We start from the raw sequence: 72,089 nt of genomic DNA on the forward strand, positions 1-72,089 counted from the left end.
TGCCCAATAAATGAGGTAGAATGAGAAGGGTGTCCCTACTTCTTGAAGTGTCAAAGAAGTTCGAAGATGATGAATGCTTCTCCTTCATCTTGGAGTTTGCAAAAAATTGATATTACAGTACAAAAATTGACAACTTTTATCAGCTAGGCAATGCAATCTTTATTGAAGGAAATACAAATGTAAACTACATGCTTGCATGATGTTCTACGGTAGATGAGAAGTGCACATCTTTGTCTCCACAGTGTTGTTAGTGAGTTGCATTATTAGGGACTTTTTCAAATAAGGCATTTGGTGCATAACATGTTGGAGAATAAGAGGTTTGTTCAAGGGAGCAAGAATGTATGATAAACACGTTGACCACTAGTGAATTTGTTGTGTAGTTGTTGGTTTTGAAAAATAAAGTGGCATCATTGAAAATATCTATTGCTAGGTTTAATGGATTGTTGACACAAATGAGCAAAATACCTCCATTTAAAGCTAAACACTAAGGATGGTGCTACAAATTTGAAGGCTACACTAGCTATGACAAAGTCCAAGTTCATCCATTTGTTTAAGGTCAAAGACCATTATACTTACTTCTTCCATTGCAAAGAAGCCATGGCTCATGTGACTTATCAACAAGATTGGCTTTAGGACCTTTGTGCCAAAGCGTGTTTCATCAACATCCATTTGAATTGAGGTGTGAAAGTGTCTCCTCAAAAAGAATTGTGAGCCTTTCTCTATCTTTTCCTCATATGCACCCTTTGGAATTTCTATGTAACCCTCTTTTTATGCTATTGCAAATGTTATCTCTTGTAGTGCATATTGCTCAATCCAATAGATTATTGACATGAAAGGTTTGGTGCATCAATTCCACTTGCATCTTTGGATAGGCTTTTTATGATACTGACTTGTAATTTTTATTTATTTCTACAAATTAGTTCATCAAAAAAATTTACAACTCAACAACAATGTTGATGATGTTTAAATCGTGGAAGCAAGGCCACCTTCATATATGCATTATTCCTTTTGTATATGTCTTATTATTTTTTCTATTAACAAATAATTCTTTGATTCAAAGCTAGGTTCAAATCACATCTCTTACTACGACGTGGTTTCTTACATTGGCGCATTATACAATGTGATTTATCATATAACTTTGCTATAATAAGTTTGACATTTTCATACATATATGTGAATATGGTGTAATTTTTTGAAACTTGACCTCTCTTGCATAGTATGTCACTATGTGGTGTATTTAAATTTTTTTCTTTTTTCCTTGCATTCTTCATATGTCTACCCTTGTATACAAATATTACCTTGCATCAAAAACTCAATTAAGTCTCCAGGAGAAATTCACATTTGTGTTGTCAAATCCCATTATGCGTCCCGCCTTGCTCGCATTGTTGACCAGTTGCTAACTCTCCCATACATGGAATCCTCCATACCTAGGAGATATGTAAAAAAGATGTGTACTCTAAATGGCATGTCACTTCCATTATATCCCTCAATATTCTATCCAGCTCCTTAAAGGAATATTAATGTATCATTTTTGCCTCATCCCAAATAATAAGACTTGACACTCACAACAAATCTGCAAGGTGGCATTGCACTGGAATGTTGCAGGAAGAAGTACTCTTCAGCTCAAGTGAAATCTTAAACCTTGAGTGTGCAATACATCCCTTTGGCAACAATAATGTAGTAATTCCAAATGATGTTGTTGCCAGTGTGACTTGGGTATGATTTTTTCCTCCCCTCTTAATTTCACCGATATGCAATTATATAAATATGTTTTTCCCAATCCACTTGGTCGATCCAAAAAAAACAAAAAATAATTTTATGATAGGAGGCAATAACATCAAACAAAACCAAGTATGCCCTTCTTTGACATTCATTCAAACTTGACTCCCTTGTACATGCCTTGTTTTGCTAGCACATGATATCGATATCTAGAACCTTATAGATCAAAGGATTTTTGGAATTTGACACCAAAGATCTATCAATTTCTGGCATTCCATCAAATTGAGCCAAACTTCAGCCATGTTGGTGCAAGATATCCTCCAAGTGCAACAAACCCAAATCTAACACCATGTCTTGAGTAGATTGTTTATGCCATGTGAAGCAATCAATCCATACAATATATCATTGGTCATGCCAAGTTTAAATTGCTTCCACAATTGACCCAGCTGCATAGGATCACAAAAAAACTAGTAACATTGCAAATAGTGCAAGCAACTATCTATATGTCTCTGAACCAACATGACCTCTTCGAAGCACATGTACCATTCTTGGTTGTTTTTTAGCAACCCCCTTGCTATGCAACCTTCTTTGAAATTAGAATGAGGATGCAAAATTGCATCAATTGTACACAGGTCCTCAAATGGCTTTTAAGCTCTTGCACTCTATGAGAAGCATTCTCAAGTAGTATAGCTCATCTATAGAAGGAGAAAAAAAATAAGTGTGACCATAAAGATCTTTCTTTTTTATTTTTGTCTAAATTTTACTTGTTGGATTCCAATACTAGTGTTGAGGGAACTCCTGAAACATTGGTATTAGGATGACTTTGATTGCAAACAAACGATTTTGACAAAGTTATCCACTGCATACTGGCATTTGAAACTACTTGTCTTATAACATCACTATCGTTTTGACTTGGAAGGTATACATGTAAATGTATGACATTTGCCTTCTCATTGTGCAACTAGTATTAAAAAATCCTCCAACATGCCTTAGATGCCAAAACATATCTAGCATCAAGGTACATCTATATCTCATCAATAGTTTCAACTATTACAAAGCCATTTCTTGCATCGAATGTGTTTCTCCCAATAGAGTGGAACCTTATTGCTGCACGATCATGCCATTTGTACACATATTTGTAAATGTATTTTACAACAAAAATGATAGAACACACCTCCACATTAATGTGCACATTATATTTCTTGGATAAGTAAGGATTGCAAGGCACAACCCAACAATTGTTGAGGTATCCATCTCTGACTAGTACACAATTGCCATTGTTTCTTCTCATGTAAATAGGGGAACCATGATCATCTTCCACTATGGAGTTTGTATAACTACATGGGTAATGCCGCAAATATTTTCCATTCACCATGCAAAGGACTTTTCAGTCCAAGATAGCCACATGGGCCATGCATGTTGCAAGCAACAACAATTTCAAATAGCTCGATAAAATTTTCTTGGTCTGAAAGCTTTGCACAAACCATTTTTATCATAATGATGAATATCCTTTGGCTTAAAGGCATCATGCAATATTAAAAGCATATGTGAGTGTAGCAAGCCTCATTTTTGGAACTCCACTACAATCAAAAGGCTACAACTTGCTAAACAAACTTTTTTTCACAACTGTTTCCATCATGTTTTTATGTTTTTGAAAGAAGACTCTAATGGTCAAGTCCAGTCTATCATGCACTGTCTAACTAGGCAACAAAGCATCCTTAATCTCTACCCACCTTGGATTACACGTGAATGTAATGAAGAGATCAACTTTACCCCTACTGCAAACAATGGCCATAGCATCTTGATAGAGTTGATATATGTGTTGAGGTCCTCCTATATATGAGGATGGAAGAACAATGTGCTTACCAATAGATTTGCCAAGAATAACATCTTGTCTATCATTTGAAGAAACCATATCAACAATGCCCTTGAATAAACCTCAATGCAAAGTTGATTGATTAAGACAACACTACATCAACCTACAATATCCAATGCTACAATATGCATCCACCATAAATTGATGCAATAGTCTTCCACCTGCAACATGCATGCAATGGTGTCATCTTGCACCTAGAGACTATATGCACAGCACTCCAACTATGTAACACAATTTTTGTTAGGCACATGCTATAGAGGTATATTGTCGTCCACTATAGGGTAAGGGATTTTCAAGTGCCACCCATCTTCACCATTTGGAAGCAAAATAACATATAACAATGCCATGTGTCACTAAATTGATTGCTTATTATGCATTCTCTATTTAATAAATGTATGTCTATAAATTAATGACTCACTTTTCTTTAAGTGTTGATGATGATCTAGCATGGCCATGAGACCATTTAGAGACCAGTATTCCTGGTGCATCACTTAATGGGCTAATTAGAGCACTGTGACGGGGATATCTGGTACATACAGTACAAGTTGTAAAGGGGGAAGGAAGTGTTTGCCAAGTGTAAGAGTGTACATAAGAACCAAGGAGTTACACATAAATGAAGATGGATTGAGTTCTAAGAAGAGGAAGTGCATTAGCATTGTGTATATGTATTTATGTGTGCATCCGAGGATGCCTGGGAACGTTTACTTGTGTGTAATGAGCATTGCATTCATTTGGGGTCATCCTCTCCCTTACAAGTCAAGGTTTAAGGTCTTTTCTTTCATTAAGAAAGACAAGAGAGGTAATTCTCTCACTAAGAAAGTCAAGAGACGTGATCCTCAGGAAGTGAGGAGAGAAGTGATTTTCTCTTTCTAAGGTTTAAAATGACACAAGCTTTTGTGTGGAAGTCGATCTTAAGGTTGAGGCCCAAGGCAATCTAATGAACTCTTCTCCTTGAGGTGGTTGCATGGACCACAAGTTAAGAATACTGTTTAAAAAGCAGTTTTAAAAAAAAATAGACATGGTGAATCCGTTTGTTAAAATATCTCGTGATAGAAAGTCAATCTCTAAAAACGGCCTGCATGGGTTATCGAAAACAACGAGATCTACAATTTGGTGTTTGATACTTTTCCATCCAAACAATGCAGAAAGAGATATCTCGAAATTAGTATTGCAAAGTAGGTCCTGGAATAGCCATATCTTGCATGAAGATCAACATTTCCAATCTTGGCACTCAAGTCTCTCTCTAAGAAGAGAAGCTCTTGAAAGCCTATAAAAGAGGAGGCTCTCCTTGGGTGTGGGAGAGGTAAAGGAAGCATCACTTTGCATGCATCCGAGAGGAGGAGAGAAGGTGCAAGTGCTGCAGAAGCCCTATTGAAATCAAGTTCCAAGAGAAGGAGAGAAGGTGCAAGTGCTGTGGAAGCTTTGTTGAAATCAAGTTCCAAGAGGAGAAGAGAAGGTGCGAGTGCTGCAGAAGCTCTGCTAAAATCAAGCTCCTAGAGGAAAGCCCTACACATATTGTGCAGGAGAGAATGAGAGACTCAAGAAGGATCAAAAGGTTCCAACTTGCAAGTTGTGCAAGTGTTAGCTGGTTGTATACCGTGCAAGGAACCGTGATCTTGTTCCCAAGATCTACAAGTTAAGAACTAGTTTATGTGTAATGGAGGAGCTTGCTCCTTGTTAATATATAACTCCACAAGGGGGGGGGGGGGGGGACTAGCCTATCTTCCAGTCCCTAGTGTGTTGTCAATCTCTCTCTCTCTCTCTCTCTCTCTCTCTCTCTCTCTCTTTCTCTCCATCTTTCTTTTCTCTCATATGTTCTCTCTTTGTGCCAACATTATATTTACCATATATCTTTTTAGTATATAAGAAAGTCGAGTGTGTGTCTCGGATCTTATAATAGCATGCGGCTCCAATGCACGTTGGACATATTGACACACAAGCTGTTCCTTGTAAAAACATTTATGTTGCAGTGTTGCAAGCTACCATCATTACCTTGACTCGACCTCATTGCTAGTCGACACGGAGTACTATCATGACGTTGCACGTCCCTCTACAATTGTCATCCTTATCTCTATAGTAGGGTTTTCTAGAAACATCTCTTTAATAGTTGGAAAGGCTCTTGCGTAGACATTGGTAGCATGCATCATTGCTTGCGATGAAGACAATATGCTTGAATCAAGGTCATGCATTATTGACATTCTATTTTGAAGCTCATGCTCAGTATCATAAATGTACAATTGGGCAAACCTTGGTCTTGTGCAATTGCTAATATCAGATACCATTTATTCAATACGATGATACATAGTGCCATGCACTCAAAATGTATATCCATTCCCACCAGCAAGCAACAATTCATTTATCTTGGCACCTAATGATACAAAAGCAAAGTGCAACATTGTAGGCACGTATGTGTTCGCGGATTAGGTAGAACGACCTTAGGAGCACCACTATCAAGTATCTCAACCGTCGCATTGGGGTTTCCAACCTTCATAGTTGTGAAATAGACATACAATTGGATTTGTAAATGGAAACACACAAAAGCTTCAAATCTTTCTTAACAATAGATTTGAGTGGCAAAAGTAAGGTTGTTTACCACTAGTGATTATTTGATTTTGCACATCATTGCATGTGTGATATATGTAGGCTTTATCCTCAATATCGCACTATGAATCCTTGATAGTTTGAAAGGGAAGCTAGTTATCTCCTCAACAAATATTTGGTGATTTGCGAAATTCATTTTGATAGTTTGAAACCGCTTGTAAAATTTTTATGAGGAACGAGTATTGCTTGCCTTAGCTTGCAAGGCTGAAGGTGAGAATTACGCCTCGGGGCGGCCCGAGTCAGAATTCGAGCTTCCAGACATTCAACTGGATAATACGCACCCGTCCCACCAAGTGGCTGGAACTGAGATGAGTAGCTAGCTAGTGAGTGTTCAGGGTAGGTAGGTATGGCGCTGGTGCTCCCCTTCGCATTTCCTCATGTTGCTGGCAGGCCTCTCTTTGGCGGACCAGTTCCGGCCTCGCCTAATTCTGGTGAGTGCAGCATCTATCTATATACAAAAACTTTAGGATGAGCTGCGGACAAGACAAGTTGCGAACCTCACATTCCCGAATGCAGGAAGAACAGGACCTCTTTCCATCACAGCCCGAAGGCGCCCTCCTCGCACAGAGAGCGCCAAGGTTCGCAACCTTCGAGCTATCAGGCTGGTACGTCAGCCTCTACTCAACTTAAGTCTTTAATCTTACTCAACTCAAGTCTTGAGTCTCAGGATATTGAAAATCTTCTTACGGAACCCACAGTAGCTCGGGGTAAGAGCTGCAACGAAATAGGATGAAGATTTCGAGGATGGATTTGATCCTACATGACCAAATGGAGTAATTGGTGCCGTCAGCTTCTAATCAAGCGAAAGATTGGAAAAGGACTGGCACCTTGGTGCAGTTGGGGTCCTAGAAGAGTGAGACTAGGAACAGACATCTCAGAAGAAAAGGGGGAAGGAAATGTGGAGAGAAGGGGGAGGGAAGGGAAATCGGTAATAGTCCACATCTCCGTCACGATCATGTAGGTCTTTGCATCGATCCTCACAATTCTCGCGGTCATGAATGCCTTTGCTACAATCCTCCCTATCCCGTTGGCCTTTGTGATGATCCTCATGGTGTCATCAACCTTCATAGCAGTCCTCATGGTCTCAATTGAGCTCCCGATCCACACAATTTTGCCAATCGTAGCAGTTTAACATCTTTGATCCTTTGAAATCTACAAAAGAATGTTTACGCGTTTGATGTAGATAACTGCTGCTCACTTGTGAAGAAATGTTAGGATTTCCACAGAGAAAACACAAAATGTAAGGACACAACTAAAACACAATATCTCACACAAAAATGCAAACATATAAAAAGTGAGAAGAATAGAATTTGATGAAGAATGAATGTTGAATATGAATTAGTGAAGAAGATGATACAGATTTGATGCTCAGGGAGCAGAGATGTCCAGCAACCATTGACTCTTATGGGAGCAGGCTACAGAAGAGTGCCAGAGTGTCATTCTTCACATATAGATCTCGAGTGCAAAAATACCACTAAATTTGAATTTGATGGATAAAACTTGAGTTTGATTTTATGCAGCAATGAAATGCCGGTCAGGGGTGTTTGTGACTGAAAAACAGATACAACCAGTTGGAGATGCAAAATGCTAATTAGATTGGTGTGGAAGATTAAAAACACAACTAATCTAGTCCAAAACACAGGGTATAATTAGGTTACCCAGCTGGAAAACAGGTAGCTGGGATTGGAAACATGTCACCAAGGTTGGGAATGATGTCGCATGCTATTAGTGATGGAGACGGGGCTGTAGACAAGGTTGGGGCAGCTGCAATATGTTATAAAAACCTCTGAACAGCAATAGGCCATGTTGTGAAGGCTAGCAGCACTCACATGCAGCTAATGGAATTCATGTGGCAGCTGATATCAGCAGGGACTTGGATTGCCCCTTGGGAATGACTTTAATTGTCAAAGGGGTTAGAGAATGAAATTATTTAACATCTTGGACTGAGGTTTGTGAACGGTTAGCAAGTTTTAAGATTCTTTCAGGTTCAAAGAGATTAGGAATGTAAAGTTGGGATTGGGCAGTGGCCAAGACTTGGGCAAGGCCCAATTACTTTCAATAGGTTGAATTAGAACAGGCTGAAAATTCAAATGTGGACTGCTATTCCATTAGCAGGTTTGTGGAGATATGTTAGGGTTTGCAAAAGAGAATGCAGAGGGGTATGATCACCATTGAAACATAGTGAACTCAGACACCAACACAATGCAAAATCGAAGAATGAAGATTAACTGAATAAATGAAGAGTGCTGAATGATGAATGAATGTGCACTCAATGGTTAAGGGCAGAGCTGTCCACCAGCTGATGGCTCTTGTGGGAGCGGGCTGAGGAAGGTGTTGGAGTATGTTGTCCATTGGAGATGGATTTGGAGTGCAAAAACCACCAGTTGGAGATGAAGATGATGATGTAGGCAGCAAAACACAGCTTGTAGAAGGAGTGTTAGAGTAGGATGATCCCCTAGGACCAAGGCAACAATAATGGGGCCTGATTTGGAGCAAGACACAATTGTCCTCTTGAAACCAGTCTTCCTTCTTGGATAGGGATAGGGCGGTGATGATTACGACAAGCAATAAATTCTTAAAATTTCACTTTACCAAAAAATTGGAGACAGTTGACACCCAATTGGCCTAAATATTGGTGCCTCTTGTGGTATTTCTTTAGCTTGTATTTCTTGAACTTTGTAGACAAGAGAGATTACAACAACCATTAGTCCAATCTCTCTGCAAAATCAGGAACAATGGGCTGTCTGAGATGACTGATGGCGTAAACCCCCAAATTGCCCCTTGATCGAAAGCATAATTGGGTCTTTTGTATGCGGGTCTTTCAAATTGTAGATGGACAATCTTCTTTAAATCTGCTGTAAATTCTCAGATTTATAGCGAACTCTTCGATTGCAAGGCTTCATTCTATGGGCATATTTGGGATGTGACATGATGGAAATCAGCATCATCAGTTTGCACTGTTGCATCAATACATTGCAGCCCTTTAGAACCGAGTATTCTTGGCATGTTTCCTACAAAGTCTTCAAGGTATTTTCTTTGTATAGTTTCATAATCTGACATGAAAAATCAAATATCTTCATTGCATGTTCCATCTATGTCTTGATGCTCCTCATTATCTTTGTACATAGGTAATCTAACTAATCATTTAGTAAGTTATATGTATTAGCACACACATTTTTTGTAGCACTCGTCAATCCTTTTAATTACATTTTCATATGTTGTCTCTACCCACAACCTCATTGTCTCCATCCACAATCTTATTCTCACACACATTTTAAGCTCTTATAGGCTCATGACTTTGAATGCAAACAGTTGTAGCCTCATTACTTTGTACCTTTACATTCCTAGCCATGCATACGTTCGTAGATGAACTCACTTTGCACTGACCTTTTCTTTTGGTTTTCAATTTTTGTTGCATAAGCTCCTTATTACTCTTGTTTGCAATAGAGTACATTGCATACAAGCTGAAACGAGTTTTCCTTTCGGGGAATGGGTGGTAATGACCTGATTTACATTGATTACAACAATAATAAATTTCACATAAACTGAAAATGCAAATTTACTACTTAATCTTGGACAATGAACAACACTTTGGCTCCAAAATTGGCATCCTTTGTGGTATTTCTTTATCTTTTATTGCAAGTTGGATGAAATGCTCTCCAAATGCCTCTTGTTGTTACAAAGGACTAGCAAGTCTTCAAACCAGTTTGCCCCTTGGTTTGTTTGGGAAAATTGGCCTTCATCATGCTCCTTGGATGACAAATTTTGCTCCAAATCACTGTTGTTTGGTTGACCTCTTGAATCTCTTGAAATTCCTCAATTTAAGTCATTGATATTCAAGTCCTAAGCTTGTAAATCTAAGCACACTTCTTGAATTGGTTATCAAACTCTAATTCTTGTTGTAAGTTAGTGTTTACAACAAAGATTTTTTAAAGTCTCCACCTCCAATGGTTGGAACTTCTGGAATTTGTTGAAAAAGAATGCGAAATGACTAGAGAATGAGAGAGAATATTGTAGAGAGAAATTTTAGAGTTTTATCGTGAAAAGAGGCTGAAATCTATTGCTGCCCTATCCAAATAGCCCTTGGAGTTGTTGCCTATAGTCATGGAGCTCAAGAGATGCAATCCTCCTTTTTGAATGTTCTCGGTTGTTTCTTGGAGGCCTTGAGCTGTTGTTGCTTGATCTTCCGGTTGCTTCTAGTAGGTGTGGTTGTCCCTGTTTAGCTGGTGCTTGCTCCCAATAGCCTCTCTCTGCTAGATTCTAGAATGGTCTCTCTCTCTCTCTCTCTCCCAATCTCCAACCAATCTCTACTTACTTGCATGAGCAAGTTTTGCCGAGTGGAAGTTGTCTTAACGCATTTTTTGGCATTTTTAGTATTATTAAATTAGTTTTTCAAATAATAAGTTTGAAAATTAATTTAATAAAATTTTCTTTAAAAAAAAATCTAACTAGCCAACAATTAAATTGGCTAGGCCAATCTATCACCCAAGTATTCCTGAGTACTCATTAGCCCTTGGATTGACATTAATAAATGCTAAGTTCCTAGTGTTACCATTGACACTTATGGCTAATAAGTGGTCTAGGCCAATTTTTGATACTGGATACCACCTAGTACATGTCAAATCGCACTCTAGTCATCACAGTAGATGACAGTCGGTGTAGCACATGGTAATTGAAGCATTGCCAGTAAGCTGTTGAGGTAGATGGCCTCGGTGGTACCATTAAAGAGAGCACTATACTCAGCTTCCGCCATGGAAGCCACCACCATGTCCTGCTTATGACTGGCTCAAGAAATGGAAGCCATATCCAAGATAAAGATGTAGCCGGCAAGGGAATGCCAGGTTTCAAGATCTCTTGCCCAATCAAAATAAATGTACCTTTGCAAACATAAACTGGGATCATATGTAAGCCCATAAAAACAAGTAAACCTGAAATATCTCAAAACACGAAGATATGTAATCCAATGTGACATTCTAGGTGCTTTGAAATACTGATTGAGAAAAGTAATTGAGTATGTTAAATTTGGCCTATTATGAATCAACTAAATAATTTTTTCTACCATAGATCTATAGGTGTGCTCATTGAAGGGTCGATCTAGGGTATCCTTAGATAAGTGGACAGTTGGATTGAAAGGCATGGTCACAGGCTATGTTTGATCTTGGCAATACTAATCCACTAATTGAAGACTGTACTTTTGCTGTGACATAAAAATGCATTCCCCAGATCGAACTACCTCCATCCCCAAAAAATAAGACAACAAAAGGAGGTCTTTCATTTTTGAAGAAACTCATCCGTTCTCTAGAACTAAGACTGCAGCGCTTGCTTAAGTCCATCAAGAGCTTTCCGCAAATGAAAGACCTTATGTTTCTGATTAGTAGAAGAAAATCTAGGTGGTTGCTCCACATAGACTTCCTCCTGATAACCATTCAGAAAGGCACTTTTGACATCCATTTGATAAATTGGCCAACGGTGGTGAGTAGTTAGCGCAACAAACAGGCGGAAAGATGTCAACCGCATGGTGGGAGGAAAGGTTTCTTAATAGTCAATGCCTTGCTTATATTGAAACCTTGCACGACAAGGTGAGCCTTGTACTTGTCTACAATTATACTATTATATCATAGTGCTTCGATCTAGTATGAAACACAGGGTTCTCCAAATCAATCCAACTATCATTGTTGCAATGAAGGGTCATAGGACCGGCTTGAGGGCAGCCAAGCTCTCCAAGTAACCTTTGAAGCCACACTGACTCACATGTGGTAGAAGACCCCACTCTATACTTCGCCTTTGTGGAAGAAAGGGCAATTGTAGGTTGCCTCTCGCCACATCATGAGATAACATTTGCACCCAAAGTAAAGCAATATCTTGTCATTGACCGTCATTAGTCAACATCTTTAGCCTAATTTGAATCTATCCAACTTGTAAGAACCAAAGGCGAACCTTGAATACTTGTTAGATAATGAATCCCAAGATCGGGGTCCTCCTTAGGAACTGCAAAATCCTAATAGTAGCTTTCTAATGTACCATCTTGGGTTCACTCATGAACCTAGCCAACAAATCTATAGGAAAGTACAAATCAACCCAAGTGTTAAGAAGCCAAATCAAGGAGCCAATTAGCTGCATGTAGCAGAAAGCATCCACCGCTGGTGAATTTGCATGGGCCGTAGCCTTCCAATTCGGATCCATAGGAGTAGAAATGGCTTTATGTCCCTCTATCTCAAATGTGGCCAAAAGCTCTTGCACATACTCCTACTGGGAGATCAAAATCCCCCTCGGAGTTTGATAAATCTCATGGCCTAAAAAGAAATGGAGAAGGTCCATATTTGTCATCTCAAAGACCTCATGTAGTGCCTCCTTCATCTGCTTGACCCTTTGAGCATGGTTACTTGTTAGGATAAGATCATCCACATAAAGCACGAACTACACATGCCCTCCAGTTGAGGTGTAGACATACAATTGGGGATTGGAAGAGGAATGTTGATACCCCAACTTTCCTTGGAGGAACGAGTCTATCTTCTTGTTCCAAGCATGTGGAGTTGCTTGAGGCCATAAAGGGCCTTCTTCAACCTATACACCTGTCCATCTGATGAGGAAAAGCAAGCAGGTTGGGCAATATAGATCTCCTCCTTCAAATCACCATTTAGGAAGGCGGACTTCACATCAAGTTAATAAACCGGCTATCTCCTATGGTTGGCTAAGGCATGAATCGCTCTAATGGTAACCACCCGAGTTGTAGATGCAAAGGTGTCATGGAAATCCACCCTTGGCCGTTGTGCGAAATCTTTTGCAACAAGTTGCACATTGTGCTTATTCAGAGTGCCATCACTGTGATATTTGGTCTTAAAGACCCATTTAACACCAATCACCTTTCTATGAATAGGCCTAGGTACAAGATCCCAAGTGCCATTCCGCTCAATAGAATCCACCTTCGGCTCCATAGCCTTCTTTCAATGCTCTGATTGCAAAGTCTCCTTCACGGAGGTGGGCTCCCTATCTTGCATGGCATGGGTCATCAAAATATAGTTAGTTCAAATAAGCTCGATGGAATGTATCTCATTCCTTCGAGAACGCTATCAGCCATCTTGCAGCTGCCACTCCTCATAGAAACTCCCTTAATTCTTGAATCATGGAGTGTATCTTGAGCCCAACAAGGAGGAGATTGATACTCCATTCACCGCTCTCCATTTACCAAAGTCTTTGGAATATCCATCGAGGGTGATTCAAAGGGTGATATCGATGGTGAAGCAATCTCCTTCTCCACGGACGGTGGAGCCTAAAGAGGTAGAGGCTCCGAAGGCACTAGAGCAGGTGCCTAGCTATCACCTGGCTCCAAGAATGGGATGCTCAACACTCCCCTTTGCAATTGAAAACTCCACAAACTGAACATCTCAACTTGTGTACACCCACAGTCACAAGGATGTGAAATTTTTAGATGCTTTAATCTTGCTGATAACATTTGATCAAGTTATTAATCAAATGTGCAAGGTTGTTTAGTACATGTGATGCACATGGTAGTTATTTCATGGTAATAGACCAGGGACTTTGAGCATGCAGTGGGTGTCAAAGGCAAAAGTTGTGATGAGTTATGCTAGCTGGCTTTGGGGATTAGTTGGTGTTAGTTTTGACCCTGGGATAGTTATTTGGCCAATAAGTGTCGGTGGTGATACTAGGGACTAGCATTAATTAATGGTAGTCTAAGTGTCAACAAAGGTTGGGGACCACTCTAGGTTGCAAATGGCCTAGCCAATTTAATTATGGATGGGCACATTTAATTTTGGGTAGGGTTAAAAGGGTTAAGATTAATTTTTACGATTATTTAATTCTAAAAATTAATTAAATGGTTGGGTAATGTTGAGAAATGGGTTTAGAAGGTTGCCACTTGGCAAAAATGCCCATGCAAATGGAGAAAACGTTTTTGGGGGTTGGGTCTCAGGCATTCAATTAGTTTACAACTTGAGAGAGGGAGAGAGAGAGAACCGCTAGCTATTTTCTGATTAGAGAATACCAATTTGCTACAAAAGATAGCCATCTGGGGGCCTCAATAGGTGGACAGCAGGGAGTCACCTTCTAGGGGCTGGTTGTCGTCAAAGTGAAGTAGTGCAGAAGCGAATGACCAAGGGGGGGAGAGAGAGAGAGAGAGAGAGAGAGAGAGAGAGAGAGAGAGAGATAAAATCTGCAATGAAGAATGCTGTATAAGGACACAGAAATATAAATGGGTGCAGAGAGAATGTTTGCGTATGTCTCCACCTCAAAGATCTCAATCTCTATGAACCCCGAGGGCAGTCTTCACGAACAAGAATGAAATGGTACTGGATCTCAATATGCTTCGTTTGAGCATGAAACATAGGGTTCCTGGCCAAGGCAATGCAACTCTCATTGTCGCACTGAAGAACAGTAGGACCGCTTTGCGAGCAGCCAAGCTCCACCAAGAGCTTGCGAAGCCACACTGTCTCACATGTAGTAAAAGACGCCGCTCGATACTCCGCCTTTGTCGAAGATAGGGCAACTGTGGGTTGCTTCTTGCTACTCCATGAAACAACACCAGCACCCAAGGTAAAGCAATAACCTGTCGTGGACCTCCGATGATCCATATGGCTAGTCCAATCTGAATCACTCTAGCTTGTAAATACCAAGTTTGCATCACCTGTACCTGCTAGATAGATCCCAAGATTAGGAGTCCCTCGTAGTTAGGAACTGCAAAATCCTCTGAGTAGCGCTTGCCAATGCACCATCGTGGGTTCACTCATGAACCTGGCTAGTACACCTACAACATAACAGAAGTCAACTCGAGTATTAAGAAGCCAGATCAAGGAGCCAACCAACTACCTATAACGGGTAGTATCCGCCAAAGGAGAATCAAAATGAGCTGTAGCCTTCCAATTCGGGTCCATAGGAGTTGTAAGAGACTTGTATCCCTCCATCTCCCATGTAGTCAAGAGCTCCTGTACATACCACTGCTAGGAAAGAAAGATCCTGTGCAGAGTCTGATAGATCTCATGACCTAGAAAGAAGTGAAGAAGTCCCATATCCGTCAGCTCAAACTTCTCATGAAGTACTGCCTTCATCTGCGTGACCATCTGAGTATGGTCACTTGTCGTAATCAAGTCGTCCACATAAAGGACAAACAACACACGACCACCATCGGAGGTGTGAACATAAAGCTAGGGGTTGGCTTTGGAACGCTGATATCCCAATTTTTTCTGGAGGAACGAGTCAATCTTCTCATTCCAAGCGCAAGGAGCCTGCTTAAGGCCATAAAGAGCCTTTCTCGACCTGTACACCTTACCGTCAGAAGAGCTGAAGCTTGGAGACTGCTCAACATAGATCTCCTCCTTCAACTCTCCATTTAAGAAGGCAGATTTTACATCCAGCTGATAGACCGGCCATCTCCTATGGCTAGCCAAGTTATTTGAGCTATAGGGGCAAAAGTATCATGGAAATCAATGCTTGGGCGTTGTGCAAAACCTTTAGCAACAAGGTGGGCCTTGTGCTTGTCCAATGTGCCATCATTGCGGTACTTGGTCTTGAAGACCCATTTGACTCCAATGATCTTCTTATGGGGAAGTTTCGGCACAAGATATCAAGTGCCATTCCGTTCAATCGACTCTAGCTCCTACTCCATCGCTTTCTACCAATGATCATGTTGTAAAGCTTCCTTCAGGGAGGTGGACTCCTGGTCCTACATGACACGAGTCATCAAACTGTAATTAGTGTAAACAAGCTTGGTGTGGTGTGTTTGGTTTCTCCGAGAATGCCATGGGCCATCCTGCGGTTGCCACTCCTTAGGGATCTCCTCAATCCTTGTATCATGAAGAGTGTCACGAGCCCAATGAGGAGGAGGCAAGATCTCGCCTCGTTGCTCTCCATCTATTAAAGTTTTTGGAAGGTCCACGACTGGGGAGCAATTGGTGAATCTGGTGGCTGAGAACTAAGCTCCTCATCCAAAGAAGAGGTCCAAGAGGCACAAGCTCCAAAGGAACAATCGTGGGTGCCCAATTATCACTAGGATCTCCAAGAACAAGGTGTTCCTCACCCCCCTCTTAGGTTGGAACTTCCACGAACCTAACATCATGGCTCGTGTAGATATCCCCTTAATGGGATCATACAATCGATAGCCTTGAGACTGCGAGGTATAGCCCATAAACACTTGTCTTTTGGAAGCCTCTTTAAATTTGTCACACTGTGTCTTCGGGATGTGAACATAGGTGTCACACCCGAAAACCCTGAAATAAGAAACATCTAGCTTAGGCTCAAAGTACACCTCATTACGGGTCATACCAACAACAATAGAAGTAGGGGATCAATTAAGGATGTGAATTGTAGTAGCCAGAGCCTCAACCCATAGACATTGAGGTGTTTGACGATGCTCCATCATGGTATGGGCCATCTCAATCATACTACCATTCTTCCGCTCCAATATGCCATTCTCCTGAGGGGTGTTTGTATTGGCAAACTCCTGGTGAATACCACAATCTGCACAAAAATGAGCAAGCTCATTAGAAACAAAATGTAAACGTCCCGAACAATGTAGTATGCTTAACAATTATGATTTTCGCTTGTTTTCAAGGTTTAATATAAAAGAGAATGAACACTTAAGCTGAAAATGAAGTTTACTCACAAAATTACAGCCATGAAAATGTAAAAGTAATGGAGACAAGATTGAGGGTTGAAGTAATTCTCACTCTCACAAGATCATGCAAAGATGTACAAATACACATGCACTTGAGAGTGAGAAGAAGTAATTCTCACTCTCACAAGATCATGCAAAGATGTACAAATACACATGCATTATCTATTATGCAATGATAAGAACTGATTTCTTTACAGTATGAGAGAAGAAAGAGGAGAAATCAGCCTTTCTCCATTGTTGATCAACAGTACATGGATAGGGCTTGCTTCTTGTTGCTAAAATGGAAGAAAGAGCTCGAGAAGGAGGTGCTGTAATGAATTTACAGGCTTGCTGTCCTGTAATACAGCAGTGATAAAAGAGGGAATATGGAGGAATTTGATAATGGAGAAGTGGGGGATGATGATGGGGATGGATGGGCCAGTTTCTGGCTATCTGTGGGTGCTGTACATGAGTTTACAGTAAAGAAAAATGATGCTGAATGAAGAAAAACGAGCTCTTATTTATAGGAGAGGGAAGACTAGTACAAAAGGGGAAAGTGGAGTAGCACAAGACAAGTGTCCAGCCACATGTCATGAGATGTGACAAGTGGTGGGACACTTGGAAACTTGTGTGACAAGTGTCTTGACACTTGTCTCTTCTCTATGGCCTTCCTTTTTGGGCTGAATACTGTCAAGAATAGAAACAACCAAATTTAGTAAGCATAGTCAGGGTACAAAATTTATTATTTTTAGAATGACATCCCTATTTTTTAGGAATAGCATTTTTAGGCTAATTCGAGGCTCCTTAAATTCAGGGACCTCCTAAAATTTAGAGACCCCCCAATATGGGTGTCATATGAAAGCTTTTTCCGTGTACATCGCAAAAACGGTATCAGAATCTTCATGTGACTTTCCTATGCAAAGAAATGTGCATTTCAAGCTTTCAGTCCACACATGCACATTGTACAAACATTTCATGATCATGCCATCTTGTTGATTGTAACTGTCTGTTCTGGTGAATCTAGCCAACATTTCAAGGCATCAATCCTTTCTGTGTGCGAGTCTAACCCTAATATGCATGAATTCTGGTCACAGGCGCCCAATCGGGCCATATAGGTGGAAGTGTGAACTATCTTTTCTCTAACCCACCGCGTGGGTCCACCATAACTTGTGACCACTCATTAGTGGCCAGCTCCAATGCACTTTTCTTTATATCTAACTAGTGCAAAGGAAACAAATTTAATAAATCATTATATAGAAAAATTAATGAAAAAGGATACAAATTCTGTTTCTATAGAGTTGTGACACAAAATCTCTACCCTTATTCGATTGTAAGGTTTTCAATTTCCAGCCCGATTGGTTCTCCTCAAAGACCAACCAATCCTTAAAGTTGGAGAAAGCCGCTGACTTTAACTTCAAGAAATAAGCCCATGTCATCTTGCTCTAATCATCCACAATTAGCATGAAATACAAGCTCCCTCTAAGGGGCTCCGTCCTCATTGGTACACAAAGATCAGTAGAAGTAAGCTCCAAGGGTGTTGAAGAGCGCCTCGAAGCCTTGCTGGGAATAACATCACGAGTTTGCTTCCCACAGATGCAGGATACACAAGGTTGCTAGCTCACCACAATATCCGACAATTCTCAAACAACCTGTCCTTTTGATGCCTTCCGAAGGCAATCAAAGTTGAGGTGGCCAAACTGAGCATGTCAAAGCTCGGATTGAATTTGTGAGGTAAGAAGAACAGAAGTCAAGGCAGAAGAAGACCGCAACTTATAGACTCCATTCTCCTCATAACCGGAAGAAAGGACCCGTCTCAATCCATGATCAAGAATTAGAAAAGAATCCACATCAAATTCGACCAAGAGGCCAAGGCCACAAATCTTGTGTATCGAAAGTAGATGGTATACTAAGGCTGGCATATAAAGCACCTCAGATGTATGGGCACCATCTCGCCCATTTGGAATAAGATGCATGTCTCCTCGTCCTTGTATAGCAATAGACGAACTATCACCAATGAGAATCTGGCCATGCGACGACCACAAATGAGCAACCCCTACTGAAGGAGTCATGTGCTGTAAGACACCATTGTCAACAACCCACTCCCGATTGTATGGGGCCATCAATGCAGCATCATAAGCTGTTAGGGTCGAATCCTCAACCACCTCCAAGTGGAGGAAAGTAGCTAATGAGAGAGTAGCTACCGCTCCGGAATCCTTTGAAGATTTCTCCTTCTTCTCTTTATTCTTCTTCTCCTTGTTGGGTAATCCTTCTTCTAGTGACTTGTCTTGCCACAAATGTGACAGGTGGACTCCTTTTCTTTGTCCTTCTTGGATTTGTCCTCCTTTTCTTTTGGTTCTTTCCCTTCTTCTGAGAGGGTTGACTAATCAAAGCCTTAGATTTAGAAGCATTGGTCCCTTTCAATTGCTCCTCTTGGTCCAAGACCATAGGAACCAACTCTTCCCACTGAAGAGTCTTAGACCACCCCCAAGCATAGGAGCTAGAAATGTCAGGAACGTGTTTCATAAGTTTCTTTCAAGAGAAGGTAAAATAAGAAACGCGAGTCTTTTAATATAAGGATTTTTAATAGTTTTTACTAGGGAAAGAGTTCCTAAACCTCTATGAAACTCTCTCTTAAACAAAGAATGGCCAATTGAGCTTGAGTGATAATAGAGTCAATTGAGAATAATACATTATACGTTACATATCCATGATCCATTATTGACTTGTCACTTATGTCAAAGTCTGGACAAGCTATACTATGGTTTAGAACTCAAACGTTATGATTCATTCATATCATAAAAAGAAAGTTGAAACTAACATGTAAATAGACTATCTACAATATGGATTGAGTCAAGTTGCAATATCATGATTCTCATTTCAAAACAAACTGAGAAAATGTCAAAAATCGAGAATGAATCATAATATATCATAAATAACTCATAAATGATGCAAAAGTCTTATAACATTCAACTCTCAAGACAAGAATAGATACTAGATCTACAAAGTCTAATAACTAAACAAAATCACAAAAAATCAGTCTCTCGTCCAAAATCTTGAGCCCTCACGAGTCATTACACATCATCATCATCATGTTTAACATTGCCCAATAGTTTTTGTAAAAAAACCATGTTTTAGGTTCCAACTCACAAAAAAAGAGAGGAAAGTTTTATACTTTAAGAAACGTTTCGTAAGTTTCAAATTCAAAGAAATGCGTTTCTTAGCTACTATGCCCTGAAGCAATCAAGGCGGAATAAAACCCATTGAAATGGGGTGGTAACTGTGAAATAAGAGTTATAGCCATGTCTTCAGAAGTGATCACCTTTCGTGCGTTTTGTACCTTCATCTGAATCTGCCTCAGCTTGTTAATATGCTCCCACATGGAAGATGACTTGTTGACACTCATTGTCCTCATCTGCACTTCCAAAGAAACTCACTTCATGACGGTCATATGATTGTACATCTGATCAAGCTCCAACCATATCTCCCGAGCCATTGTCAAGTACTCAATATGAGAGATAACAACTGTAGTATATAAGAGAAATAAAAACGAGCAGATGCGAGCATTGAGTTTATCCCAATGTGCCTAAGTCTTTACTAACTCCACCTTATTAGTGGAAGAGAGTCTGGACTCGTCTCGCAAAGAAGGACGATGAATAGCCTCCATAACAAGCTCCATCAAATCATAGGACTTCAAAATGGCAAGCATCATGACCCGCCAGATGTGGTAATTCTTGCCATAGAGCTTTTGATCTGATGGAAGAGCTGGTAACATGGAGTCCATGATAGCCAGAAAATCTGTCTTGGCCTTAGTAGACATCTTCACCTACAACGCCTACACAAAATACAAAAAGCAGCCCCCCTTTGATTGTGGGAATGCAGCCTGCTAGGGCTCGTTACCACTTGTTCCACTCCTTTATTGTTTGGAGGTGATGAAAAGATAAAATCTACACTTGAAGGCCCAAAACATAGCCTTCTTTATTCTCTAACAGCAAAAACCAACAGCAGCTTCAGCAAATCTTCTTTTTTCTCGCATGCCCACGCTCACCTCAACCTTGTTTTGATGTGTAGCTCTCTTGCTCGCCCTTGAACGCTGAAAATGCAGCCTTGTGTCACGCTGAAATCTCCTCTTTAGGTAAGTCCACCCTAGGTTAGTCCTTCAATGGTTTGCAACCTGAAAATTGGGAGCACAACTAACTAAGACTGTGAAACCAAGGCCAATAAATAGGGTAGCAAGAAAATGCCAAAAATAATAGGTCGGCTGCATTAAATGCAGCCGATTGGACAGCAAAACTATTCAACTAGTCTGTCCAATTGCAATTTGCTCGCCTGATACGTTAGCTGCCACATGGCACTCCTGTTGTACCTGTTGTTGCTTGCTGTACTTGCTGCTCCTACTTGTCGTACCTGCTGCTCTTGCGTGTCCATGGAATGTCTAGCTCTAACACTGGCAACAACATTGCTGATCAGGTGACAACATTTTTGAGGTGCTTGACAGGAGGTGATTGCATTAAATGCAGGTTGGAGCAGGCAGAGACAGAATTTAGGGTTTTTTCGCGAAGGAAATCTGATTTCTCTCTCATCTTGGCTTTCTCTTACCTTCTTCAACCCATTCTCAAGAGATCTGAGCATTTCTCAGCCAGAGTAGATCTCAGTCAAATTTGGTGGACAATAGAGATATCTTTGCTATAAACCCTAAATTTTTGTAGAAATTCGTGGACGGTAGAGATATCTTTGCTATAAATTCTAATTTTTTGTAGAAATTAGGGTCTGATAGCCACCTTGAGATTGGTGCCAATCGGTGAATTCATGGTACATTGAATTCAAGACCTGAAATTTGTGTTATTGTCAATGAATTTAGATACCAGCCCATTCATTGTAATTTGGGGCAGTGTTTGGCTAGTTGGTGGTTCCATTTGTGCAAGACATGGGTGAAAAATCAAGGGGCAATTGGCCTGAATTGATTGCTAAAGCAAAGAGGTTTTTTGGAACGGAAAAGGTTTTTTGGAACCGAAAGGGGTACTAGTTTTGGGGCCAATAGGGTGTCCAATGTCCAAGATTATTAAGATAATTTGTGCATTTCAAGTTACATTCATTTGCTGATTGTTGTAGTTAAGTGCTTAATTCGGGAATTACCACCCTTTCCAAGAAGAGAGGCTTGTTGCATGGTTCCATCGCCAAGATACCACTCAATCCCTTGATTTGGTGGGCTCAAGGTACTTGATTGAAGGTTAGAAGCTTTGCTCTAGTGCTGAAATTGTATTCAAGTGAGCATTACAACAAGAATGTCTTCAGATAGTGGATGGAATCAAGCAGGGATGATGCCTCTCAATCTGAAAATTCACAAAGTGTTGGGAAAAATGCAATGCTTGATTTTGGACAAGGCGTGCAACATGGATAACAAGCTGATAATGTTGGTTTTGAGCAAAATGTGGGTCCTTCTAGGCCTTCAGAAGTTGATGACCAACAAGAGCAAGAGGAATTTGATGACCATTTGAAAGATCAGCTAAGGATAACAGCTAAAATGTTTATGCAATTGGCAGATGATCCTTAGCTCATTCGCTTTTTGAACCCTTAAAGGAGGGCAATAAAGGCAAGAAGAGGAAATTGTCTTCAAGAGCTTGGGACAATAAGACACATCGAAGGAAGAGTCAATTGTTAGCAGATTAGTCAGCTCAGGGTGAGTCTATGCTGTAGAGGCTGTGGCCTTTTTATAGTTATTTTTTTTGGCATTTTCTGGTGTCCTTTTTAAGGCTAAGGAGCATTTAATGCTGGCCGACCAGCATTAAATGTTGGCTGACTGCATTTAATGCTCCCCCCATTTTATGCCTATATATTGCTGGGGCTCCTCCTCTTCTGTACTTCAGCCATCATTTGTGGATTCCTCTGAGGAGAGAGGAGCCGGTGCCAGGGTGCCCACACAGCCAGTGACTCACTGTTGTATGCTGCTGTTTCATGTTTGATATGGATTCTGTTTCCCGGGCATACATCTGAGTTCTCATTTGTATTTGTGTTTATTTTTTATTGTCTTGTGTTTCAGCAGTTTATTTCAGCATGTTGTTTATGCTTCCATTGCTGCACCACTTCTGACATGGTATCAGTTTTCAGGTTTTGTGTTTCTGCTGTGTTTTATTGCTGTTTTCAGGACTGATTTACCCCTTTGCTGCCCTGGCAACTACTGTCAACCTGATTGCGACCAGATTTTGGCTTCCATACTCTGTGTTTTGTTCAGCATATGCATCGTCTGCTTGTCCAACCCCTCCTGCTGCCTATGTTTTTCTCATCAGGCTGCTGGCAACAGTTCTCTACACCTGTTTAGGCAGCGTACAGCCTGTGTTTTGCTATTTACAGTACTATTTTGGGCTGGGCGATTGGCAGAACAGGGCGTTTTTACTGTTTCTAGCAGATTTCAACAGATTTTTTGACTTTGTGCGGCAGATTTTGGCTTCTTTTGATTAGTTTTTGGGTTATCCTGCATGTGAACTCTTGTTTTTTGCAGTCTGTGCTCGTGGTTTGGCTGTGTTCCCTCTCCCAATCCCTTCTTTTCTCTACTTCTTTTCTAAATGTGGTACATGGTTAACGGAGCTGTGGCATGTCCTCGACAACCTTCTCTAGTTCCATTTGATTTTGATGACGACAACCATGAGGAGGCAGTGCTTACATGGGATTCAGATGATGCCTGTGCTTATTCAACCTTACTTCGATGTATTTCCAAAGAAGTCCTACCGGCGGTTACCTCTTGTACGACAACTTCAGACGTATGGTCGAAGTTATAGTTGATGTACGAGGCTCCTTTCACCATGCGGGCCGTTGCTATCTATGTCTAGCTCCAACAATTGAAGTTTGAATCCAAAGATACGATTCAATCCTTTCTACTTTGTGTTACCCAACTCTAGGACTAGCTTCGCACACTGCAGTCTACCCTATTAGAGGCACATCTTGTTGATACGGTACTCTACAAGCTTCCTTGGGAATTTGATGGAGTGGCGAATGCTTTATGGGCGTAGACATCTACGACTCCTGTCAGTTTTCTTCACATGTCCTCCATGCTACTTGAGTATGAGGCTACTTTGCGACTACAGGGGAGGCTTTCGTCACATTATGGAGGTTCAGGTGAGGCTTTTGCAGCTTCAAAGAGGGGCTCAAAGATGAAGAAGTCGAAGGCCTAGTGTTATCATTGTGGCAAGAAATGTCATTTAAGGAAGGACTGCAAAGAGTTAGCGGCTTCCAGGAAGAACAAGGAGCAGAAGACAAAGCGGGATGCAGACTCCTCCAACGAGTCATCTGCCTTAGATTCTGATCCTGATCCTCTAGCCAAGGCAAAGTCCAAGGTGCGGAAGGGATCCTCTTCTTCGGATCGAGGGAAGGGCTTAGTGGCCCCTTTCTCAGTTGCTTTCTAGTGGTGGTGATGCGGACATCCCTCAGGACTCTCCACTGCCAGAGAGGGAGTGTGAGAGGGTGGTGATATGGGGCAGCTGTGCCTCATCTATATGTCTATATAGATGCACAGGATCTAGAGAGGGACTTCCCTGACGCATCAACCGAAGTCTGGCAGGTACAAATCCTGGAGCTAGGATTAACATCTAGGTTCATGATGGGCTGGTTACTTCATAGAGAGCGGGATTGACATCCAGGTTCATGATGGGCTGGTTTATTGACAGAGAGCGGGAGGCGTTCGTCTGGAGCTCACATGAGGGGACACTTTGGCGGTTTTAGCATTTTTAGAGACATGTTTGGCAGCTTGGTCTTGTATGTCCTGATGAGTGACATAGGTGACATAACATAGAGAGCTGCTATGATTCTTCTCTATTTTCAGGTGGTGCTGTTATGATCGACATTGACGTCAGATACTCTTCGAGGCATCTTGGTGGTGGACTGGCCACTCATTGCTTGGACATCCATGGTTCTTCTGGTGGTTCTATGTTGTATAGTTTATGATACCCCATCATTGTACTATTGTATTGTATCAGATCACCCCTGATCTAAGAGAGGGTGTTAGCAGATTAGTCAGCTCAGGGTGAGTCTGTGCTACAAAGGGTGTGGCCTTTTTATAGTATTTTTTTTGGCATTTTTTGGTGTCCTTTTTAGGGCTAGGGAGCATTTAATGTTGGCCAACTGCATTTAATGCTCCCCCCATTTTATGCCTATATATTGCTGGGGCTCCTCCTCCTCTTCTGTACTTCAGCCATCATTTGTGGATTCTTCTGAGGAAAGAGGAGCTGGTGCCAGGGTGCCCACACAGCCAGTGACTCACTGTTGTATGCTGCTGTTTCGTGTTCGATATGGATTCCGTTTCCCGGGCATACATCTGAGTTCTTATCTGTATTTGTGTTTATTTATTTTTGTCTTGTGTTTCAACAATTTATTTCAACATGTTGTTTATGCTTCCATTGCTACACCACTTCTGATATCAATATGGTAGCATAATGTTCAAAATGTGGATAGTGAGCATAAGAAAATGATGCCAATGGGGCAATTGATGCATATGCAAGGCCAACTTGGAAGTACCAATCCAATGCTTTTTGGACAACAGGGTATGCATGCAATGATAGCTTATCATGTGCAGCAAACAATGAGTGGTGTGCAAGGTTTAATGTATTCAGGTATAGTTGGTAATATGCATAACCCCATGTATAGCACTATTGGCATGATGTTGGGGCACAAAGTGGCAAGTTTGGCAACGCATATATGCAGCCCATTGTGTTTGGGACTTATGGTATTAACATTGGTAATGCAAATCCTCCATATAGTGTTGGTCATGAGTTAAAATGCAGCTAGTAATGCATGTAACATATGGGAAAATATATCTTGGTATGGCTAGTAATATGCAAATTCCCATGCACAGTCACATTGCAATGGTCCAAAGTATGCAAACAAGAATGTTTCCTAATGCATCTGGTGCTCCTAGTATGTCAGGTACACATGAGGGGCTGGTTAATTGGATACAATATTGCATATTAGTTAAGTTGGAATTACAGCAATATGAAAGTATAAAGCATCGCAATGCTTAAGGGAAAGAAAGACCTACAACCTAGTGGAGGTTTTGAGGCAAGTATAGTTAGAGGTAAAGTTTCCATATGCTTCTTGGTAAAGCTTCAACATTGTTTTACCAATAGATGCAAAGTGGATGGAAGAGAATTACTTGGTAGACCATCTTCAATTGTTGCTACTTTACCTAGATGCCTTTTAGTTACAACTGACTTCAGTTCGGGCCTAGTCAAGTTTAGCAGAGCAAGGGTTTGGAGTATTGCCTGATGCTCAAGGGGGAGGTAGCACTTCCACTCCTCTAGTTGTGGACAACTCTGGTATATAGTGGATCTCGAATGCATTTAGCATGCATCCAAAGTACTATGTTGAGAGTATGTTTGCCATGAGGTCACTACTTAGCTACTAGTCACTGTGAGATGTATGCAAATGGATATGAGTTTCACTTAGGCACTGGAACTATACTTTTGCATCAGTGTATGATCAATTTGGCAAGAGTTTTTGCCTTTGTTTTGAGACAATAAATCTAATCAGTTTCAACTCAACTGTTTATGGTCACTTTTGGGATTAGTTTTGCACCAGTTTTTGCATTAGTTGCTAATCATTTTTTGCAATCCGTTTGAGGTCACATTTGCAATCAGTTTGTGATCAGTTCTCAAATGAGAAAGTGATTAGTTAGTTAGTTTTGAACGTTTTATAATTGGTTCCATACATAACAGGATGTTAATAAATGCCATTGTTGGTTTTGGCCATGGTTTTGTTAGCCTGCTCTTATTCAGTCTTAGTCTGTCATCTCCTGGTTGTGAGCTCCTGTCAGAGTCTGACAGGAGACAGAGGAGCTCTGTCAGTGTGTTTTTAGGCTGCTTCAGTCAGCATGCAGCCTTGGGCATTTTACAGCCCAGATCTGGGCTGTTTTTGGGGTGACTGCCCATTATTTTGGGTAGTCGGACCAGATCTGGCCATAGTTGGCCAGATCTGGCCAGGTTGGCCAGTTTAGCTGGTCGGCCAGTTTTCTGGCTGGGGGCTATTTATAGCAGCCCCCCCTAGTCAGTCCAGCATTCATGCTCTGCAGGTACAGCACTGCTCCCTCCATCTCCGTCTCCGGCATTGGTGCTGCCTCTGCTTCCAGTCTGTCCTGGTTCCCTCACTGACGCTCCGGGCTGCGTGCAGGGACTGTTCTGTCCATTCCAGTGTATTCAGCATTCATCTCAGTCAGTGCAGACTTTCTTCCTTCATTCTCTGCTTCCTCTCTCCTCTCCTCTGTGTTCGTGTTCTTCTTTCGCTGCGCACTCTCACATGGTATCATCGCCTGATTGAGAGCACGGAGGACGAGAGAAATACCTTACTGCTGCTGCCCACAGTTCCACAACAGCCAGGCAATTCCATCAGGCGGCTGCCAACAGGTCCATCCCAGCCAGGCGACTGCATCAGAAGGCTGTACAGCCTGCGTTTGCTGTACACAGGGGCTGCCACGTCATCCAGTGACGCAGCAACCCTGCGTTTGCTGCCAGGCGACCTCTTCTGCTGCAGGGCGACCCTCCTACAGCTTGCGTTTTGCTGTTTTGCAGGTCGCTTCTACCCCGGCTGCTCCTATCCTGCAGGCGACCTCTGTCTGGGCTTATTCCCGGTGCTGGTGGTCTCGATTCTGGTGTTCGACATCAGATCTATTTGCGTTTTGCAGATCCAGGTGTTTGTAGGCACTCTCTGCCTGCATCTTGGTGGTTGGTGACCACATTGTTGGTCCTATTTCGTCAGCGGCACAACTTTCTTTGGTATTTTGCAGATTGGAAGATGTCTTACTAGTTTTCAGGCTTTGAAGACTCAGAGGATGAGCTTCTTTCTCATCATTCCTCTGAGCGGAGGCGGGACTATCGTGAAGTTCGACATCGGGAAGACCCTCCTCGCACTCGTCCTTCTTCAGTCCATGCATCTCAGAGGGTTCCATCTACTGCGAAGGTTTCTTCAGTGAAGACTGCATCAACTGTGCAGATGCCTTTCTTGATTCCCTCTATCCAGGTGCCGATTCTCCCTTCCTTTCCGAAGGAAGACAAATTGGATGGTTCCAACTATTCCCTATGGTCATGCAAGGTGGTTTGCATCCTTGATACCTTTGATCTGTGGGAGCTTGTTTCTTCGCCCATCGACCGACCCCCCGTGGATTCGTCCGATGGCACCTCTATGGACCGTGCAGCCTTATGGGATAGGCTCAACTCACGAGCCCGTTCCTTTCTTTTTATGAGTCTCCATGATTCTGTTCTTGTACATGTTCACAGGTTAAAGACCGCGGCGGAAGTATGGACAAAGCTTGCGTCTTTGTATCAGCACAAGACATTTGCCCACAAGATTTCCCTGGAGAAGAAGTTGCGGATGCTCAGTCTTGATGGTTCTTCTTCCATGAAGGAGCACATCACGAAGATGGAGGATATGCGAGGCGAGCTAGCCTCTCTTGGTCGTCTGATATCGTCTGAGGATATGGCGATGATTCTGTTGACTCAGCTGCCATCACCCCGTTATGATGTCTTCTACACCAGCCTCATCACTATGAGAACCCGTGAGACTCTCCTATGGGAGGAGCTTTCCCCGCTTGTCTTGGAGCATGATGAGCGACTCAAAGAGGTGGGAGCCAGTGGCTCCACCAAGGCATTTACAGCTGCCACAGGTGGTGGCAAGAAGAAGAAACAAAAGAAGGAGAAGTCCAAGGACAAGAAGGAGGAAGATAAGAAGGATGCGAAGGAGAAGAAGCCCAAGTGTCCCCATTGTGGGAAGGGCACTCATCCCGAGGAGAAGTGTTGGCAGAAGTATCCCCATTTGAAGCCTAAGGAGAAGGACTCGAAGGCGGCCCCAGCCACAACAGAATCTGCGTTTGTGCATCTCTTTGTTGAGGAAGACACTGCCCTAGCTTCTACCACACAGGAGAAGCCTTGGCTCGTCGACAGTGGAGCATCTTCACATATGACCTTCCGTCAGGATTGGCTTCAGGATCTTCGTTCCAGAGGTGGTACAGTCACCATTGGTGACAATTCTACAGTTCCTGTTCATGGAGTGGGGACTTTACCTATGTTTTCTGACAGGCGGTCTTCCTCCGCCAAAGTTCTCTATGTGCCTGATTTGGGTTTTAACCTATTATCTGTGTATGGTCTTACTCAGTTAGGTACCCGAGTCATTTTTACTCAAGATGCAGTCACAGTGGAGGATGCTTCTACAGGTGATGCTCTTTGGATAGGTACACAGGAGGGTGGGCTTTATACGCTCACAGCCTTGGCTGCGCGGACTTCCCATGAGCTTGGGCTGCTTTGGCATGCTCGGTATGGTCATTTGAACCTCGATTCCCTTCGCCAGGCTTCTAGGAGGAAGATGGTGGAGGGACTTCCTGATTTCCCTCCTCTTCACACTTTGTGCCCTAGCTGCTTGAGGGGCAAGCAGCACCGGCAGCCTCACCCGCAGGTTGCTTCTAGGAGGGCTACTTCTCCGCTTGAGTTGGTTCATACCGACCTTTGCGGGCCTATGGGCACGGCCTCCCTTGGGAAGGCCAAGTATTTGATGCTGATTGTGGACGACTTTAGTCGTTATGTGTGGCCTTATTTCTTGGAGTACAAGAGCGAGGCGTACTCCCGTTTCTGTGAGTGGCAGGTGTTTGTGGAGACCCAAACAACTTCCAAAGTCCGTGGTGTTCGAGCTGATCACGGTGGAGAGTTCACTTCTCACCTTTTCTCTCAGTTTTGCAGGGATCATGGTATTCGGGTGGAGTATTCCCATCCGAACACACCATCAGAGAATGGTGTGGTGGAGCGTGCGAATCGGACCATGATTGAGATGGCCCGATCTATGCTGGAGCATAGGAGTCTTCCTCATTTCCTTTGGGGTGAGGCGGTGGCTACAGCGGTGCATATACGCAACCGCTCTCCGACTTCGGCGTTACAGGACATGACTCCATATGAGGCTTTCTTTGGAAAGAAGCCTTCCGTGTCCCATTTTCGCATCTTTGGGTGCGATGCTTTTGTCCATGTGGACAAGAAGAAGAGGAAGACGAAGTTCGACTCTAAGTCGAGAAAGTTTATCTTCGTTGGTTATAGTACGACCACGAAGGGATATCGGCTCTACGACCCGACGACTCGGAAGGTTGAGGTGAGCAGGGATGTGATCTTTGATGAGGCTTCGGCCTCTGAGGATCCGATTGATGGTTCTATTTCAGATGTTTCTTCATCTTCAACGGACCACCCCCCCCCCCCCCCCCACCTTCTCTCCCTTCACTTCCTTCCAGGATCACCCTTAGCACCCCCCATATTCCTCCTCCTTCGGCTTCCCTTTCCCCTTTGGTGGATGTGCCTTCGTCTTCTACGAGCTCTTCTACCGCCACTTCGGGATCTTCAGGGGATATACAACCTTCTTCAGATGCGGAGGATTTACCTTCACTCGGTGAGGGGGAGTCCCTCTCCGATTTGGGTGCTTTACAGGTTCCGGCGACCCCCCGGTCTCCCTCACAGAAGGAGTCTCTCAGGATTCCTTTATGGTATTGCCGGCTCATGCAGGATTCAGGTGTTACTCACTTTCCTGCTTCTTCTACAGGTCCTCGTCGATCAGCCCGTTTACAGGCCCAGCGGGACAGTTCACTATGTGTGAACTATGCTCTTATGTCACAGATTCTTCAGGATTCCGAGCCTTCCACTGTGGAGGAGGCTCTTGCACAGGATATTTGGAGACACGCTATGCAGGCCGAGCTCGACTCCATCGAGCGAAACCATACGTGGGAGCTTGTACCGCGTCCCGCGAAACGGAAGGTGATTGGTGTGAAATGGGTCTTTAAGACCAAATATCTTGCAGATGGCTCCTTGGACAAGCACAAAGCTAGGCTTGTTGCCAAGGGTTTTGCCCAGCGTGCAGGGTTGGATTACTTTGAGACTTTTGCTCCTACAGCTAGGATGTCCACCATCCGAGTGCTTTTGGCTCTTGCTGCTCATCACCGTTGGCCTGTCTATCAGATGGACGTCAAGTCTGCTTTTCTGAATGGCGTTCTTGAGGAGGAGATTTATGTTTCACAACCTCCTGGTTTTCTTGTGCAGGGGAAGGAGGATCATGTCTACAGGCTGCGGAAGGCTCTTTATGGCCTAAAGCAGGCTCCTCGTGCTTGGTACCAGTGGATTGACCGCTTCTTTCTACAGAGTGGCTTTGCGCGCTCCGCTTATGATCCCAACCTCTACTTACGGGTTGTGGATTCTCTTTCGGTGTTCCTCATCTTGTATGTGGATGATCTTATCATTACAGGGAGCGACACTCAGCAGGTGGAGCATACACGGTCCATTCTACAGCAGGAGTTTGACATGACGGATCTAGGGATCCTTCACTTCTTTCTAGGTCTGGAGATCTATCAGATGGCACAGGGCATTTTTATCTCGCAGCACAGGTACATCTCCGAGCTTCTTTCGGAGTTTGATATGGCTGAGTGTCGGCCTATCTCATGCCCTATGGACCTTGAGTCCAAGCTTTTGACAGCTGGAGTTCCTCTTCCCGATCCCACCCGTTACAGGTGCCTTGTCAGCTCTCTTATCTGGCTGCTTCACACTCGGCCGGATATCTCCTTTGTGGTGGGTTTATTGTCTTCCTTTATGCAGACTCCTACCCAGGATCACTGGCAGGCGGCCTTGCGGGTTCTTCGCTATTTGCAGGGGACTCGATCCTTTGGGATCATGTATGGAGATGGGATTACCCTTTCTGGATGGAGTGATTCTGATTGGGCAGGTGATGTGGATTCGCGACGATCCACTACAGGTTATGCTTTCACCCTTGGATCTGGTGCTGTCTCTTGGAGCAGCAAGAAGCAGCCTATTGTGGCCCTTTCTTCTACAGAGGCTGAGTATCGGGCCCTATGTTCGACCGCTATGGAGGCAGTTTGGCTCCGTCGCTTACTCGCGGAGATTGGCTTTTCCCAGACCGGACCTACGGAGTTGCGCGTGGATAACCAGAGTGCTCTTGCTCTGGCCAAGAACCCGGTGTTTCATGCTCGTACGAAGCACATTGAGGTTCAGTATCATTATGTTCGAGAGCGGATCGTGGATTCGGAGCTGGTGGTGGTCTATTGTCCTACGGCGGCCAATGCAGCTGATCTCTTTACGAAGCCGTTGTCTCAGGCTTCTTTGCTTCATCACATGCGGTTCTTGGGTCTTCAGACTCTCCCAGGAGTTGAGAGGGGGTGTTAGCCTGCTCTTATTCAGTCTCAGTCTGTCATCTCCTGGTTGTGAGCTCCTGTCAGAGTCTGACAGGAGACAGAGGAGCTCTGTCAGTGTGTTTTTAGGCTGCTTCAGTCAGCATGCAGCCTTGGGCATTTTACAACCCAGATCTGGGCTGTTTTTGGGGTGACTGCCCATTATTTTGGGCAGTCGGACCAGTTCTGGTCAGTCGGACCAGATCTGGCCATAGTCGGCCAGATCTGGCCAGGTCGGCCAGTTTTCTGGCTGGGGGCTATTTATAGCAGCCCCCCCCAGTCAGTCCAGCATTCATGCTCTGCAGGTACAGCACTGCTCCCTCCATCTCCGTCTCCGGCATTGGTGCTGCCTCTGCTTCCAGTTTGTCCTGGTTCCCTCACTGACGCTCCGGGCTGCGTGCAGGGACTGTTCTGTCCATTCCAGTGTATTCAGCATTCATCTCAGTCAGTGCAGACTTTCTTCCTTCATTCTCTGCTTCCTCTCTCCTCTCCTCTGTGTTCGTGTTCTTCTTTCGCTGCGCACTCTCACAGGTTTATGCTAAGAATATGCTTTACTATGGCTTTGAAATTAGAACAGTTGAGAAACATGAGCTATGGATGTATCCAATAGGTTTCTAGCAACAATTCTGGACTAATTTTCAGTTTTATGTTATGTATGTAGTGGCTGGAAATTTTTAGTAAGTTTGGGGCATATGGCATGGTTGGACAATAGTAGCCAATGTTGTGACTATGAGGCCTTATGGAAATTCTAGTGCGATATGCTTTTCATTTGATGCAATGCAATGCAATCGAGGATGATTGCAAGGATTTCAAGGGGGAGGCTTGTCATGAGGATATGAAATTTTGAGATGGTTTAATCTTGCTAATAACATTTCATTAAGTTATTAATCAAATGTGCAAGGTTGTTTAGCTCATGTGATGCACATGCTAGTTATGTCATGGTAATAGGCCAAGGATCCCGAGGATGCAGTGGGTGTCAAAGGCTAAAGTTGTGATAAGTTATGCTAGTTGGGCTTTGGGGGTTAGTTGGTGTCAATTTTGACTTTGGGATAGTTATTTGGCCAATAAGTGTCGGTGGTGACACTAGGGACTAGCATTAATTAACTAATTAATACCATTGTAAAGGTCAATAGAGGCTAGGGGCCACTCTAGGTTGCAAATGACCCAACCAATTTAATTATGGATGGGCACATTTAATTTTGGGTAAGGTTAGAAGGGCTGAAATTAATTTTCAAAACTATTTAATTCTGAAAATTAATTAAATGACTGAATAATGCTGAAAAATGGGTTTAGGAGATTGCCACTTGGCAAAAATGCCCATGCAAATTGAGAAAACGTTTTTGGGGGATTGGGTCTCAACCATTCAGTCAGTTTACAGCTTGAGAGAGAGAGAGAGAGAGAGAGAGAGAGAGAGAGAGAGAGAGAGCTGTTGGTCCATTTTTTGATTAGTAGAGAACAACGATTTGTTATAGAAGATAGCCATCTAGGGGCCTCAACAAGCAGGGGACTGCAAGGAGTCACCTTCTAGGGGTTGGCAAAAGCATTGCTGATCAGGTGATAGCATATTGGAGGTGCTTGGCGGAGTAGGGTGACTGCATTAAATGCAAGTTGGAACAGGAAGTAGATAGAATTTAGGGTTTTTTCGTAAAGAAAATCAGATTTCTCTCTCATCTTGGCTTTCTCTCACCTTCTCCAACCCATTCTTGAGATCTCAGCATTTCTTAGACATTTTGAGCAGATAATTTGGTGGACAATAGAGATTTCCATGTTGTAAATCCTAATTATTTTGCAGAAATTAGGGTTTGATAGGCACCTTGGGACTTGTGCCAATTGGTGAAGGCATCGTACATTGGACTTAGCACCTGAAATTTGTGTAATTGTCAGGGAATTTAGATGCCAGCCTATTAATTGTAATTTGGGGCAGCATTTGGCCAGTTGGTGGTTCCATTTGTGCAAGTCCTGGGTGAAAAATCAAGGAGCAATTGGCCCGAATTGATTGCTGATTGTTGCTATAGCAAAGAGGCTTTTTGGAATGGCAAAGAAGATTGTGAATCTCATCTTGTACTTATTCCACTAGCAATCAAGTTAAAGAAATATCAAAAGAGGTGCTAGTTTTGGGGCCAACAGGGTGTCCAATGTCAGGGATTATTAGGTTAATTTGCGCATTCCGAATTATATTCTTTTTCTAATTGTTGTGGTTCAGTGCTTAAGTAGGGAATTATCGCCCTTTCTAAGAAGGAAGGCTGGTTGTATCTCCTAGGAAGCGAGATCATAAAGCCTGTGTCCTTGGAATTGTGAGCTATATGCCATGAACACCTATTTCTTAGAAGCCAGCTGAAACTTGTCCCTCTTTTTCTTAGGGATGTGAATATCGGCATCACACTCGAACACCTTGAAATAAGAGACATCCGGTTTCTATCTAAAGTAAGCATCAAAAGGGTCATACCAACCACAATTGAGATAGGGGATCGATTAAGGATGCGGACAACAGTAGCCACTACTTTGGCCCATAGACGTCGAGGTAGCAAGAAGAATAAGGGATATGAACATGGAGAGAAAGAGATAGCAGGAAGAAGAAAGAATTGTGCATTGATTGAAATAATTACTCAATACAAACGGAAGGATTGATTAGTCCGTGCACATAGCTCGAGGTGTCAGTGAGGGCACTAGATCGAGTTGGAAATAATGACGGCAGCAACAACACTAGAAATGGAGGAGAATGCTCAAAGTTGGAGGAGCAATTTGTAGGGGCATTAAGTTGCTAGAATTTGTACTTTTGAGGGCACACATTTCGAGGCACGTGTGGTACAACGGTGAATTGTTGTTATTTCTAGGTTGAGTGCTGATTTGGGTGACATTGTGCACACTTTGGCATTTGTGTGACAGTTTGGTACTTGTTTCTTAATCCCATGGGGATTTTGGGTACTTTGAGGAGTACATTCTATACTTTAGCAATGAAGTATTTGGTTGAAGGTTCTTGTCCATTACTGATAGCATGGCATGTCAAGGGGAATACTGATCAGAGCAGCATTATTGGTTTCTTGATTCCTCACTTCAGAGGACAAACTTGATGGCACGGACTATCTGTTGTGGAGTTTCATGGTCCGCAACCTTCTTGTTGTGAAGGACTTGTGGGACTATGTTACAGGTGATTTGCAAACGATCAAGAGGCATTGCACCTCAAACACCTCAGCATAACACTCCAGGACATGGCCTTGGTGCTGTTGTTGTTACTACAGCCCCTCCTACAGAGGGTCAGAGGAAATGGGATTCAAAAGATACATAGGCACTTTCTTTGATTGCTTATCAGTGTAAATGGTCAATTATTCTGCACATTCGGACTTGCAAGATCCCAAAATCAGCATGGGATATACTTGAGCGTATGTTTGTAGCATGCGATGCGGTCGAGATATCCTATCTCCATAGAGAGTTAGCCAATGTGAACATGGATGAGGGTGATAGCATGACAGATCACCTCACTCGTATATAGGATTTGCGTGAGTAGCTCCACAATGTTAATGAGGTTATTCAGGATACTAAATTGGTGAATGTCACATTCAACTGTCTTCCAGAATCATATCTTGGTTTCCACATCTCTTTGATGTTGTCTTTGGGGGGGGGAGGGGCAGCAACGCCTTACATTTGTGGGGTTGGAAGGCCTCTTGTTGCAAGAGGAACAGACTCGGAAGAATGTTGCATTATGTTTAGGTGATGTGGCTATACTTTCCAAGCTCAAGGGCAAATGAAAAGTCAGACAAAATGCAAACAATTAGTAAAATAGTGATGTTGGACAGCCATCAAACAAGGCTGTCCAAGACATAGAAAAGTATTAAAAAAAAGGAAAATGCCATTATTGTAGGAAGCCCGGTCATATATTCATGAATGTAGAAAGAGATTGGCCAAAGAGGACTCTGGTTTGGCTATCCAAGAGACATAAGTTAGCAAATCCACTGATTGTGATGCTTCAGCCAACTTTGTAGGGGAGGACTATGCATTTCTCACATGCAGTTATGATTCTTCAATGGCCGATTCAACATTTAATGCTGCTGAAACATAGCAAACATGGTATTGTGATAGTGGAGCATCAAAGTATATCACTTCCAAGAAGTGTTTGTTTATCTCTTTGCATTTAGCCCTTGTTGGGAAGTGTGTTACATGTGCGAACAATAGTAGTTATGATGTATGTGGCATTGGGGCAATCAATACTATTGTTGTAGATGGTTTTGATTTTGATGCTTCTAGACGTCTTTTTTGTGACATTACAAAGAACTTGCTGTCTATCTCTGCTTTCAATAAGCATGGCTTTCAAGTCATCTTTGAGGATGACAAATGCATTGTCAGAGGTAGAGAGATGGATTATGCACTTAGGCTGTTTGGCACCCTGTGTAAGGGTCTATTTTTCTTGGATATCTATGACAGATAGTCTTGTGATGCATTGGTAGTCACTACTCTTTCACCTGCTATGCAGAATGCAGAGCTATGACATGCCCACTATGGACATACAAGTTTTGAGAGTTTTATGATCCTTCAGAGGTATTATATGGTAGATGCATTGCCTCTAGTGGAGACTTCATCTCCTCATGCATGCGAGGGATGTATTTTGGGCAAGATGCATAGGTTTGCCTTCAAAAAGGATGGTGTAGTGCGTGTTGTCCGAAAAATGCAGCTAATTCACATTGATATTTGTGGTCCCATGAGGACATGTGTACTTGGGGGTCATCTTTATTTTGTTACATTAATTGATGACTACTCATGGTATACATGGGTGTATGGGTTGAAGGCCAACTCTGATGTATTCATGCATTTTAAACATCTTGTTGCAAAGCTTGAGGTTGAAACTTGCTTAAAAGTGCAAACAGTTCAAAGGAATAGCGGGGGGGGGGGGGGGGGAGTACATGTCTTGTGCTTTTGAGACATATTTGCTTGACCATAGCTTTGTGTATCAAGCCATTGTTAGAATGACGGCTCAGCACAATGGAGTTGCTAAAAAGAAGAATCACACTTTGATGGAGATGTCTGATGACTTGTTGTATGCTAAAAAGTAGGGGGTTGTCTCAAAAATTTTGGCTAGAAGACCTTCAATATGCAAATCATGTGTTGAATTGTGCACCCACTAAGGCATTGAAGACAATTACATGGTTCAAAGCTTGGCATGGCAAGAAACCCAAGGTTGACTACTTTGAGGTGTTTGGTTACATAGCCTATGTGCATGTTTCGAAAGAGCTTCTTGGGAAGCTTGATGACAAGACTGTAAAATGCAAATTTATTGGCTATAGTTCAGAGAGCACAGGCTATCGCTTGTATGACTCACACATGAAAGTTTTTGTTAGTAGGAATGTCATATTTGCTGAAAATGCTGCATTTTCACATGACCAGTTTTAAATGCCAGCCACTTATGACATTAGTGATGTCTTTGAGGGCCTTTTGCCACTTTCTTTGGAGTTAGTGCCTATTGTGAATGGCAAGACAAGCTTGATATAACAAGCTGTTTTTGCACCATATGCTCCTGAACAGCAAGGTATTGATGATAATTTTCCACATGCAGTACAACATGAAAGGGTTGTTGTAAATGTAACCAAAAAAATCTCGTGATGGCTGTTACAAACTCTCCAGGAGAGTCAAATGGATGATCCTTTATCTCAGTGCACTAGAAGAGCTGCCAAACATGGAGCACATGATGCAAGGGGGGGCACATTTGGCTGATTTTATGGAAGTAGATGATTGTGATGAGCATGTGTTTATGAGCTCATCGTTGGATGATGATGAGCCTATTTCTTGGGTGAACCTCAGCAAGATTTACATTGGATGCATGCCATGTAGGATGAGTTACACTCAATTGCCATCAACTCTACTCTGGATCTTGTGGATTTACCACTTGGTAAGAAGGCCATTGGCACAAAATGGGTTTTTAAACTCACAAGGCAAGACTGATGGTACAATTGATAGGAACAAAGTATGGTTGGTAGCAAAAGGCTGTGCATAGAAGAAGGGCATAGATTATGAGGAAACTTTTTCCGCTACATCCCATATGAGTATGGTGAGATGTGTGATTGCTATGACTGCAAATTATGGCTAGAAAGTACATCAGTTGGACATTAAGACGACATTCTTGAATGGGGATTGACATGAGGATGTTTATGTGCCACAACCTTCAGGGTTCGTGGTTAAAGGGAAAGAGCACATGGTATGCAAGCCGAGTAAGGCTCTTTATGTGTCAATCTTTAGGGTTCGTGGTTATTGGGAAAGAGCACATGGTATGCAAGCCAAGTAAGGCTCTTTATGGTCTCAAACAGGCTCCTCATGCATGGTAGTCTAAAATTGATGCTTATTTGGCTAGCAAAGGGTTCATAAAAAATAGTCCAACTGCTCTGACTCTACACATAAAGAATACAGGGGGGACTTGCTGATTATCATTCTTTATGTAGATGACATGCTACTAATTGGACCTACAGAGGGAAATGTTGTAGATTGTAAGGCTGGCTTAAAACATGCATTTACAAAGTTAGATATGAGCTACCTACACTATTATTTGGGAATTCAGTTCACCCAAAATCAGCATGTGGGTAAGCTGTTACATAGGTTTAATATGCAAGATTTCAAACCTATGTGCACTCCTATGGAGCCAAGCATAAAGTTGTCTATGCATGATGGTGAAGAGATGCATGATGTTGCAATTTATAGCCATTGTCTTATTTACCTTTGCATCACGTACATTGGCAAGCTGTTAAGCGGATCTTTAGATATTTGCAAGGTACTCAGTCAGATGCATTATTATTTTTGAGGGGGGGAGACTTGCACTTACCGGCTTACAATGATTCAAATTGGGTTGGTGATGTAGACAGTAGGCAATCTACTAGTGGATATTGTTTCTTTTTGGGCCGTTCATGCATTTCATGGCTAAGCAAGAAACAACCTATAGTGGCTACCTTGTCTTGTGAGGCTGAGTACAAGGCAACCTTTATGGCAACAATGGAATGCGTATGGTGTCAGAAGTGATGCAGGAATGGAAGCGTAAACATAAGCTAAAATAAACTGCTGAAACACAAGACAAAAGAGAAAGGGAAAGAAAGAACACAATACAGATGAGAACTCAGATGTATGCTCGGGAAATGGAATCCATATACCAAGACATGAGACAGTACAGAAGCAATGTGAGTCACCGGCTGTGGAGGCATTGGCACATGCTTCCTCTCTCCAAGAACTGTCAGGTGATGAATGAATGTGGAGCAGGGAGCCTGAGAATATATAGACAAAATAAATGCAAAAAATATGACCGGTTGACCAGCATTAAATGCTGGCCGACTGGCTGTAAATAATGCTAAAATATAATAAATGTTGGCAAATAAAATGCCTTAAATATCTCTATGCCTAGCTTGCTGTACCATATATACAGACTTAACCATGAACTGACTAATCTGCTAACACTCTCTCTTAGATCATGGGTGATTTGATACAATACAATATACAATGATAATGTTGTATCATAGTATATACAACAATGTCCATCATAGAACCATGGATACCCATGTAGTAGGTGCGCAAGCCACCACCAAGGTGCCTCGGAGAGAACGTGATGTCGATGTCGATCATACTAGCTCCTGAAGATATAGTAGATCATAGCAGCTCTCAATGTTTGTCAACAATGCCTCTAATGTAGCATATGTGACCATCCTGTCACCAATGCCGTAATGCAAAAATGACCATGAATTCCCCTTCTTTGGCTAGACCGCCAAAGTGTCTCCTCATGTGAGCTCCAGACGAAAGCCACCCGCTCTCTGTCACGAAACCAGCCCATCATGAACATGGATGTCAATCCCAGCTCCAGGATTTGAATCTGCTAGACTTCGGTCGATGCGTCAGGGACGTCCCTCGCTGGATCCTGTGCATCTTTATAGAAATATAGATGAGGCACAGTTGACCCATCGCACCACCCTCTAACACTCCCTCTTTGGCACTGGAGAGTCGTGAGGGATGACCACATCACCACCACTAGAAAGCAGTTGAGGAAGGGGCCAAGCCCTTCCCGCGATCCAAAGAAGAGAATCCCTTCCGTGCCTCGGACTTTTCCTTGGCCGGAGGATTAGAATTGGAATCTGAGCCAGATGATGACTCGTCGGATGAGTTTGCATCCCGCTGCGTCTTCTACTCCTTTTCTTCCTGGAAGCCGCTAACTTGTTGCAGTCCTTCCATAAATGACCCTTCTTGCCACAGTGGTAACACTGGGCCTTCAACTTCTTCGTCTTCGAACCCCTTTCTGAAGCTGCAAAAGCCTCATGGGAATCTCCATGTAGCGTATTATCAGTGGATGTGCATGTAGAAGCCATCTGTAGAGGATTGAGAAGAGAAGTAGAGAAAAGAAGGTATTTCGAGAGGGAATATAGCCAAAACACGAGCATAGACTATAAAAAGCAAGAGTTCACATACAATATAATCCAAAATCTAACCAAAATAAGATAAAAGCTGCTGTTAAAACTCAAGAAATCAGTCAAAAACTGCCAAAAACAGCAAAAACGACCGGATAATGCAAGCACCCAATCAGGAGGAGATGTTGAGGCACCAAAATGCAGGTTCAAACGGATGTACAGGCTGTACGGATGCTGATGTTAGCAAGAAATGCAGGTAAAACAGGTTGCCTGGTTGGAGCAGCAGCCGCCTGAATCAACAAGGGTGAAAACAATCCTGAAATTAGCAAGAAAACACAACAGGAACACTAATCCTGAAATTTGATACCATGTCAGAAGTGGTGCAGCAATGGAAGCGTAAACATAAGCTATAATAAACTGCTGAAACACAAGACAAAAGAGAAAGGGAAAGAAAGAACACGATACAAATGAGAACTCAGATGTATGCTCGGGAAATGGAATCCATATACCAAGACATGAGACTGTACAAAAGCAATGTGAGTCACTGGCTGTGGAGGCACTGACACATGCTCCCTCTCTCTAAGAATTGTTAGGTGATGAATGAATGTGGAGAAGGGAGCCTGAGAATATATAGGCCAAATAAATGCCAATAATATGATTGGTTGGCCAACATTAAATGCTGGCCGACCGGATGCAAATAATGCCAAAACACAATAAATGCTAGCAATAAAATCCCTAAAATATCTTAGTGCCGAGCCTGCTGTACCACATGTACAGACTCAACCATGAAATGACTAATTTGCTAACATATGGTTGTGTAGATTGTTGGTTGATCTACATTTACCATTGGAGGGTCCTACACCCATTCTTTTTGACGGTCAGAGTGCTATTGCAGTGGCACGAAATCTTGTGTTTCATGCTTACGAAACACATTGAGGTGTATTACCATTATGTTAGAGAGAGATGCTATGCACGAGAGATCAACTTGATGTATGTATCCACACAGGAAAATGTTTGAGACATTTTCACCAAAGCATTACCACGTGAGAAGTTTGAGGCCTTTCGAAAGTCCTTGAACTTATTACCCTTTGGTGATTTATCATCCTTGTACTTCATGATATTGGCACTACAAGGGAGTGTTAAAACTTGTAAATTCTTGGCAGTGCCCAATGTATTTCGTGTGGTGTGGACACTTCTTAAAGTGTCAATGTAGGGTGTGTACACCTAGTGTCTTAGGAACTTAAGGAGTGACACTAAGCCCTAGAGAAAATAAACCTACATCAACCTTTGACCTAAACTAGAGTTGTACTTTCACTCTATCTTTTAGTTTAGCAAGTACACTATATACTCTTGCTTCAGTTCACTGATTGTCATTGTCTAGTTTCTTTCTCCTCCATAGCTGATTTTGATTTTCTCATAGAGTTATTGCCATGCCCTTCGAGGTAATCGCCTTCCTTGCATTTTGGACTTGCATCTACAATTATTGAAGCTTATTGACATGCTTCTACATAGAAGAAGACTTGTCAGGACTCAAAAGTTCTCATCTAAATCTCTAGTGATATTTGCTTCATCACGGTCATCCAATTGTACATTTGATCAAGCTCCAGCCATATCTCCCAAGTCATAGTCAAGTGATTGATGTAAGCAATGATAGCTAGAGTGCAAGAGAGAAAGTGGAAAGAATAGATGCGGTCATCCAATTTGTCCCAATATGCTTGTACCTTCATTAACTTGGCTGTCTCATTTGCAGAAAGCTTGGAGATATCACGGGCTGTAGGACAGTCTATAGCCTTAGTCATGAGCTCCATAAAATCATAAGACTCCAGTATGCTAAGCATCATTGAGCTTCTGATTTGAAGGAAGTGCCGGCAACAAGGGGACCTTGCAGTCCATAATAGCCTAAAACTCCACACCATAATAGCCTAAAACTTCGTATTAATTTCTGTATACATTGTAAATGGAATAACATGCATAAGAACAAGGTTAGCCCCCTCTGATTCTGTGCATGGTGCCGATGCCGGTGATTGTTAGGGCTTCCTGTATTGGTCCTCAAAGAGTTTCACCCACCGGAGGCAATGAAAACTCAAAATCTGCTTAAAAGGCTGAAAACACAGCCTTTCCTCCTTCAACAACAGCAAGGCCATGCAAAAAATGCAACTTTGCTCCTTCCTGCTGACCCGAGCCCTCCATAGGCTGTAAACGCAAACTTTTGTTGCGAAGAATCCTCCCAATCGGGTTTATCCACGTCAATCAATCCTTCTATACTACTTTGATATCATGTTAGAGTGCAATGAATGGGGAAGTGTATGGACAAGACTGAAAGACAATGAACATGAGAGAAGAGGGAGAGAGAAAAGAGATAGAAGAACGAAGAAATCTGCAGTCAATGCATGCTGAAATGAAGAGGGCAGATGTACAAATATGTATCTCCTCGAGCTGGATCTCTTTCACCAACGCCTGGAAGACAAGTGATGGAGGGCAGGTTGGAAAGGGGCAATAAATAGCACAAAAGAAAGCAAAAAAATATGCTGGGTGGCTAAAAAAACTGGCTGACCTTATCAACAAACCTGCCAGCTGATTATATATGCATAAAATAATCAGCGATCTGATGCGTGGCTGCCATGTGGCACTGCCCCAATGTGTGATAAGGTGCCCATAAGTTGTGATTCTTGAAAATGCCTACTAATTGATAGAAAAAATGCATGTCCCTCCAAGGGAACTGGTTGGATCAACTATATTGTGAGAATGCTAGTCCAGGGGATAACTAATCTCTAACACGTGTGTGGTGGCTAAAGCTTGGAAGTGGTGGAACTTTGAGCCCTTAGTTGTCAGCTGGAAAGAAATTGGGTCATGTGGTACAAACAGGCCACTAGGCTATGCCTCATTGCTAGGAGCAAACACTAAACCAGTTTGAGAGTTGAGGACCTCGGCTGTGGTCTTTGCCTGCTCGTTCCAACCGGCAAAGTTGTTGAACGGATAATAAGTTCATCCCAAGTTGGGGGATATAATATGCATCATCTAGCATAGCAAGATCCAAGCCTTGGTTAGTGGTAAAACTGATGCAACCGTGAGCTTGAATCTTGACCAAGGAGTTGTTCCCAATGTAGACTATCCTGGTTGTAGATGTTCGAGAGATGAAAATGTCTGAGATGGGGGTTATATAATGAGTAGCTCCACTGTTCACAATCCAAGGAGTAGCTGAAGTATTCGGCTATGACAATTGGGCCTTTGCAGACAATAGTGGACTATGAGATCACCTCCTGCACAAAATGGAAGTATTTCCATGGCAACTTGTTAAGGAATAGAGTGCCTTAATCATTAGAGGACTTAGGAGCCCTCGTGGTAGAGAACTCAATGAGAAGTCATTGATACTCAACCAACTTGATTTTAAGTCATCTTGGTCAGTGATTTTAAAGTTTTGGAGCTCATGGTCAAGGTGTATGTGATGGGTCCTATCTTGAGCTGCATAGCAGTGAGTCAAGTGTGCCCAATGTTTTGACGCTAAGTCTAAGTGCTAAAGCTGAGAATAAAACTCATGCAATAAGCCTTACATCAGCTTGACAATAGTAGAGGCATTCCTTGCCTTCCATGAGCGGACGACCTCATTTGAAACAAGTGTGGGATTGGAATGGGGGTTCGACCCTTGCATAATATCCCATAGGTTTTGTGAGTCAAAGATATGTCTCATCAAATTGAACTAGGTAGTGTAGTTAGACCTATTAAAATGAGTCTTATCAGTGAACGCATGCTTGGCTGATGAGGAAGAAGAACCATGAGGTGTTGGATAGGTAGTGTAAGAAGGATAGTGTGGATAAAAAGGGGGTGGAGGAGGGGGATAAGGGGAGAAGGAAGAGGAGGTGGGTAGAGAGAAATAGGTTGGAAGTGTCCAATGGATGTCAATTGATGCGGAGGCATTTGGACATGAATGTTTCCATAAGGTGTCAGTGGAGGTGGAGGCATTGAGATACGTGAGCCTTGTCCAAATGTTAGTTGCGGCATAGCAAAATGACTAGAAGGCTTGGTAGGTAATGCCACAGAGGCAAACTGTGGTACCAATTGATCCATCTTGGTAATGGTTGGGTGGAAATCTCAGGCCATGATAAGCTTGAAAGTGTGTGAATAGGAGGATGAGTCTCCATCATAGGTACACCACCCAATTGAGAAAAAGATGAGGTTCTAAAGGTTGTGCCTAAGGGTGAAGAACCCCCTTACTGTGGTGGGTGAAGACATTTGAGATGCACTTAATGGATATGTAAATAAAGGTGTAGTGGAAGAAGAGGGAGGGATGGATGGGAGACTAAATGGATTGGTAGATACAGTAGTGGGACAAGTTTTTGGTTCCTTTTGTCCATTAAATGCATGAAGTGAAGAAAGAGATGATTGACCTATTTCAAAATGACCTTGAGATGAAGAAACGGAAGGAAAAGAAGGGGGAAAACTTATAGACGGTTAAATTAGTCTTTTGTACTCTTCATCTTCTTTGAGTTCATAAACAAAAATTTTTCTTCTTCAGGACTAATGAACCAATATCTTGATTGCATGGTTCCTTCTTCACGAGAATTACTAAAATCTTGTAGAAAAGAGGAAATAAGAATCAAAAGATTAAGAAGTAACATACTGTATACGTGGCATAGGAGTAAATGAGGGTGGAGATGTGAATGGTATAGATGAAAGAGGTAAAGAAGTGAATGGTGTGGAAGAGAGAGAAATGAATTGTACTCCATGTCCATTTCCACGATAAGATGGCCAATCCCTTGTGGAGCTTCTATCCTTCCTTAGATTTACCTTTAAGTTGTTGTTGAGCCCGATACATAAGAATGAGATTGTACTCCTCTCTTGAAATCTTGTAGGATTTTGGACTCCATGGTAGTCCAATGTTTCTTTGGCCATGTTTGGAGCAAGCTTTGAGGCCCATCCATGATTATTTCTCAATGCATTGGCTTGGGAGAATAAAGCAGTGATTTAGTATTCGAAGTCATCTTGCCCTCTTGTGGTTCCTACTTCTTGCGAAGGGCTTTCAGATCAAAGGCCTACGTTTCCTTAGAGAGATCCTAGCTTTGATACCATGTAAAGAAATGCCCTAACGCAGAAAACACAAATATAATCATACCACAAAGCACAAATTGATACTGAACACAATCAGGGTTAGAGTAACTCAGAGACAACAAACACAGTAGATAATATGGAATGAATGAATCTGAATAATACAATGCTCATGCAGCAAACACACTATGTAGTGAATGAATACCGTACCTTGAACTCTCGTGTCTTGAGGACCAAGATAGAGGTAATGAGTTGGAGAGAGTGTCGTCCTTTGATGGATCCCCCAATGCAGCAAGGCAGCCTCTGACGATGTTTGGCACCGTCAAATGTAGTAGTATAGATGCTGGATCAGTGTCAAATAGGCAAAGGAGAGAGAAAGCTGAAAATGCAGCGTCTAGGATGTGGGCAATAGGTAGATGAGCACTAGAAAGGTGTAAACATAGTAGAAAGTGATAAATATAGCCTACATCATATCTCAAAGTAGATCAGTTAAAGAAATGCTTCGAGAAATCAAGTCAAAGGTCAAAAGGTTGATCTTCAAATTTCTTTACAAGCTCAGTGAGGAAAATCATGGGCTATCATGATTAAACACATGTAAGAGAAGGCAAATATATATGTGGAAAATGGACATCACTTACCCATAAGGCAAAGTTACATGGGGAAAAGTGGACAAAGCTTACATGGGTGAAAATGGAAATGTGGAAAGGAGAGTTATATAGGAGGCAAAGTGTTTCTACAAAGTATCTGGATGTTTTCCCAAGCTTATGTTGTGAACATCCCCCCATCAGCTAGGACCTCAAAATGGCAACAAGGGAACCATGATATGGTTGGATATCTAGAACATTTACGTATGGGGAGTACTTGAGTTGGAGGAAATAACATGTAATTTGTAGCTCGATAAAGAAGAGTGGGAGTGCTTGATTGCACTCCTCTAAATGAAAAAGGCAAAGTGGTCACCTTAGGTCTCAATTAGAAAACCATCTCTAAGCACAAAGTGCTCATGCCTTTGGCCATTGCAAAGCTGATCATATACATTTACGAAATCTGAATTAGCAGTATACTAATCCTTCATAGCATCCAACTCAGAGTGGTATACCATATTGACAATTGAAATCAGAGGCTTATGATCAACTACTACATTCTTTTTCCCATCTTTGTACAATCTGAAAGTGAAACATAGATAAGAAATTGCTCATCTCATGTGCTTCTCAGATAACTTAGTTTGTGTCAAAAAGTAGCACAATGTTTGATGGTTTGTTTGCAATGTAAAATCAATCCCTAAGAGGTTGTATTTCCATGTCGAAACTACATGAATTATATCAATCAATTCTTTCTCATAAACCTGCAAATTTCTCTTTGTACCATGGAGAATATGATTCTCATATGCCACTACACGACGTTTTTGTATTAAAATAGCCCCTATGCTGTTTCCACTTGCATCACACTGAACAACAAATGACTTCCTCAGTTTAGGCAATACAAACACAGGATTTGAAGTCATCTTTTCTTTCAATTTGTCACATGCTGAAATTTCAAGTATTGTCCACTAAAATGGCACACCTTTCTTTTGCAAAGTATGGAGTAGAGATGTAGTTTCAGCAAAGTTACACACATATTGCTTGTAATCTGAACATAGACTCTATAAAATTGCGGATCTCGTACACATTCCTCAAATGTGGCCATGAGCATATTGCCTCAATCTTTGGAGAATCCATGTGAATATCATTAGTTGACACAATGTGTCCCAAAAAGTGGATCTCATGCAAGAAAAACTGACTTTTCTTGTCATTAGTTACTAGCCGGTGCTTATGCAACTCATTGAACACCATGTCCAAATGCTTTCTATGCTTTGCCTCATTCTTTGAAAAGATGTAAGTCCAAAAGGCATGACAAGAAACTCATACAACCCAAAATATATTTTGAAAGCCGTCTTTCGAACATCCTCTAGTCTAATGCGAATTTGATGATATCCACTTTTTAAGTCAATACAGTTGAATATTGCTGCCCCTTGCAATCTATTCAAAACATTATCGATTTGAGGGATCAGGAACTGATTGTTTATCATGATCTTGTTCAATGCACGAAAGTCAACACACATACTGCATGATGGCCATAAGCCATTCTTTTTCTATACCAAAAGCATTGAGAACAAAAGCGAGATGAGCTGGGCTGAATCAATCCTTTTTTTAACAGCTCATTCACCTAACTCATTATCTCTTGCTAGGCTACAATGTATGTAAGGTGGCTTATTAGGAGGGCTACTTTTGGGGATGAGATCTGTATCATGATCTTCAGGCCTTGTAGGCAGTAGCTAGCTGGAAAGTGATCAACAAAGCAATTAGCATACATTTTCCGAAATGAAATGTGATTCTTTTCCAATTTAGACATGTTCTCAGCATTTTCATTATCATGCCTATCCTTAGTGAAAACTAAGTATGTTGAATGATGATTTTTCATATTTTAGAAATGGCAGTAGCTAATACAATGGGAATACATTCCCCTTTCAGTTTTACATCAAAGGTATGGGTCTTGCCCTTATGCTGAATAGTAATCACTTTAGCATGAAAGTTAATCATTGCATGCACATGATGGCACCAAGGTATAACAAGCAACACGTCACAACCTTGAAGTGGTGTGATGAATTACTCTTTGTTGTCCACATGACCTTGTATATGCAGCGAAGCTTTTCCATAAAAGGTGTGACTGGCTTTGTATGGCCCTTGCATGCCATTCCAACTTATTCCATGGGGCCCATCTCATCCTGTCTGATGCCTAGACAAGCTACCATGCTATGGAGATAAAGTTGTCTTATGATCCATTATCAAAGAAGATCAATGCATGCTACTCTTTGATTTTCCCTTATGCCCTACACAACATAGTAGCATCATCATTGGGCTTATCATTGACTACATTGCACACCAAACCAATGGATGTTTTGGGCTTCTTTCCCTTGGGATCTCCTTGAATTTCAAATTTTCCAGCTTGCTATCTATTGGGACAATCCTTCATTATGTGGCCTTCATGTTCACAAACAAATGTTTTGTTTGTAGGCCTTACTTTCCTACGTTGTTCAACCATTTTCTAGCCCTTTCCTCGTTGTTATTCCTTCTTTTCAGCCTGATTTTTAGATCTGCTCATTTTCTCAGCCATTGAAAACCTTCTTCTCCGGCTTCTTATCAATGTCTTAGAAGCTTGTATCTTTCCCATGTACCGGAGCTTTAGCTGTACTAGCTCTTTCTATGAGTTGTGCAATGCTAGACATGGTGGATTTTGTGCAAAAAAACATGATTCCTTTTGGTAGTCCACAAACATACTTCTCCACTTGCTCATGAAGAGAAATTGGACGATAAAGGCATGGGCAACAAGGCATCTCAAAGCTTCTTGTTATACTGCTTGCAATTCTTGGATTGAGTTGCTTCTATTTCAAGCTATCATGGTGTCCACCTCAAAAGTACTTGTCAACCAATTTAAAGCAAACATTTGCTTAAATTGTATCCATATTGATGATGCTCTACCTTGCATTAAGAGTGCGGATCTCCATTGCAATGCATTTCGCTTCAAGAAAGTGGCTTCCTTTTGAATCTTAGAGGATTTGATGAGATTGCCTCCTAAGTATGCTACATCAAACTGCTAAATGAAAATCAAAGCTTTCAACCTATCTTGTGTACCGTTAAAGGCCTTAGCTTCTTTTCCACTTTCATCATAGTCCTTAGCTTCCCCTTTGGGACTCGAGTTATCATAAAATGGCTTCTACAAAAAGGGTACACTTGCTACATTTGCATCATAACGAGCAGCATAAGAAGCATTTGCATGACTAACACTTATCCCTTGAGATCCACAAACACTAGGAGTTATAGATGCATTACTATAGATACTATTTTGTGCCTTGGGCATCATACCAATGCTACCATACATGGAGTTGTGCATACCACCAGCCATACCTGGATATGTTGGATATTGCATTCCATGGATTGGTTGCTGCATACCATAGGAGTTTTGTCATACATCCCCATATGCAGTCTTTGATCCACCATAACTTGAAATATAAATAATAGTACAACCGCCAAAATATCCATGGCCCATACTTACATGCATGTCTTGCTGATCAAAACCTATTGGATTGGCACTAGCAAGATGGCCTTGTATTGCAAAAAGATTGCGCTCGAGTTGAGCCTATCTCAAGGGGTTGCTTGGTCCATCATAGAACCAATGGGGGGATCCTCCACTGAACGAGGGATTGGGGTAGTAACAAACTCCCACAAGTCGAAGCTGTTAAGGATATACTCCACTTTGTAGGACCAAAGGGAGTAGTTCGCACTATCAAGTCGATCTCCTTTGGGGAGAGAAGGAAGCATGGGCACCTGAAGAGAAGGGGCCATTACGGCTATACGAGGGCTTGTAGTACGGGTCCTATGAGCAAGATGTAGAAAAACAAGAGGAGGAGAAGGGGGTTTCGATCTTTTCGATCAATTAAAGCGAGAACGAGGCTTTGAATGTCGATCTTCGCATCGCTCTTTGCGATGGTCTAACTGTTGGGACTGCCTATTGGGGGAAGATTGCATAGTTTGTGCATTGGAGTCATTAAAAACATTGAACTAGTGGTGATCCATAACTCTTCAAGACCTGCAAGCGCACTAAAGAAATTTGCTTTTTGGTGCCGGGTTGCCTGAATAGAGGGTAAATCAGTTACATCCTGCAAGCCGAAGTTGTAGATGTCTTGCACACTTTGTAGAAGTCCTGAACAACGTAGAAAATCTGCATTCTTCATGATAGATCTGCTCCAAACAGCAAGCTGAGTGCGGTCTTCTATTCGTAGAACCAGTGAGTCCTCACTTTGGCAATGATATCATGTGAGAGTGTGCAATGGAAGAGGAAACACGAATACGGAGAGAGAAGGGAAGAGAATGATTGCAATGAAAAAAGAGAATGGAAGGAGAAAATCTGTACTAAACTCCCAAAGAATGCTGAATACAAAGAGGACCGATCAGTCCCTGCATGCAGCCCAAAGTGTTAATGAGGGCATCGGATCAAGCTGATGATGGAAGGGAGCACCGGAATGGAGAAGAGTCCCTGTACATTGGAGTGTGCTGAGACCTGCAAGACTAAATCTGTAAATGACCAGCCAAGTGTGGAGGACAGCGATAAACAATTGTAACATGCCAAACCTGGCCGATTGATACCTGAAACGGCCAAAAATGCTGGCTGACTGATCAACAGCAATAAAGTAGTAAACAAAATGCTGATTGCCATCATAAATGCTGGTTGGCCCATCCTAGCCAATGTGAACGTAGTCGAGACCCATTGAAAAAGAAATGCATTGAGCTGGAAAATAACTAGCTAGTGTGAACACTCCTTAATATGAAATAAAAAGAACTACATGCTTTAGAAAAAGTTGCCTTCTCTGTCAAAACACATGACAAACTAAGTATCAAAGCTCCTAATGTCCTCGTTTATGAGACTCACAAGCAGGAGATGACTATGCATGACACACATGAGTGCTAACATCCTAGCTGTGGAGACTCAGATGGTGGCACTTAGATAGTCGTTGTTTCAAGTTATGTGCTTTGATCAAGAGCCTTGGGTCTCTATTGCGGCTTCTTTCTTGAGAATAGGGGTATTGTGCATGGGAATACAAGAATACGGGCTCTTGGTGGCATATTCTTAATATTGATCAGTGTGTTAGTATTAAATCATTCTTGTTGGCTCACTTGGTCTGCTCATTAGAAAGTGGTTCTTTAGAAACCTAGTTGGCATCCAAGTGATGCTTGTTTGTAAGCCAACTCTATGTAAGCTGAATTGCTCATTCTTTTTAAGATTGTTTCTTGGGAAGGAAAACAACATGCTAGTCCCAAGTTTAATTGAATGGCATGGTTTGGATTGATTTCTATTGTTGATGCAACTTTTGATGCGTTTCATGTTGATCAAGAAAATCCTTGTGTCCCTAGGGGATACTGTGATTTATGGAACACTATTTCATCATCCTTGCATGATTGTCAGCCCTTCCTTGCATTATTTTTGGATAGTCCCTGGAAGGATTGGAAAATTAAGGGCTGGCTGTGTTTGGAATGTGCCTCTATCAATTAAGTTTATCGTTTGCTTATTAAGGATCATGATTGGCTAGCAGATAAGGGCAATTCCATTTTGGGGACTTCACAAAAGCTCAAAATGGTGGAAATAAACAATAATGGAGGGCTGAATCAACAAAATCCCCTTTAAACGCAAAGTATTTCTTTAGTGAATGTTGGTGGGTGGCCTCCCCCTTGCTTTAGCTCGTTTTCCACACAATATCTCTAATGGCTCTTGCTTCTTCTACACAAGCATGGAGACTTCTCGCTTAGAGGTTTATCTCCCACTCGGTGGCGAGAAAGAGGTGGTCCCTTTTGTTTGGGATTTGACACCATGGGGTGGGACCTATTATACATCCTCGGGATTGGGTGTTTGGCAGGCCTAAACAAAAAGATTGTGTTTCAGTTCTTGCACTTTTGGGGCCATTGACCAAACCACTAGAATGCCTTTATTTTTTATTCCCATTGTGGTGTGCAAAGTCATATTGCTCGACTAAGAGGTCTCCTTCACTGGCAACTTGATACCATGTAGCATGTAGACATTCTCTCCATGACTTGATATCATGGCATATGGCAGTTTCTTGTATTTTTTTGCTGTCCTTTTAGGCTATTTGTGACTCTAGTACTTCTTTAGTAATTAATGCAATAATCCTTTATGAGAGAGAGAGAGAGAGAGAGAGAGAGAGAGAGAGAGAGAGAGAGAGAGAGAGAGAGAGAGAGAGAGAGAGAGAGAGAGAGAGAGAGAGAGAGAGAGAGAGAGAGAGAGAGAGAGAGAGAGAGAGGAAATAATCTATTAAAATTTGTAAGAGGCCAAAATGACCGGTGAGACCATAAGTTACAACTATCTCTAAAATGATACAAGTATCTGGAGATAAATAATACAAGAAAGGGAATCTAAATCTAAATGTTGATAATAAGAGAAACTAGCTAGTAGCATGAGGTAACACATCATTCTAAAAAATCCCTCATCAATCGCTAGAGCATAGTCTCAATCTCCTCCCATGTAGAGAAGAACTTGGGTGGTTTGGCTCTAGCTTGAGCAATGATTTATTGTATCCTCCTGTGAAAATGGTGCCAACATATATGTTGGGTTGTAAGATGACTGGATTGGCCAAGTTGGATTGCTCAATCAATGAGTGTCCCTCGTATTATGTATAGATGTTAGCTGAGGCTAAAGGGAATCTAAATCTAAATGTTGATAACAAGAGAAACTAGCTAGTAGCATGAGGTAACACATCATTCCAAAAAGCAGGTGTGCATTTGACCAATATCAGATCTAATTCCATGTGATAGATGAGTATCCATGTACCTCGGGTGTATAATAAAGCTATCCTCAATGGTGTGGACAAAATGGTCTTGGTAGAAAGCCATCTTCGTCCCCATGTCACGTATTGGTGTCAGCCATGTCCTCTTGGTCTCTAGCTGAATAAGTTCCTGTTTGATGATCTTGCCAATCTTTCAGTGGCTCAAAGTGAGAGACCGTGTTTCAAGGGAGTACTGAAAGGAAGGTAGCTAGCCCATGTTAAGGGCTTGTAACTTGAACCATGATGCCATTTGGGCATACCAACATGATGTATCACGCTCTACAACTAGCTGTCATGAGGACTCAAGGGCCAATCATGCATATATGTGGGGGAGCTCCAGCCTCCCATAAGCTGTGTATGAATCCACATGATCTGATAAGTGCCTCTATTAGAGGAGCCCCTAGTTAAGCTCTAACAATCTCATGTAGGACTGGTGTCTTATATCTGATCATCTTAGAAATTATGGATACCAATGGCCTCTCCATCGATCTCCATCCATCAGACAAACGACTTGATCTACTACAGTGGTCAAGGCTAGGCCCCCAAATTTGTACTCCATATGGTGGTATGGATGTAACTAGAGTATCAAATAGCCATAACTTAGTGCGGGGCTTTCTTGGAACTGTATGTGTGAGCACATCCTCTCTAGCCCTCCCAATGCTCTATACCCTTGTATAAGTCTAGTCTATACTACCTCTCTCATAAAGAATGTGGGCCCTGTAAATAAAACCCCCAAATATATATAAGAATCAACATACTCTATCAATTGCTGACCATGGGTAAAGCTTGGTGCTGATCTTTTGACCCATTGTGATGTAGTATTAAACACCATAGCCTTGGTCTTGCCAAGGTTAATTGAGAGTCCACTGTCTCGTGCATAGGAGTATGTGTGTGTGGGTGTGTATGAGAGAGAGAGAGAGAGAGAGAGAGAGAGAGAGAGAGAGAGAGAGAGAGTCCTATTTTACGAAAAAAAAAGAGAGAGAGTCCTATTCATCATGCGGATACTTTGTCTGTAGAGGAATTGGTACCTTGGAAAGAGCGGTCTCTTCAGTGAACTTGCCCTAATTTTGTACTCCTTCGTGTTGCTTTCACGTGTTGTTTGCAAAAGAGAGTTGAGTTTATGCACGATGGCCTAGAGTCATCCTGCATCTTCCAGTCGTGTAATCTTGTATATTTTTTTCGTGATTAATACAACTATCTGCTACAAAAAAGAGAGAGAGAGCACAAGAACATGCACATAGCTAATTACTACCTCTAAAAGACAACTTAAGGCATCGGAGGAGCAACTCAAATTATGAACTATAATAAAGGAAGAATCAACCAAGTGAGTCTAAGAAAAGAAGAATTAGCCAAGTGAGTCCCATAGGTCAGCCATATAGATGATTAGGTTGGTGCAGGCTCGGCTATATTGGTGAATCGGTTCTCTTTAGCATAGTTATTGAGTAGAAGACATCTTTCTAATGTTTTGTCCCTCCAATTGCTGACAATGTTTTTCAAAGATGGGGATAATTTTTTATATCCATTTAGTCTTGCAAAGTAGAACTAGAACTTTAGATATAGACATCTACATTGTAGTTTCGTTGTTACTTGTGCATACTCTGAATTGCCCAATCCTATGTTATATTCTCAAGGTGTTTGGACTCCTTGATTTGATTTTTATGTCAATTCCAATTGTCTTTGCGTTTGTTCTTTATAGTATTGGGGGGTTTTGAATATTATAGGAGTTTGTGCTTTTGCCTTGTGTAGGGCAAAGGAACATCAACCAAGCCAAGGTTGCTCGTCTTTTGTTCTGGCAAGCATCTATATGCACAGATCATTGACGATACTAAGAAAGCAACATTATTATCAACATGTACGGCACAAATATATTTTACCAAAACAGTTGAAGGCTCTTTGAGCCCCATATTGGTATGCTCTGAATCTTGTTAGCTACTAAGGAATATACTTCAAGTTTTTCTGATGGATGTCCCTTTTTTTATCTTCTTTGGGAAAAAGAAAGAAATTGGTGTTGTAAATTGCAAATGGATTGCTTTAATTACAATACATCAATCTTGAGTCTGCTAGACAAGCCTATGAGTTGTGGATAAAGGATTGTTTTACTTTTTTGGTTGTTTTCTTTCTTCTAGAGTATGCTTTTTGGCTTTTACTTGATGCTTGGGAGAAAATTTTGTTATGCTATTCTTTTGTGAATTTGAATTCATCCATAACAGACAACAATCTTCAAAAATAAGGGGTCACCTTCATAGGTAAGGATTCAAAGCATTAATTTTAATGACTGATCCTCCTTTTTTGGGATTTCAATAATCAAATTGGACATTAAAATCTTCAATTTAAGGCTTGGTTTTGTGTGAAAGGAATTGTTAATCAAAACATCCTAATATTTGTAGAGATATGGTCATTGGTTTGTAAATTGTTGGGGTTTTTATCACACCAAATAGTACAATTCCCACATTCAGTTTTTATCATTCAATTGGAATACTTCTTATCAAAGTGTAATGATAGTGAAATCCACAGATGACAAGATCTTGCAAAAGAGAAAGAGCATAGAGGCATACCTATAGTTGATGGAGATCAGCAAACTCTGAAGACCCAGGACTCAATGACATTTTGAGAAGTAGATTTGAGGACCCAAAAGTGTAGAGGAAAAAATGAAAAAAATTGTATACATGAGTGTATGACTCCACTGAAATGTCCTTTGGTGACATGTCCTCCACAAAATGAGGCAAATTTGGAATGTCCTGAAAGAATCCTATCAGAATAAGTGTCTCTATGAATGCAGACAATGTAGCAGTCATTGGGAGACAAATTACAACTGTCAACAACCAGTACTTATTCTTCTTCCAACTTATTATTTCATCAAAATGCAGGGCAAAGGTTTATGTCAAGTTGTTTACCCCCCTTCTTCTTGTTTGTTTTGCAAGTCAATGTTATGGCCCTCAGTAATTCTAGCAAACTATGACTTTCTAGCAAACTATGACTGTGTACTCTTTGTATAAACCCTAACCCTAATGTATCAAGTTATAACCCAAATAACAAATGTGTAAGAGCAGTGGGTAAAGAGATGGAAGGTATATAGGGCTGTGTAGTGGATAGTAAGTGTTAGTTTGGTCCTGATGGGTCAGGCTTCAGGGACCAAGGTGCAGTTGGAGGTGTAAATTATACATAAAAGTAAGGTTCTGAGACATCCATTTGGCTATAAATATGACCATGTTCCATCATGGTGATGTGGAATCATTTACATGGCATCATGACAGGCTGCTTCCTACTTTCAGTTGTGGAGGCTGATCCTGCAATTGTGGGCTATCACAAGGATTGTTGCTGTGGCTGGTTGTATGCTCACTGTTGTAAGCTGTGTGGCAGGAGATCTAGACTGCACATTGCTAGCTGAACGGAATAGAGTGCTGGTTTTGCATGTCTATGCTTGCCTTTTAGGGCTGTTGTGTGGGGATGAGAATTCCGTGTGCAAGGTGCAGTAGTCACACATAACTTTTCATGGTTGTCATAGGAGATGTTGCAGTGGCTGGTTGTGTCCTCGTAGTTGTAAGTTGGTAACAGGAGATCTGGATTGCCCATTGTTGGTTGAACCTGCATAGATGTTGGTTTTACACGTTTGTGCTTGCATCCGAGGGTGGTGGTGTAGGAATCAAGGATTGCTTGTGCGAAATCCAGCTGCATGTTGCCGGTGTTGAAGTGTGACTGATGCATGTGATGATTCTGAAAGAAAGATGAAAGACATACTGCTGTAAACAAATGGTGTGGCAAATAAAGAAAAGAAAGATTGTACAACAAAATGGAGAACACAATTTTTAGAATGCTGAATGATAATGAATGAATAATAATGAAAATGATACAATCAGGGGGGCTTGAACCTTTGTGTCTCTAGGACTGGGGCAGAGGTTTCTGAAGAAGATGTCAGTGTGTGTCACCCTTGAGATGAATTTTGAAACGCAGCAGCAGTGCACAGCATACGCAATCCAAGGAAACACAGAATATGATGACTCGATGATGACATCAGCATTGCAAATGAAGACACGGGGGAGGGCAGACAGCAGGACAGCCTTCTGTAGGTAGAACTCAGGTATGACAACAGGTAATACATTCCAAACAGCAAAATGCAATGGCTGGAAGGTACTCTACTGCTGGAGAATGATGCTGAGAGGCAGGGCAGCCTGTACAGCAGTGAAATGTAGGGTATTTGATGTGGAGAACTGTTGTTGAAGTCCACTAATAGCTGGCCAACAATCTGCTGAAGAAGTGTAGCCTTTTTTGGGCTGTTAATGGAGATCAAAACTACGAATTAATGCAATCCAATCAAATGTTAATGCATGTGATGACTGTGGTTGCTCAACACCCCCTCTCTTTCTTCCGTTTCATCTCCCTCTACCTCTAGCTCTTCGTCTTTCTCTTCCCCTTCATTTAGTTCTAGCTCAACCTCAATGTCTTCTTCTTTCTATTTCCCTTGGTCTCCTCTACTTATACTCCCATCTTTCTTTTCCCCTTCACCTACGTCCTCACCCCTACTTCACCACTCATCCTCTACTGGAATGCCCAAGCCTCTTTATAAAGTCTTTGCTTTGTACACCTGAAACATCGAGATTGCTCTCAACAAGTCAAATTGATGGACTCGCAAGGTTTGGTGGGAATCCTAATGTTTCAAGTACTGTTTCAGGTATTGATACGTCATAAATGTTTCAAGTACTAACAAGTTACTAGTTTTGAATCTTAATATGTATCTTGAACCTTGGGGTCAATAGATTGCATCAATAGATGATAGAGACTCAAGGCAAAAGACAACATGGAAATCAATCAAAACGCAAAGCTCAGGTCGTCGACGCTATAGCAGCCGAGGCCACCCTTCCAAAGTCCTCTTCATGATAAATGGAAGGATTATTTTTTGTGCACACTGGGTAGAAACTTCAAACTTCAGCCCCTTCTACTTCTCCTCAGGCTTCAAACTAGATGCCTGGCCCACATTTTCCTCAGCTTTCCATTATCATAGGTGCTTAATTTGAAAGGCAATTGCCACAAAGTCGACTCTTTGCCATTTCATATTTGATTTTGTAATATCGAGTATAATTGTGAATCTTCTATGCATTCTTAAATCTCCTCTGCCACATTTTTCTCACCCTCCCATTCTCACAGCTTTAAAATTTGAAATGTAGCTGTTACAAAAGCAAATCGTTGTTATTTCGCAATTGGTTTGTAATGCCAAATACCTAACCGATTAAAGAAAGGTTACGACAGGGGATGAGGTTATGAAACACAAGACTTGCTTTTTTGGGAGGAGTCACTGATGGGAATACACGTATGCTCAAGTGAAGCCATACTCCAAATGATCGCAAGAAGTTCGTCATTTTCTATAGGTGGAATTCTATCTTATTCCTATGTCGTAGTGTTAACATCATAAGCTCCTGCAGGGGAACCACCACACACTTAGCCTACAAATAAACTCTCATCTTGTTCCCATGTGGTAGTGCAACATTGTAAGCTCTTGTAAGAGAGCCGCGATGGACTTAGCCTATTGCAATGGAGGTGAGAAACATTGTACTCCGTCTTCTGTAGGGTGGAACCATTGGTGGCAATATGTGTTCTTCGACACTTTGTGTAGGTGAACTTCATGAACTCTTGATGGCATCCTTGTACCATGCCCACAGCAACAGGCTGGAGTGTGTGGTACCTCTCTTGCAGTTCATGATTGTGTCGGAAATCACACATGGGAGAATGCCTAACTAACACTTCTAATAAATGTTCCAGTTTTTTAAGGACTTGAAGTGTCTAGCTTACATGCAGCCTCATGTTTTCAATATGTTTCTTAAATGCATCATGAGTATAGCGGTTTTAAAATCTGATTTTGAAAATTCTGATTTTGGGCTATGTTTTGAAGCAGGATGCAGCCAGGGAAGTTGGTGAAAATGTTGCAAAGGAGTGCTTAAAACAAGGTATTACAGAGGTCATTTATTACAGGATGGGTACTGCACATTCGAAGAGGGCAGCTGCATTCCGACATGGAGCTCAAGACAGCGGGCTAGAGATGGAGTTCTTGGATTAAAGTATGTGTGTGTGTGTGTGATGGCAGCAGCAGGCGTGCCCTCATCCAAAGGGAAAATATAGCTTTAGGGACTTAGTAAAATAGGTGGTGTCACGTGAGCTCATGCATGCACTTATTTGTATGTGCAAAACATTTTTTCTCGAGAGGCAAAGCATTGGTTCTGAAATTATTGTTTATAAGAGGCACATTGTAGTTTGAAAAGGTGGCTGAGTAGTAGGTTATGCTAGAAACCCATGTTGTGATTAAGTTAATCCAAAGGGGTTCATGCTACCAGAGAGGTCAGCACCACAAAGGATGTACATTGAGAAATACGCACATACACATTCTTCATGACACTTAAGATGTGTATAGGGGGGTGAAAATCTGCCATGAAGTACAAAGATCGCCTTGCCATTCAAGTGCCAAGGATTGAAATTAACAAGACCTGTTTTGCAAGCATGAGTTTTCTTGCAAGCAATTTTACAACGGTTAGGAGTTGCTTGTCAATACAGCAGCAAGTAGTCATTCAATACAAGATAGCATTCCCAAGATTGAAGAGGGTGCAATGATAATTCACAAACAAGCACTTGCTCTGTTCCAAGGTGAAACCATCCTCAGCGTACTACGCTCTGCATTCATCTACCCAATGGTTCTTGGCTTATGCAGAATATGTGACCTACTAGGAATCCCTTGGAAGAGACATTCCCACCCAGAGAAGGTGAATGTGGTAGGCCCTAAGGGCTTTGAGCCCAACACATAGCCAATTTCCATATTCGCAGTTAACATATGGGTATACACTTTTCCGTGCATTGCCTTTGCTTGTGTGAACAAGATCAAGACAGCTCTAATGAAGAGTACTTTCTTTTGTTGTTGCTGTCTGAATCCACTTTTATATCAACTCTTACAAACATTGGATGGACATTTGGACCCTACTTCCATCACTTCTTTCTATCCCTCCCCTCCTTTGAGATGATGAAGCCCAGATATTTGATCATACTCTTGAAGAAATCATATTTTTTCTTCTCGGTAAAAAGCTTGTTTTTGTGAAGAATTTCTAAGGTAATTGGAAGATGACATGGATGATCTTCCTCTTTCTTGTAGTAGGTAAGAATATCATTTAAAAAAATGAGGATAAATTCATCAAGATATGGTTTAAAAATATCCTGGAACAGCCTAATGAAAGTAGCAAGAGCATTGGTTAGCCCAAAGGACATTTCTGTGAATTCATAGTGGCCATACCTGGTGTTAAAAGCTGTTTTTGGAATGTGCTCTTCCTTAATTTGGATTTGGTAAATATCATGATCCCAAATCAATCTTTGAAAGGATCACAGTTCTCTGCAGCCTGTCCAGAGATTCAGGGAATTGGATATTTATTTTTAATAGTAACTTGATTCAGTCCCCTGTAATTGATACATAGCCTGAGGGTTCCATCCTTCTTTAGCCTGAGGGTTCTATCTTTCTTCTTTTGGAATATGACAGGAGATTACTGAGTAAGTTTAGATGAATAGCATAATATTTTCCTTCGGTGGTATGTTGCAATTTTGGGAGCATTGCAATAATATGGAGTAATGGTTAACAAACTCTTGAGGCATTCTTGGATTTGATAGTAGCCTTCCTCATCACTAAATTTCAAGGCTATAGTGATTATTAGCTATATCTTGTGAAGTGGAATCAAGTGCATGTTTCAAAATGTAAAAGGAAGACGTAACAATGTTATTCAACAAACAAGTAGTCTTATTAAAGATACAAACGAGTATGAAAGGAAACCATTGGCAAGCGTAGTGCTATTCCATTTTGAAAAGAAGGCTGAGAGGCTAGACTGGTAAAAACTCGTTGGTGCCAACTCTTCATGATAACCTCTTCTAATGGCTTAGCACATTAGACTAGTAAGATCCCATATGTTACATAAACATTGAAATCGAACCTACAACATGTAGCACATAAGTACCGATTAAGAATCATGAAACACAAAATTTGCGAGCATCTATGCTAGCTATAGTTTCACTAGCATTTAAAAAGAGATCACGGTCATGGTCTCATGTTCACAAGGACCTAATGGCTAGCATTATGTCCAGTGCAGTGCAGCTTCGAGAAAGAAGGCAAACAATTCAATTAAGGGGATCTCAATCTTTCAACAATCTTACCATGTGGGAATCATTGTGAGAAATTAAAGCTCCCTCTAAAATGTGATGCAAGGTGACCATGGGAATGATACCTATGTTGGGAATAAAGGGCCATCGTGCCTTTTATGTGTGCACGGGCGTGAACACACCCTTAGCACATTTGTACTTTTATATATATATCTATCTAAATCCTAAAGAGGTACACTCGTCATTGTACTCAATACCCATTGTGTCGTGCTCACTCTCCTTTCTATTACTTTCTACTATCTGCTGTGAGAAAGCTTTGCATGTCTCGATCCTCGCGCTCTCTGTCATAACAAACTGGTATTAGAGCTGATGGTCCACGCAAGTAGCCGCAACATTGACAGTCATAGGCAGTAATCGTCAGGTGCAGTCGACAACCACAATTGGTGCACAAGCACTAGTTATGGGCAATGATAGTAGTTAGGCCCAGGTGGCTAGTAGGTAGCACAGGTAGGTGTCAGACAGTGATGGTCAACTGGACGAGACCTGCACGCAGTGAGACAGTCGATAGGATTGACGAAGGCCAGGTGTCGTAGGCGAGTAGGAGTTGCAGATGTTGTAGGCGAGCAGGAGTTGCAGGCGTCGCAGGGCATGCGACATGTCGACGTGTGGGTCAAACAGCTAACGCGTTGCTAGGCGGATGGGTTAGGCAGCTGACGCGCAAGGCGAACAACGATTGGCGACATGCGATGATGGGCAGAAGTCATCCACGTGAGGCTAGGTGCCGACGGGCAGGTCAACGATTTTTTTTTCTTCAGAAATACCCTTTTCTCTTTTCTCCCACATCGGGTGTTCACACGCAAAGGCTCAAATTCAAATTTTGCCAAAGAAACGGATTTGGGGACTTAAATGCAAATCTGGACAATTTGATTCAGAAATTGCAAAATCGGTGCACATTTGCCCGGGAATTTTGGGGCTTTTCACATTTTAGTGAAATTTTTTCAATTTCACTGAAATTTGTGCACACGAGACCTAAGAAATTTGGGGATTTGTGCAGATTTGATGTGAGCAAGACACAACAATGATATTTGTCTTAGAAATTGCAGGAATTTGTGACATTTTGCCTCCAACATTTGGGGCTTTTTATGTGCATGCAAGAATTGGGCTGAAATTTACCCAATTTCTCGACAGTGATGCACATTGGATCCTGTGCAATTTAGGGCTTTTGCTGTTTGGGCAAAATTTGTGCACCATTTTGTCATTTTATGTACATGCGGGTTTAATTCCATGCCATTTGGACACCTAGCACTTGGAAAAATTTGGGGGTTTTGCTGAAATTGCTCTATTTTGGCAAAATTGGCCTATTCTATGCATGCCAGAGACAGTGCAGATGTACGGTTGATGCTTTGAACACAAAAATTTTGAGGCTTTTTGACCGTGCGTGTTAAATTTTGTGTCCGTGGGTGCATGTACAACAGAAATTGCAACTAAAATTTGGGACTTCTCATGTAATATGATGTATTTTCTCTTGAAACAGCTGTAATCAGTTGTGGAGTGCTGTAGCACAAGGTTTAGTGCTTCTGAAAATTTATTTGTAGGTCTGAAATTTCTGCTTTTATGTGGTTATTTATTGCTGGTTGGTACTTGTTTGTACCTTGGTCACTTGTGTGACAGTTCGGGCCTGCATTTACTGAAATTTTTGGTCACATTTGGACTGAAAATCATGGCTGGCAGCAGTGACAACAGTTATCTCATGCACATTAAGAAGCTTGAAGGAGCACATAACTTTGCAGTTTGGCAAAAACAGTGCTATAATATTCTATTGCAGAAGAAGCAGGCAAAGCCGATTAAGACCAAAGGGGAAAAGTCCGTAGATATGGAACATGAAGATTGGGATGAGTTAAATGAGCTTGCACGCTCAATCATCGAGCTATCAATTTCTGATGCCTTGCTGTTTAACATTGAGGGTTTGGATTCTACCTATGCTATTTGGACTTGACTGGAAGAACTGTGTGCACAGAAGAGTGCTGCAAGCAAAGTTTATTGGCCAAAAAAGCTTACGGATTTGCATATGAAAGAGGGCACAACAATGGCACATTGCCTTTAGGTGGGAGGTTGTTGGGAATAAAGGGCCATCATGCCTTTTATATGTGCACAGGTGTGAACACACCCTTAGCACATTTGTACTTTCATATATATCTATCTAAAAACTAAAGAGGTACACTCGTTATTGTACCGAATACCCTTGTGTCGTGCTCACTCTCCTTTCTACTGCTCTCTACTCTCTAGTGTGAGAAAGCATTGCGCGTCTCGATCCTCATGCTCTCTGTCATAACAACCTACGCCATTACTTGATCAGCAATAATCCTAGTACTCAAAAAAGTATACAGTCAAGGTAGAAGAAGCAAGCATTCTTTGCAAGAGAAGACTTCTTAAGCATGTAGCAACAAATCAAATCCTTAGGTTGACTTAGTTTATGTCATGCCTTGGCAGCAGGTGGACTATCGGGAAAGTTTGCCTCAGGAAGAATGCCCAATGTGGGTTGAAATCCGTGATTTTCCAGTGTTCCTGTGGAACCTTTTGCCCGACATTGCAATGGGACTAAGGAAGCCACTCTACATCCCCCCTTTGACAAGTCCTTTCTGTATTGGTTTTGTTTTGCTTTGGAATACATATGGGAAGCAACTGGAGTACCTAGTTGTGGATGCTCCTATGTGGGAGAGCTCAAATTCAAGCTCTTTTGGAGTAATTTTAGTAGAGCTTGTTCTAATTGTGGTCTTTGGGGTCTCTATTACTGCGAATGGCCACAAATCAATGAAGAAAACCAGTCTACTAGGCCTTCCTAAGGAAGGCAACCTTGGGCAGAAGTGGTTAAACCAAGCAGATAGGTGGCTCCTAGAAACAGAAAGCAAGATGGAGGAGAATGGCAAGTTTTCGGGAACGCTCAAGGGAAGGAGAAACACGAGCATCTATTGCTCGAAAGTGTGTGGGCAAAATCTCCACCAGTCAGAAAATTTTGGAATAGAGCCATTTGAAAAGCAAGTAGAGGCATAGTGGCTGCCTTCACTAGCATCAGCAGGATTCCTCTTAATCAGTTGAAACAAGAGTAGTCAGGGATGGATGCTAAACTACGTATGCTGTCTAGTTATGATGGAGCCAGGCTTTATGGTGCAAAGCAACACAGCTGGTTTGCAGCCCAGATCAACTCTGACACAGCTGGAAGATTGGAAGAAATGTGGGGTGCTGCATGGTTCAATAAACCTGGAATGCTGCAAAATGTGAATAAAGGATTTGAAAAAGCAACCAATTCTGATCCAACTAATCAGAATGATGATGGAACGTATTAAAATGGCCTCCCTTAATATTTAAAACCTAAATGGTGAGGCCAAGAGATCTCTTCTTTGGAGATGGATCTACTAGCACCAATTGAATGTGGTCCTAATCCAGGAGCACAAGATGTATCATTGAAGCGGATCGATATTTTTCTGTAAAGACTTTACATGCTTTGTTTGGGGAATATCTGGGGGAGAATCTAGCTGTATTACCACCATCAAAACCAATAGAAAACCAATGCTAAAATTTAGCTGTAGGATGGGAGATTACTTCAAACCACCTTGGATTGGGAGAATTCCTTAATCAATGTGTATGGATATAATGAAGCTAAACTCAGGAGAAGACAGCGGACTACCTTGGGCAACATTTGTCCAGAAAAATGCTTGATTGGTGGAGATTTCAACATGGTTCTCAATGAGCAAGATGCCTCCATAAAAGCAGCAAAAATTAAAGGCGAAGAGATGGAAGTATGGGAGTGGAGTGCCCAATAGCTGGGGCTGGCAGACATCTATGATCACCTCCAATCCAACAAAGCAACCCTCGCATTTAATTCATACAGCCATCCTGGCTATTGGGCCAAGCTTAACTGCTGGTACTCTACAGAGGATGGATCATTGTTTTCATAGGTAGTAAGCGTTGAAGTCGACTATGATTGTCTTTTGTCTGACCATTTGCCAGTCTTGCTATAGCTTAGTTTTTTCGAGCTCCATCGAATTGAGGGCAAGCATGAGCTGTTAGTGGCAATTAACCTTTGGTACTTTACCCAAGCAGAATTCAAGTACATGGCCGAAAGTGCTATTGAAGATCTCAAAGAAGACATTGGGCCAAAGAAAGATTATCCTTGGGAGAGATTTGTTGGAACTTTACAGCAATGTGTCAGGATTTTGTGATCATTCAGCCGGCCCACCCTCATTCTCTCTCATCCCCCCTCTATCCTTTGGTGGCCACATTGACTCTTAGTGCTGTGTGTTGGGGCTGATAGTTGCAGCCCTTTATCTTTCAGCCATTGCAGTCAATTTGTTCCTTCACTTCTGTGTTGATTCAATCTCCTTCTCTGTGTGTTCACTTTCCTTTCCAGTGCGCATCACTTGTCAAGCTAGGAGGCAGAGTCTTCAAAGAGGAGTGGTCTTGTGATATCCTGACTTTAATTTAAAATCTTTCCGACTTCTCGTAAAAATAGCCTTGAAGAACTCAAAAACATTAAATAGAGAAGATCTCGAGCAAAGTAACCCGAGGATCGTAACCCGACATTTTCCCGGATTAACAAGGACTGTAGCCATCCGTCATGGAAGTGACCGCGTGAATAAGAGTTGTGAGCCATAAGTCGAAGATGACCAAACACGTTTAAAACTTGGCAAGTAAGGTAAGTTACAAAAGCTTTAAGCTTTAAAGCTTAATACTTTTAAAAAATAAGAAGATTGAGAGGGAGATGACGACAAACAAGCCGTCCCCCACGGCCCCCTCTCTTTTTTCATGGAAAAATGGCGTACTATTTTTCCCAAATATGGCATCTATGATTTCGAACCAAAAAGCCTGAATTCAGCTCCAGTAATTCAGCAATTAACTCCAGCAATCTCCCCCTCTTCTCAGTTCGACGAGGTTGAAGCAAGATCATCCGAGAGCCAGACGAATCAGTCATGGCATCTCTGGTAGCCTCTCTGGATCTCAAAGATCAAATCGCCAGGATCAGATTGCATCTTGAAAGCTTTAGATTGTTGATTTTGCCAAGATTCCCTCCATAAAGAGCTCTTATTCTTAGCCACAACCCTTCTTCAATTTAGCTATAAATACAAGGCATGGGGAGCCGTTGAGGGTTGTTCGAACAGTAAGGGAAAGGCCCTTCTTAGGAGTATAGAGCAAGAGGAAGCGGGGCAAGAAAAATGCGAGCACGTGAATTTCTCGTCACGAAGACAAGAAGGATACTCCGCGAGCTCTTGAAGTGAAATCCTCCATTCCTTCTATCCTATTTTTCTGTGGAATCAAGACTCTTTTTGATTCTTAGTGATTGTCTCCCCTATCAATCAAAATTTCGTCAATCTAATGACCCCCAAGCTCCTTCGCCAAGATTTTCTTTTGCGATCTCGCGATTAAAGACCATGGCCTCGAAAAAGAGTTATGAAGGTCGTGAAAGCAAGAGCTGCCAATAACGTTGTGGATACAATTACTACAAGCGGAATGGCAAGTACGGAGATTACAAACAAAGCTTGAATACCATCAACCAAGCACCCGTCATGGATCCTGAGGTACTATTAAAAAAAAAAACCTTCTTACAGGCCTTCATTCCATGAATAGGCAACAAAAGCTGCATCTGTAAAATAAGATTTTATATGATTCCTGCATATAATCTCTTTAAAGAATTCTTAATGGCAAATTCCAAGGGGTAACTTGGGTTTGTACAAGATGAACCTAAGCGAGTTTAAGGAAGGTACTCTGTCTCTAAAAGATTTAATATTTTTGATTTTGTGTTGATTAAACGAAATCTCTGATGGGCAATCACGGACGCTAACCCTCGTTATATAAGAAACCTCGAGATGAAATTGCCAAAGGAAGTTGTTCGTAATTAAAGTAACCAAGCTATTTCGCATTAGTGAAAATAGACCAATCATGACGTGAAAGGTCTTGTCGTAGGGAACTCTAGTCGGTAGGAGGAGGTGAGGATACCAGGGGGCTCTGGTCATAAACTCCTTAGGCTCTTACAAATTACCAACTATTCTTGGATTTCTAGGCTGTGTCTTGGAAGTTTCAATACTAGTTGGGGAACGGAACTTGGAGAGAATAATACTTTGAACAGAAAACATTGTAAAAGTCATTTTTCTAAAAGGAACTATTAAGAAGGAATTGCTTTACTCTGTTTTTTATGTCATGAATTAAAGGTGTGTAACGAATTTGTATTAGAAGATAATTCAAAGAAGCTATTTTTATATGTTGAAACTAAAGTGGTAGGTAATTAGGTAATTAAAACTACTCTCTTGAGGGAAGCGGGAGGATGGACCCGGATCCAGACCTATGGTTGGGTGGTCTCGGTAAGCCAAGAGCTTTCCTAAGAAGGAATAAAAACCGCACTTAAAGGACCATTAGAAACAAGAAAGCCTGCTGACTCACATCACTTTAGAATTCACTAATACTAATCAGCCGTTAGCAATAGATTTGACCAGAAAGCCTCAGGTCGATCCTCGTGGGAGCGGTCGGAACTTCCACTGTGGGGTAGACTTAAGCGAGCCTAGTTAGTAAACTTTGAGGGTTTTTATCAAAATCCTGGACGGCGCTTCCTAGGACATCTCTTGATGGGCTACTAAGAACGTACTGCTAAGAAAAGCTCGGACGGCATGTTACAGGTCTGTCCACCATTCTAGCCAGCTGGGCATCATCCACAGGTGTAAAGACCATGCATTTACTGTTTTGTAGGGCAAGGTGGCTAGCCTGTTCGTCCATATTGCATTTGGAGCTGGACTCTGGAACCAGCCTTCCTTCTTGGAATGGGTGGTGATAACCTGATTTAAGAGTTAATTACATCAATAAATAAATGGACATAAAATAAAATACACACTTTACCATAACATTCTTGGACAGTAGACACCCTGTTGGCCCCAAAATTGGTGCCCCTTGCGGTATTTCTTTAGCTTTCATTCAATTGGAAGGAGTACAACTTGAGATTCTTCAATCTCCTCCTGCTAACCAATTGCTCTTGCTGTCATAAATGACCAGCAAGCCTTTTGGGTCATTTGTCCCTTAATTCACCCAAGACTTCTTATTCTCCAATTTGACCCTTGGCTGGTCAAATGTTGCCCCAAATCAATTCGGGATGGGCTGGCTCTTAAAATCCCTTGATAATCTTCAATTATTGACTGTTGATTTCAGTCCCCTGAGCCTTCAATCTCTGGCACAGATCCCAAGGTGGCTGCTAAACCCTATTTTCTGCTGTAAATTAGGGTTTACTGCAGAAATTACAGATCAGCCCACAAAAAATGGCTGAGATCTCCTCTGAATGGCTAAGAATTGCTGAGAATGGCTAAGCATAGGCTGAAGGAGATGAGAGAATGCTGTAGAGAGAGAAAATTCTGAGATTTGTCGCGAAGAACTGATCAAAATCAGCTGCTGCCCTACTGTACCAGCCCCAAACGGATGCACCAACAACAATAGGAGTATCAGAGACTGTGATCTTCAGGAGAAAGTGCATCAGCAGCAATTGCCAGCTTCCCAAGGTCAAGAATATGCAATCTCCATCACCAAAATGGTCTCCAATGGCTGGGAAATGGCCCCAAAAGCTGGCAGCAACAGTCCAACACCTCTTTCCAACAGCTCCAAAATGAAAAAACGAGATTTTCCTCTCCCTTCAGCCCTATTTAGCCTTTCCTCCACTTGCATGGGAAAGTTTTGCCAAGTGGCAGCTTTCTTAATCAATTTTCAGTAATTTCCAGCCATTTAATTAATTTTTAGAATTAATTAATTCTGAAAATTAATTCAGCCCTTAATCAATGCCCAAAAAAATTGACCTTGCCCATCCACAAATTAATTGGCTAGGCCATTTGCAACCCAAAGTGGTCCCATGCATTAATTGACCCTTGGACAAGCATTAATCCATTAATTAATGCCTAGTCCCTAGTGTCACCACTGACACTTAATGGCCAATTAATGGTCCTAAGGGCAAATTGACACCAAAATTCACCTAGAATCTAACCAGTGTAACTTGTTACAACTTTTGCCTTTGACACCCATCTTTTTCACAGGGTCCTTCGGCCTTCAACTATGAGAAAGTAGCTTGCACCTCACATGTGCAACACATCTGCATATTTTAATTGCACATTTGATTAATCCTTTAATCAAATGTCAATTAAACATAAGCAAATCATCAAATTTTCACGTCCTCGTGACAGACTCCATCTCTGCACCCTGCATTCAAGCCTGAGGACTCTTCCTTTGTTGGGCAACTTTATTTCAGGGACAACCCTCTTGCTACCCGTGTCTTTGTGCTGGGCCCTTGCTTTTCTGCCTAGCGACTTGTGTTTTGCAGGGATATGGCACTATCTGCCTGTGTTTCAGAGCAGGCAGCACAATTTCTGCTGTGTTTAATTCTCAGGCAGGTCCCTCCTTGTTAGGTGTCACTTTCTCTTGAGCTGGGGGGCACATCATAGTGCTGGTGGCATCTCCCCTGACCTGGGTGGCATATATTCTAGTCAGATGACCATCAAGCCTGCTAGGCAACATGTTCTCCACTCTTGATGTCATCATTGCAGGCCTGAACTCGGTTTACAGCAGGATTGCGTGTTTCCAAGTCTTTCTGCTCCATCTCCAGCCTCATTAAGACTGCATTTACTGTATATTGCGGACCTGCCTCAGTGCCCGACATCAAGTCACCTCTCATGCCTTGATTACTCCATGTTTGTACGGCTGTACCTCGGTCTTTTGTTGACCAGCACATGGGGAGACCCTGAACAGGCAATGAATGGCCAGTGCAGCATCTTTTTTTGTGTCTTTTGCAGGTATTCTTGAAGGACATCTATGGCCAACAAGTATGATAGATGTGATTGTGAGGATTAGGACTGTGATGGCCATTAAAGCTACAACCGAGATCATGAAGACCAGCATTCATAGAGCCATGACCATGAGGATGGTGGGAGGAACTACCCTCTCTGGTCCTGCAAAGTCGAGTGCATCCTCCACACTTGTGACCTTTGGGATTTCCGTACATTCCCTATTGTCTGACCTATCAAGGATTCTGGTAGTAGAATGACCTCGGACTTGGCAACTTTCTGGGATCGGCTGAATGCTAGAGGCCTCTCTTTTCTTTTTATAAGTTGTGTAGATTCTGTGCTTGTGCATATAAAACACATTCATGTTACCAGGCAGGGCATCACCTCTCTCTTGAGTTGAAGCTGAAGGACCACATCAACAAGATGGAGGAGATTTGGGATGAGCTTGTATCCTTTGGTAAGACCATTCCTTCGAAGGATCTTGACACTTCTCTCGCATCTTTCATCACTGAAATATGATGTGTTTTGCACCAGTCTTCTCACCTCTCATACATAGGACACTATCACTTGGGAGGAGCTAGTCCCACTAGTGCTTACATAGGATGCGCATCATAGGGAGAAAGGTTATGGCAGATCTAGTGCACATATCCATGCCTTTGTGGCATCATCTACAAGTAAATGAGAAGCTAAGTATCAAAGAGGGAAGAAGAAATCGAAGTCATCTTCAAACTTTGATATAGATTTTGAGTGGAAGCAATGAGAATATCCTAATTGTCCTCAGCATGAGAAGACCTCACACCCCGAGAATCGTTGGAAGAAGTACCCTCACCTTTGTTTGGGAGCGAAGGATGGAGCTACATCATTGTACTCTACCTCTCTTTCTTAGTCTACAACAGTTATTACATATGAGTTAGTATTCCTTCGCATCCATGAGATGGAGACTTCTTTGCTTGCCTCCTCATCAAAGAGGCTTTGGCTCATTACAAGCGGTGCTTCAACGGGTCATATGACTCCTTGAGGAGATTGGCTCTAGGATCTTCGTTCATCGGAGGGTATAGTCATTGTTGGTGATATTTCTTCAGTGCCTATTTTGTGGTACTCACACTTCCCTTTGTTGCCCTATCGTCCATCAAGCTCTATTTTAGGAGTCTTACATGTTTCAGAGTTGGGCTTTGATCTTCTCTTAGTTCATGGCCTTACTAGATTCAGTACCTAGGTTGTCTTCACCGGAGCGGGCCATCTTTTTTAAGGATTCTTCTACAAGAGCCATTCTTCCGGCAAGTTGGTAGGAGAGGGGCCTATACAGGCTCATTTCCCATCCATTATCTAGGGCGCTTCAAGGCAAATTTCCATTATCGCATCTATTCTTGGTTGTGCACCACCTATTCCACATGTTGTATCCCATTCCCCATGATCTCGTTGTTAGCTTGCCTATGTTAGTCGTGTCAGTCTGCCATCTCTTGGTTGTGAGCCCTTGTTAGAGTTTGACGGAAACATAGGAGCTTTGGCAGTTTAGGTGCATTTTCTTCAGTTGTCGGCTTCCTATATGCATTCCTAGGCCAGTTTTTGCTTGCCATAGCTTGCCTCCACCCACCGGACATTGTTATTGTTATTTGGGATTTTTTTGAGGCCTTTCCTATTTTTTTGGCATTTTCTACAGTGTGAGCAACATTTAATGCTGGTTAGCCATATTTTGGGTTTATTGGCTATGTATAGCCTCACCCTCAACTTGGTAGATACACACTCTTCGGTCTTTGGTCTTTGGTCTTTGGTCTTCCGTTCATAGGTGCACACTTAGACACTTTGACACTTCGTGCTTGGTGCTACCTTTGTCATCAGCTTGATCTGGTGTCCTCACTAATGCTGTGGGTTGCATGCTTGTACTGATCAATCCATCACCATTGTATTAGCATTCTTCTTCAATCAGTGTAGTATTTTTCCTTGATCTTCTGCTTTCTCTGTGCGTGCGTGCGCGCGTGTGTTCGTGTTTCTCTTCTGCTGCACACTCTCACATGGTGTCATTGCCTAAGTGAGGACACAGTTTGGACATTTATTGTACAGGAGTAGGTGTTCATTGGGGAGGAGTAGCCCAGATATTCAAAACACAAATTTTCATCCTGCATTTGCTACATTTACAGCCTGTATAGGTGTTCCATTTGGCCTTCTTGGCAACCAGACAACTTCTTGAGGAGGCTAGGTGACAACATCTAGGACCCTGCGACAACATCCAGGTATCAGGCAGCCCATGCTTCTTGCGTTTTGCCGAAAATGCAAGTTCCTTGTTGGCGATTGCTCCTTGGTATAGGCGACATCTACAGACACTGTAGTTCTTGTTTTTCCATGCTGTCTCCATCCGAATCCAGCTTTTTAGATGATTGGAGGATCAAAGATGTCTTATCAATTTATAAGCTT

The 72,089-nt window shown here is 41.9% G+C and overlaps 1 protein-coding gene across 3 annotated transcripts; it reads left to right on the forward strand.

Moving 5' to 3' along the window:
• The first annotated feature begins 6,339 nt into the window (after positions 1-6,339).
• Positions 6,340-59,781, forward strand: LOC148011018 (uncharacterized). 3 transcript variants are annotated; one of them, XM_087671971.1, is made up of 4 exons: positions 6,340-6,627; positions 6,713-6,801; positions 54,505-54,666; positions 58,643-59,781. In XM_087671971.1, exons 1-4 carry the CDS (start codon positions 6,543-6,545, stop codon positions 58,805-58,807), a joined length of 501 nt encoding a protein of 166 aa, XP_087528097.1. In that variant the 5' UTR covers positions 6,340-6,542; the 3' UTR covers positions 58,808-59,781. The 3 variants fall into 3 exon arrangements, with proteins under 3 accessions (XP_087528097.1, XP_087528098.1, XP_087528099.1); XM_087671972.1 differs by having other exon boundaries at positions 6,346-6,627; positions 58,646-59,777; XM_087671973.1 differs by lacking the exon at positions 54,505-54,666 and having other exon boundaries at positions 6,346-6,627; positions 58,646-59,780.
• The last annotated feature ends 12,308 nt before the right edge of the window (positions 59,782-72,089 follow it).

Source organism: Lygodium microphyllum, chromosome 29, assembly GCF_053477565.2.
Source record: "Lygodium microphyllum isolate KBCC chromosome 29, Lygodium_microphyllum_v1.1.10, whole genome shotgun sequence".
NCBI lineage: Eukaryota > Viridiplantae > Streptophyta > Polypodiopsida > Schizaeales > Lygodiaceae > Lygodium > Lygodium microphyllum.

Bases quoted from the DNA above. Each gene is read 5' to 3' on its own strand.
- LOC148011018 (XM_087671971.1), top strand. From the start codon at position 6,543: ATGGCGCTGGTGCTCCCCTTCGCATTTCCTCATGTTGCTGGCAGGCCT. The intron at 6,802-54,504 runs GTACGTCAGCCT...TGCCTTGTGTAG, and splicing joins ACCTTCGAGCTATCAGGCTG to GGCAAAGGAACATCAACCAA. The intron at 54,667-58,642 runs GTATGCTCTGAA...TATGTTTTGAAG, and splicing joins GCTCTTTGAGCCCCATATTG to CAGGATGCAGCCAGGGAAGT.